Genomic DNA, 72,089 nt, shown 5'->3' with positions numbered 1-72,089 from the left:
CTGAGGGCTCCGCTTCCTGCTCTTTGGAGAAGAATAAGGCGGGACTGAAGAAGCGCATCCGTTCAGGCGTGAGACGGGGATCGGAGCGTCCTTCCTGGGATGGTAACTCACGCAACGCAACGCGGGAAGAGAATGCGCGATGCTGGCAGAATTCCGGTGAGAGGCTGCCTTCGTCCAGAAAGCGGGTTCCCTTGCTGCCTGTGCTCAGCCCGGGGCCCACACGGAGCTCGTCTCAGTGCACTCTCCTGCCTCGGGAGAGGCCACGGCTCTGGCCCTCTGACGCGGTGACCTGGAGGTCCCTCGAGGGGCTGGCAATGGCTGTGGAAAAATGCCTCTCCGTTGCGTCTGGGAGCCTTCAGGTGGCCGAGTTCATCACTGCTTGAGTACGGGCAGAAGACAGAGCAGGAGAGACATGAATGCTGGATGAGCGTCCCTCCACTTCCCTCCGTCAGGGCGCAGGGGAGAGTTCAATGACCCCATGCTGGCCGCGTGACAGAGTTGGCTGTGCAGAGCCCTGGGCCTCGAAGCAAACCACGACAGCCTGAAAGAGGGTCGATAAGATCAGATGGAATTCCAGCTGGATCAGACCAGCCAGTCAGAGAAATGGCACCTGGAAGTAGAAAACGCAGGTAAGATGACCACGTTTTATACCAGACAAAGGTACAAACAGATACCCCCCCCCCCCCCCCCCCCCCGGCTCAACCACAGGCAAACAGAAGAGTCGCTATTTTATCCAACACCGGGCACACGTGAATAGTGATTGTTCCCTGCCGGGACCCCATGCGTTGCCTGCATCATATGCTCACTGTGACAGTGGCTTCCCTAGTTTGCTTGGCCCCAGCAATTACTTTACAATATATAAGTAGCTGGTGTGTGCGTGTGCCCAGGTACCATGCTTCCTTTGTTCCCCTAAATTGTCAACACCATGTTTTGATCACCGTCAACTCTCGATGAGGTGATGACAAAAACCGTTTCTCAGAAAATACACTTTTCTTCAGCAGCGACACGCTTATTCATGCTGTTTATGTTCACATGCCAGTACGTTATTTTGATCTCAGTGTTTAACCATAAACAAACATGAATAAAAACCTTACATATATTCCCCCATTGGATTTTGCTTTTCTTATTAGTTTTTATGTTCTTGTCAATTGTAGGGTATTCTTTATCTTTCAACAGGACTTTCTTCTTTTTTTTTTTAAGATTTAAAAAAATATATTTATTGGACAGAGAGGGGTGGAACCACAAGCAGAGGGAGAGGGAGAGGGAGCAGCAGGCCTCCTGACAAGCAGGGAGCCCGATGCAGGACTCGATTCCAGGACCCCAGCATCATGACCTGAGCTGAAGGCAGACGCTTAAAGACTGAGCCACCCGGGCACGCCAGGACTTTATTATTCTAACAAAACTCATGCTAGGTAAATTCTCCTTCATGTCGAGCATCTTGTTAAAACATATCTTCTGAAAACTTGTGTGGGCCGTACAGTCTTTAAACCAATCAATGTTGTGAAGACAAGGGAAGTCCAAGGAGATGCTGAGTAGACAGACAAGACGACACAGTGTGGCATGGGGACCCTGGATCATAGTCCCAGCCACAGTGTGATTTGCTTGTTTATTTCTTTGCATAGAACCATTTGTGGAACATGTGGCAAAATTGTATGAAGGTCTGTAATTAGATGTTAACACCGTGGTACCCATAATTACTCTTTACTAGTGACTCGACAGGTCCAGGTAATCCTGAGACCTTGGTAAATCAAGGGGAAGGCTAGGTCACCGGTGCAATTCCTGAGGTCCTGCTTGACAGATCTGTCACACGAGACTCCCAGTGGGGCGTGTAGGGCATGGGACCCATAAGGGGGGTACTACAGTCATGAAGTAGCTCTGCTTTATATTCCGATAATTGTGTATTTGACACTGACATTTTTCAGGGGCTCATGGACTGTAAATTTATAAATACTATGATCATTTATTACATGCGACCTAGAGAGAACAGATATGGCCTGCTGGGCACGTTCTGTAGGTGAAGACTCTGTTCCTTTCTGCTCATAAACCTCCCGAGGAAGTCCAGTGAGCAAGGAGATCTGACTGGGTCACTTCTTCCTTTTTCCTTGTCTCCTCTGGGTCGTCTAGAGAGAGAATGCATTACAGAGCACAGCTAACCCTTTCCCTACCTAGACCCGCAACATCCCATTGTCTGTCTGCACTGTCTTGGTTTTAGGTCTGTTTTCTTGGCATCTAGCTAGCATCCTTTTTAAACCTGAAAAGTGCTCCACTTTGAAAAATAAATACTTGGCCATCACATTTACAACCAATCACAGACGTTTTTTAAAAAGGCACCAGGCTAGAGGGTGCCTGGGGGGCTCAGTTCGTTTTGTGCCCGACTTCCGTCATGATCGTGCATCTGACGGTCTTCAGGATAAACGTTTTCTCTGACGGTCTTCACCGGTACACAGTAGCTAATGGATGGATACGTCAGATGTATATACCTGTTGTGTTACATGTATCTATCTGTTACCTATTGTGTACCGGTGAGGGAAAACGTTCATCCTGGAAACCATCCATGTTGCTTTCATGCTAGTCACAGAGCTTCAGGTTGATCTGTCCTTAGTGTCCTCGCTGGAATGGAAACCCGTGTAACGGGTGACGGGGGAAACATTGACCGCTGCTCTGGGACCTTGATCAAAAGAGTTTCGAAAGCAGTGGCTCTCATCAAAGCGAGGGAGAAGGACGAATTCCATGCAGGTTTAGGAAAGACCCGTTTTCCCGAATAAAGACTGATTCATGTGAGAACATTAATGTGTTTTTATATCCGTGTAAATATATGGTTTATGCCTCTATGACATCACACGCTGCCTTTTGTCATGAAAAGTTCTGTAGGAGCCTGTTGTTTCTACTGGATGGGGAGCCCTTTGGAGGAGAGGCTGGGGCACCATTTTTATCACCTGAAATTCCTTTCAGATAGAGGCAGCTGATGGGTGTCTGCACACAAGTGGCTTCACTCACATCAGATTCTCCAACTTATCCTCTCTTCTCAGCTCTGGTATTCGAAAGTTTCCTCCTGTCTAATTCTATTTCATATGGATGGAACATAGATGGTGGGGATCCTGATAAGGATCTAATTAGGCCAGTTTGGGTTCTGCCTACCCAGAAGCAGATTCTTGGAAGGAATGTTTATTTAATCAACAAGGGAGCTCTGGTAACATAATTAGGCTGACTAGCAGACTAGTATCATTCTTCCTTCCCAGAGGCATGCGAGTATTTGTAGGTTTAAAAAATGTTCTGACACAATACTTCTCGTGTTTTTAGCCTATCAGATTATGGATTGAGGCCGTGGGGACAGCAGGTTTACCACGATCACACCATCTGGACAGCTGACATGGCTCTCCACTGTCCGCTCAGCCCATGGGCCTGACGTGCACCTGAGGAGCCAGAAGGAGCCCCAGCTGCCTGACAGAGCCCTCTGGGGAGCCATGTTGGGTCCTCCATGGAGTAATCACCACTGTGCCTTGCTTGCTTTATCTCTGCTCGCCCTTCTTCCCCTGCTCCCTCCCAGCTCTCTCCATCTGTCCACCACCTCCTGGTTTCCACCAACGCTCTCTTCCTGTGCTCTAGCTCTGCTTCCGCCCAGTGCCGTTCTCTGCCCCGAGATTATATTTCCCAAGAAGAGACCTCAGTGGAGGCCCCTTTGGCTCTTTTGGCCTCACCCCCTGGTAGAGGCCTGCCTTTGATTTAGACACCAGTCCTTGGTGTGCTGAGTTGCGGCAGGAAGGCGGATTACACGGTATAAAGCATGGTTTAGCAAACAACTTTCAGATTTTTAAAGAACGCTGCCAATTACTCGTGACTAGGATGGACTCTTCTCTGCAATGTGGTTGCAGGTGGGTTTTTGGAACTAGAGGAGGCTAGGATGCAATTCTGCCTCACGTGGTTTTATTAATGGGCCGACTGAGGCCAACACACGGCTGGGTTTTGTGGTCTCAGTGAAATCCTTTCTACGTGTCCTTGGGTATAAAGGGTGAGCCCAAACATCCCCCTGTCTGGGTGGGTCTTCTTGGGTGGGGGCAGGCAGACATTGTCCTCAGTCCTTGTCAGGTGACGAGCTCCGGACCTAGAGCCCTGCTCCATACGAATGAGATATAACCAGATTGTAGAACCTCTCTTCAAGGGCAGCAGACCTGGTAAAACTTTCTTATTCAACCGCATTTTTTGAAAACCATTTATTTTGCCAAGGAAAATTTGCTAATTAAAGAAATTTCTGTGGCAGATTTATGTAACAGTCCCTCAAAATCTTGCTACGGCCAGCCCTGCAGTGTAGGTTTTGATTAGCTAACTCCCAGCGAAGTATCCTTCGGCTTTAGGTTGACATGAACTTCTAGGCACATACATCTAGCACTCTTGATTCTGAAGTAGTTAAAAGTTTGCTATGGGTGGAGATCTGTGTGTGAGCTGAAACAGCTTTAGCTGGTTTGCACATCCTGAAGAAACCAGAGGGTGGTAGGCACTTTGAGAACTCCCATCTCACACGATCCCATCCAAGACAGAAATGAAATCATCAAGATGTGATTGCTTGCTCAACTCCAAGTGTGGAGGAACAGACACATTAATAACACAGGAAAGAATGGCCTGGCATCCAGTAATCCATAAATCTACCCTCTCCTTTGTCCATGGTTTTTCCTCTGCTCATGGTGAAAATAAGAAGTGGGTTTACATGGGATTTTCCCCCTAATTTTTCTAAAGTTCCTCAAGCATTACAGGCAGTTTTCCATCCATTTCATACAAAAGTATTTTCCACGTCTTTGGAAATAGTTGGTTTAGGCCAAGAGCCTCAAACTCATTTGCATCAAGAATTTTAAGATTCCTTTTCCTATCATAATTTTGTCTCTTTTTACTTCTTATTTCTTCTTTTTCCCAAAGATAATTCTGGGTGGGGATGCTTGTTGTCTGTTGACTTGGCAGGGTGCGAACTCTGGGCTGATGGTCACACACGAGTGTGGGCGGGGGGCCATCCCTCTGGACTAGGAACCTCTTGGTTTTCTGTTTTCCTGCTTTCTACTTCCTTTTCTCTTGGGTGTCTGATGAGTACCTCCAGCTCACACCAACCAGAAAACAGAAATAAGGTCTCGAGGTGTCCCTAACACAGACGTCAGACATACACATTCAGAGGCGTGGTCCCAGAGCCAGAGGTTTTGCCTCAAAGATTGTCTTGCTCTGCTCAGGCTGCTGTAACAAATAACACGGACTCGTGGCTTATGAACGATGGACATTTCTTTCTCTGAGATCAGGGTGCTGGCATGGTCAAGTTCTGCTGAGGGACCTCTTCTGGGTTGCAGACTGCTGACTTCTCTCTGCATCCTCACATGGCTGGAAACGGGGAGGAAGTTCTCTGAGGTCTTTTACGAGGGCACAAATCCCATACAAGAGTGAACCCCCCTCATGAACTGATCACCTGCAGAAAGTCCCACCTCCTGACTCCATCAGCTTGGAATTAGGATTCCAACATATGAATTTGGAGAAGACACAAATATTCTGTAACAAAGATGAAACATTCTGATATGGGGGGGGAAGGAGAAGACAGAAGGCTGAAAAGTTATTCATAGAGAGACAAATATTTAAAAAGAGTGGTGTTCTTAATTTAGGGAATGCTCTGTTCCCAATGACCAGAGAGTGGCCCAGCTGCCCCTGAGTGTGCACTGCTCTCCAATAGAGGGGGACACATGTAAGCAAGACCCTGAGTGGATCCTGGGTTCCCTTATAGCACGTGACATTATAGAAATTGGAAGGTAAGTCCTGTCCCCGGCCAGGGTGGAACAGAACAAAACCTGTTGGGGTTTTCCTTTGGATCGTGGCAATGATGGATTCACTTCTGTTGTTTCCGTTGGTTATTTCTAACAGCTGAAGCTTGGAATGCTAAAGCAACTTGGGGTTTGAGTGGGGACGAAAGGCAACTACTTAGAGTGAGACAATGTAGGTAGAATTCACTAGGGCTTCTGGCCAGGAAGGAGGAAGCAATGCCAGGTGCCTAAGCTTCATCAGTTCCGTTCCAGCCCTGCAGTCAGTGCGGCTCTCACGGGGAGTGTGAGGAAGAGAGTGGAGCGTGGGAGGAAGAGGAACCGCTCTCTGCAGACAGGTAACATCAAAGAAATATGACTCCTTTAACCAGGGCCTTTGAGATTGTTTTCACCATACTTTTCACTGGCCCCCAGCACATAAATACAAATATAACATTTAGAGAACATCTTTTTCCTCACCATGGTTCGAAGGCCCAGATGGTTGTATGGATTCATTCTAGGCAACTTGCAGGAAACAATTGATTTCTACTTTACAATAAGTTATTTCCCCTTTCATATAAAAAATTGCACTTTTCCTTCAAGAGAAGATATTCGCAGGCACTGTTTATCTTGAACAGGGTGTAAATATTTTAAGTGAGATATAGTTCAGAAAATCCCTTAGTGTGTTCTTAAAAAGATGCGATAAGTAAGACTTATTCATGACAGGGAGGTGGTTCGCCCCTGGAAACACATCACTAGAATTCACCGCAGTAACTAAGACCCAAGTATGTGGTGGATGAGTATTTGAATCGAGGCAGAAATGTTCTTGGTAAATTCAACACATGTAGTGGAAATCACTAACAAACTAGAAACAGAAACGGATTTCTTCAACCTGCTACAGTTAACTCCTCCAACAGTTTGACCATACTCTGCCCTCACTCAGGACTTCTGATACTTCCTCTGTAACGGTGACAAGGTGAAAGTGCCCAGCGTGCCACGGTGACAAGGTGAAGGTGCCCAGCGTGCCACGGTGACAAGGTGAAGGTGCCCAGCATGCCATGGTGACAAGGTGAGGGTGCCCAGCGTGCCATCACTGTTGTTACTTAGCACTTGTACTTAAGCTGCTGAGCGATGCTAGAAAGAAAGAAAGAGGAGTAAGGATTGGAAGGACCTAAGGACCATTGTTACTTACACATGACATGATCCTCTACCACCCGAAATCTGGCTCTTGGAACTAGTAAGAAAATCCACCAACATTTTTGGAGACAAGAACTTAAGAAATGTTAGCATCGCTGAGCAATGACAATTCCAACTGGAAAATATAACCCCAATAGTATTTCGAATACTAACCCAAATACCAGTTGTGAGAAACTCTTGAGTTTGGAGGAATTAATCGTCAATGCAGGGGAATGCCACGTGGGAAACTGTGGGATATCCCTCACCGTGATACCTAGTAGATTGGCAAAACTAAAGATACGATGACTGTTGTCAAGTTTGGTGGAATGGGAATACGGAAACCCGGTACGGAGACAGGGGCTGCCGTTCTGAAGAGCGACCTGACAATACTAGTCAAATTAACATACATTTGTTATATTCTCACATGGGCTCAGCATGGGACACATAGGAGGATGTTTACTGGGGCGTATTTTTGTGGGAGGAATTTGGAGACAGGGGTGGAAAAATGTAGTGGACATAGCCCTGGTGTAGAAGGCAGTAGTTAGAAACAAAATGGAGAGATCTTAAAAACATCATGCTCAAGGAATAAGAAAAACAAAAAAAGTGCTACAGCCCAGCACCACTCATGTACATTAAAATATGTACACAGGTACGTGCGTGCACCACACACAAGCACACACACACGCATCTCAAATGATTCTCGTTTCATGAGAAGACATTACAAGCAAAAGAATGTACTATGGGACACGGTGAAAAAATTCACAGCTGATATAAGTTCATATACAAGCCCAGAAATGAGACACATACTTCCCTTTCGTCTGTAACTGAACTATGCCCCTCATTCAACTGCTTTTCAGGTGGCAGACTGTGAGGCAGAGTATTATTTCCTTGACAAATCACTAATAAATTTCCCATCACTTTCTTGACTTGCCAGAACTCGTTGAGCTCTCTTTCTTTTCAGGGTGGACCTCCCTGGTTTTTCTGTCTAGGCCGTGATGTGATGTGGGAACTGCTTTGAGCTCTTCCCAGGACTTGAAGGGAAGGGACTTGGGGGATGGAGAGGAAAGGGAAAAATAAACAAATTCATAAGTAAGCAAATAAATGAAACAAGAGAAGAGCTTTGCATGGGTAGTGATGGTATCGTTCCAAGAATTTAGGAGTGTGATCAACTCAACTTTTTATACCTGATGTCCCGAAACTTTAAGAAAATGCTGTCCATGATTCATAGGTATTTAATTAAAAGAAACGTCAACCTTCACACATAGACTTTATAGGAATGTTCATGGCAGCTTTGCCTAAAATAGCCAAAACCTAGGGGAAAAAGCCCCAAACGTTAATCAACAGGTGAATGAATATAAAATAGTGGTTTCCATACCATGGAAAGCTACAGTAATAAAAAGCTACTGACACATGCAACATTGAAGAATCTCAAAGAAAACTCACCCTGACCAAAAGCCAGTCTTGAGACTGCATGTGAATGATTCCACTGGGATGACGTTCTAGAAGGGAAATCTGACCTACGATGGTCTGAAGCATGTCCATGGTTGCCTGGTTGCAGGAGATGAGGCCAGGTAGCACTGTGACATTGGGGTGATGGAAATCTTGATCGTGATGGCCCCACAGGGGTAGACACCAAACACCACCAATGCCAGGTTAGAAATACTCCTCCTGGAGTCATCTGTTGTAATCCAGGCAGATTCTGAGACCCTGGGAAGTGTGGTAGCACCAAGAAAAACGCAGACTGTCCATATCCTGGGTCAATCTCTGATTTAATGTTTTTAAATGTTAACTATATTTTATAATGCAACTACAAGGCAAGAATACCTCCTTTCCACGTCAGATATTCCCAGGACTCATGCGTGTCAGAGGTTGAAGTGCCAACTTGGCAGAATTTTCCGGAAACTAATAACCTGGGGTATTTGTATTAGATTGCATTGACATTGGAGAAAAAATCTCTTCCTTTTAACTGCATCAACATCTTTAAATATTTGAAGTCTGCTATTACAGCCCCTGTTTTCTTCTTTAAGCTGAACATTACCAGTAACTGGTCTTCCCAATAAACAGTGATTTTTTTATTCACCATCTTCCTTCCAGGACTCTGACTGCTCACAGCTGAATTTACACAAGTTTGACCAAGTCCCTTTAAATGTGCCTGCAGATCCTTTCACGGTGCTGAGTGGAATGGTCACGTCAGGGTTAACATCTCCCTTTCTTCCAGAACCTCTTGTTAAGATTTTATTTATTTATTTGAGAGAGAGAGAGAGAGAGAGAAGAGGTGGGAGGAGCAGAGGGAGAGGGAGAGACTGAATCTCAAGCAGACCCCCACATTGAACACAGAGCCCGATGCGGGGCTTGATCCCATGACCCTGAGATCATGACCTTCACCAAAACCAAGAGCTGGACACTTAACCAGCTGAACCACCCTAACACCATCCATTTTAAATATTTTATTTATTTATAGAACCTCTTTTAATGTAGGTTAAGAGCACATTCACTTTTTTTTGAAATTTTATTTATTTTGAGGGAAAGAGCATGTGTGAGGGGAGAGGGCTGAGGTAGAGGGAGAAGCAGGCTTCCCACTGAGCAGGGAACCCGATGGACTTGGGGCTAGATCCCAGGACCCCGGGACCATGACCTGAGCTGAAGGCAGACATTTGACTGACTGAGCCACTCAGGTGCCCCTCACTTGGGGTTTTGGTAAGTGAATTATGCCACACAATCCTTTGGAAGTTTAGAGTTTCTGAATCCTAAACTTCTGAAATAACGGGCTGTGCAGTGGTGCTTTTCTGGTTCAGAATTCAAAAGCAAGACTGGATGGGATACTTACTAGGTTTCAGTGTTTGGAATTCAGATGAATATTTCAGACTGCTGAGGCTTTACTTGGTTTTTGATCTAACCTACACATTTACTGTCCATGAGAACCCTCCATCTTGAATCAAGGTGACGAGCGGACCATTGGCTTTCCAGTTTGTCTCTAAGATGGTGTTGAAGGTTTGGGGCAATCCACCGGAGACCCCCTTCCCCTTGGCAACGTTCCACTCACCAGGACACTGAATTTGTGATGGCACCCATCTTCACAGCCCGCCTGCACAGAAACGGTTTCCATTAATGAACAAGAACAGTACATTAAAAATAACACCTAAAATAAGAGGTGAATTTCATGACCGTTAGTGTAATTTTTGTCCTATTTTAATGGACTTTGTCTTCCATAGAAGTGTGTGTCTGAAGTTGTAATGGGAATTCATGAGAAAATGTGACTATGGTAAGCATTCACGGACCCCCACTTTTCCTGACAAAGCCATGTGAAGATGTGCAAACAAGATTCAAGTGGGGAGGAGCTGCTGGAAACCGTCGAAGTCCGTGTCTGGGGCCCACGCCTGAGCAGAAGGAGCCGTAAGCAGGAGGCACATTCGTCCTGTTTCGAGATGAGGGGAAGGGAGGCGGGTTTGCTGCTCTGAACCCTTTAGAACCTGCTTGGTTTTTTGGCACACCATAGTGACGAAGAGATGGACTGTTTAATAAGCCTAACCAAGGCAACTGTTGGTTTTCGCACACACCGGAGAACGAGAGATAAATTCCCAGACCTTAGCACGTCAGTGAAGAGAAGCACGGAGTCATCTGTCATGCCTTCTTCATCTACTGCCCTGCCCTGTTCGACAGCTCCTCCCTGTAGGAATTCTCACCTAGCTTTCCCAGAGAAAATGTAAAGCCCTGAAGGAATGGGCTCAGACATTGAGAAAAGTTAACACTGTCTTGAGAAAGAAATGGATAATGAAAAGCATCCTCCGTTTTCCCAATTCACACTTAATTCCTATATTTTTTATTGACATAGTCACAGGCTGAGAATAACATGACCAGAGAGTCTTGGAAAGCCACCCATTTCCTTGTTGAAAAAAGCGTAGAAGATGAATTTGAATACTGAGAAGCAAAAGTTAGCTGATAACACAAAATGGAAAAGACAGAAACATGTGGGAGGCAGGCTCCACGCAAGCTCCTTCCAGACGGGCTCTGCCAACTGACGTCAGCCCGCCATGAGCCTCCCCCAGATCTCGCAGACCAGCTGGGCCGCCCAACTGTGCAGGCTGTGGATTGGTGTTAAAATATTTGGATATGGTCATGGAGAGTGAACAGACTCCTAGAATCACAGACTGTTTTCATTTCTAGCAGAAGCCTTGGAGATAAAAATCCCTATGAGAAAGGATATTCTCCTGAATTCATTTTTGTCAGTTACATAAATCAGACAAATTCGTAATTTCAAATCAGATTTGAACTTAGTAATAAGATTGATGGAATAAAACCTTTTGAAAATCAAACTATGTTGTATGTTCCTATTTTGGGGCTTAAGAATGTGACATTCCAGTATGTGCGTGAGAATCAGGTTTTTAAAAATGGGGGTAAGTTCTGGAGAAAAGGCAAGTCAATGTCAGTCCCCCAAGGTCTCTCCATCACCACTGATGCCTTCTACAAATTATCGAGCACCTGCTGTGGGCCATGCTGGGGTCTACCCACCTGGAACACGGGCCGTGAGTGAAACAAACAGAACTCCCTGCCCTCCTGTGATTGGAAGTCTAGTAAAGGCGGCAGAAAAAGTGAAAAAAAAAATAGTAAATTGCTTAGTGTGCTATAAGATGGAAATGCTATTAAAAAATGGGGCAGAGAAAGGAAATTTGGAAGAGGTGTAGGACTAACAGAACAGAAGGGAAGAGGGTGGGCCTGGATGACAAGCAGTTATTCGGGCCGTGACCTGGAGAAGGAAAAGTGAGCCAAACGGATGTCCCGGAGAAGAGCCTTCCAGACAAAGGCCCTGGGGTTGGAACCCCTTGTGCTGGCCAAGCAATAGTGAACAACAAGGTTGCTGGGGCAGTGAGAAGGGCAGTGATGTGGGAGATGTGTTCAGAGAGGGTGTGGGAAGACCTACAGGAATGTATGGGCCATTGTAACATCTTAGCCTTGTGTTCTGGGCGAAATGGCAAACAGCCAGAGGTTTTTGAGCAAGGAGTAGGAATCATTATCTGGTTTATGTTTTTAAAGGATTGCTTTGGGGGGAGTCTGGAAGCTCATCCCAGGCAGCTACCGCAAAGGGAGAGGAAGGGTTCAGATTTTGACACAGTGCATTTTGAAGGGGGAGCAACCCCGCAAGGTGGCGGAATAAATGTGGGATGCGAGAGAAAAAGATGAGTCAGGCATAACTTGATGTTTTTGGCCTGAGCTACTGGAGAGAAGGCGTCTCCTTTTCATCAACAGAAATGGGATTACAGTGTGATTCTGTCACCTGCTATGTGTTAAACCCAGGGCCAGGTGCTAACTCCCTAAGCATAAGCCAGACCAGTATTTTTCCATCTTTAGGTCATGACCAGTTTGGATGCTATAATTCAGTGATTCTTGATTAGAATGTTTTTCTAAAAAGTCCAATAGAATGATGCTGCAGATACTTCAGTGCCCCACCCCCGACACAGCTGGGGGTGCTGGGAACACCAGCAGTGTCAGCTGATGGCTGCAGTCCTCACCGGCACGTCTGTGAGCACAAGGAACCACCTTGCCTAAGGAGGAGCACACGGCTGCTATCCAGTTGATGGGGGTACAAAGTCTGACTCTTGACTTCAGCCTGGAAAGCATCAGAAGTGTCACCTAAGTTCCAGGGTCTCCCACAGGATTGGCTGAGACTTCAGTGAAAAAGAGCTCCATCTTCTCTTCTGGAAACTAGACCAACATCAAGGGCCAAATCCTAGTGAAGTCCAACTGAAGATATACAGGCTTGCCAAGAGAACAGAGGAGCTGTGTGTAGGTGAGGTGGAACAACAAGATCTAGAAAATGCCTTCTGGCGTGGTGCTGAGGCGTATGCAAAGCAGGGAGAGATCTAGAAACTTGATCTGGCTCTTGGGTCCTCCATTTCCATGGGAGACCATGATACTGGCCCAGAGTAGTAGGAAAGGTCTCTTAGCCAAGTATAGGTCACCTCCCATGACAGGGCATATGGTAGGTTATGCAATATCTCCATTTCATACCCTGATGATTGTACGACCTATGTGACATTCTCTAGGAAATATATGCCATAAAGGTATAGATTCCAAATTCGTCTAACATGGGTTTACATTTAGATGAAAATATTCAATAGAGAAGGACTTTCCCAGAAAATATCACTTGTCAGGAGGTCCAGTTATCAACATGTTCGAAAAGAGACCAGACCAGGTAACCCCCCCCCCCACTCCACCGTTTTCTTTTTCCAGAGTGTCTCCCTGCTAATCTCCTAGTCTCTCAGGTGCTCTTTCCATGACACAATATTTAACGCCCTGGCAGGGACCCCCAGGAGTGCAAGTGTTTAGCTAGGCTTACCCTGAATTTTGGAAAAGTGATGGTTTTTTCTATTAAGTGAAGTGGAATGCCAGAACTACCATGGTAGAGGGTGGAGGGAAGGACCACTTAGAAAAGTGGTCCCAAGTGAAGGGATGACCCAAGTCCAGAAAACCACAAGTGGACTATGTTTGGTGTGATGTCCAGAAGTTACTCCATTCATTGTTAATACAGGGCATGCTGGTAACTTCCACTTCTAGCCCAGATGGACCAAGAGAGACTGGGTTTACCCCACTACCTTAAATAGCTGTAAAACAATACAGAATGTATAACGCAGTAGTTTACAGATATTGGGCCACAAGCAGCAGAGGAATGAGATCCCTGAGGACAAGGAAACAGATAAGGCGATCTCTATGTTTGCCTTGGCATAATGCCTGGGGGCGGCCTCCAGGCTGCAGGGCAAGAGTGTGAAACCAATAGCGCGTGGCAGTATTACAAACTTGTGGAGAAACATTTGGAACCTTATGTGGGTCAAAGTGGATAGAATTTGCAGGTTCAAAATACACGAGATGATGGAACTGCAGAGAAGGATATCGATGAGCAAAGGGTCTCCCCGAGTCATTGAGTGAGTGCTGACCTGCACGTACAGGAGAGAATTACCATGGCAAGCAAAGAAAAAGATGAGGAAAAGAGCAGGTGGTGCCATTCTTGCAACTCCCACAGGACTGGCAAGAGTTCCTGCACCGTCTAATGAGAGTGAAAGATCTCATAGAACATGAGGCATCAGATAGACCCTCATCAGAGGTCTGCTTTGGTAGTGGGGCTCTATCAGGCTTAACAACTGCCCTAGGTTGACCCTCACAGAGCTTCAGAGACAGCCTCCAAAGGATGCAACTACTTATAACTGCATACATGACAGAAAACCAAACAGTTTTTAGAAGAATACAACAAAACCCAGAAACCAACAATGTCAAATTCCTGATGTCCTGAATATAATATAAAATCACCTGACAAGCCAAAAAAGGCAGGAAATATGACTCATTACCAGGAGACAAATCAATAAAGACAAACAGAACCAGAAACAAAAAGATGATGGCATGAGCAAGGGAGGGGATTGAGAAGGTACTCACTATGTTCCATATCTTCATGGGGGTAGAGGTGAACGTGAGCATGGTGAAGACAAGTGGAAGGTACAACAAAGACTGAGGATGAATTTCTAGAGATTAAAAAAATACATAAAATATCTGAAAGCATCTCTATACAGGAAGGGATCAACAGCACATTTGATGCTGTAGATAAAATAATAAGTGACCTTGAGGACATAGTGATAGAAAGTATCTGAAATGAAGCACAGAGAAGATAAAGCTGGGAAATTATCAAAAATATCACTGACCTGTGGAAAACAGGTCACTTCTATTTCTCACTTTTTATTTCTTTAAAATATAACTGAGAGTTTAAAGCAAAAATTACAATAACAGGTTGAAGGATTTATAACTAATCTAGAAATAAAGTGTACAAAAACAATAGCCCAAAAAACAGAAGAGATTAAGGTAAATAGATTCTCATTAGGTTCTTAAAGATGCATAAGTTGGGATAATACTACTTAGGGTAGATCACGTTAAATTAAATATGAATATTGTAAACCACTAGAAAAACCACTCAAAAATAACAGAAAAGTATAGCTCATGGCCAATGGTGGAAATTAAATGGAATTATTTGCAAAACTGATTTATTTCAAAAGGAACAGAGAAGATGGGACAAATAGATAATAAATAGCACAGTGATCATTTTCAATGTGATAAATAGCCAACAAATGATCGTTAGATGAATATATATGGTCCAAACACCATAATTAGGTGTTAGAGCTCATCAAAATGGACATAAGAGCAGGAGACTGTTATACGTTGTCTACAAAAATATCCACGTTGAATATAAAGCCACAAGTTAAAAAGGAAAAGGCTGGACAGCAGAGTTCATAAAAACAGTCATCATGAGAACCTGGAATGGCTATGTTGGTGTGGTCCCAGTACATATCAGGGCAAGGAATATTACTAGAGATGGAAAGAGACCCTTCATGATGAGGAAAGAGATGATTCATCACGAGAACATAGTAACAGAGGTACGAAATACACAAAACAGCACGGAAGCAGAAGGGCAAAAGAACAGGTCACATAGTTACGGCTGGGGACCGGAACACGCCTTTCTCATTAATAGAATAAGTAGATAAAGGGCGCCTGGGTGGCTCAGTCATTAAGTGTCTGGCTTCGGCTCAGGTCATGATCCCGGGGTCCTGGGATCGAGCCCCGCCTGGGGCTCCTTGCTTGGCAGGAAGCCTGCTTCTCCCTCTCCCATTCCCTCTGCTTGTGTTCCCTCTCTCACTGTCTCTTTCTCTCAAATAAATACATAAAATCTTTAAAAAAAAAAAAAGAAGAAGTAGATTAAAAGAAAAAATAAGGATGAAGTAGTCCTGCACAACAGTATTGGTTTCCCATGGCTGCTGTAACAAATTACCACAGACTGATGGTTTAAAACAAAACACATTTATTATGTTGCCATCTGGGGGTCAGAAGTCAGGAATGGGTTTCACTGGGTTGAGACCAAAGTGAACAGAGGGCCATGTTCCCTCCAGAGGCTCTAGGAAAAATCCATTCCTTTCCTTTTTTGCCTGTTAAAGCTACGTTCTCTGCATCTCTTGACTCATCGCCCCTTCCTCCACCTTCAAGACCAGCAGTGTATTTATCTGCTTCTGTCTTCACTTTTCCTCTGTCTCCCTCGAGTCAGGACTCTCCTGATTAGAGGCAGGACCCACTCAGATAATCCAGCATAATTTCTTCTCTCAAAATCCTCAACTTCATCACACAGGCAAATATCTTATGACCATAAAAGTAATATTCACAGGTCCCAAGGACTAGAACCTGGTTCTCTTTCAGGACCCTTTTTCAGTTTATCACAGCTATCATCCAACTTGATAGAATCAACATTTGCAGCTCCCTTTGCCCACCAACAGAATACACTTTCTTTCTTTCTTTTTTTTTTTTTTTAAAGATTTTATTTATTTATTTGACAGAGAGATCACAAGCAGGCAGAGAGGCAGGCAGAGAGAGAGGAGGAAGCAGGCTCCCTGCTGAGCAAGGAGCCCGATGCGGGGCTCGATCCCAGGACTCCGAGATCATGACCTGAGCCGAAGGCAGCGGCTTAACCCACTGAGCCACCCAGGCGCCCCTACACTTTCTTTCCAAATAGAAATAAGCATGTATCAAGGTAGACTATATTCTGGGCCATAATGCAAGTCCAAATAGATTTAGGAGGACAGAGAGCATGCAAGTATATTCTCTTCCCATGAGAGCTAAAATTAGAAATCAATAATAGAAATAGACACATGGGAAATTTCCAAGTATTTGGACACAGAAAAATACATTGTAAATAACCACGGGAGAAAGAAGAACTCACACACACAGAAATTGAAACTGTCGTGAGTTGTGTAAAGAGGAAAGCCCAGCACACCGATGTCAGTGGCACACATACCTAGCAGTGCTTCGTGGGCCACGTTTAGCATTGAAAGCTTATGTGAGGAGAGAAGAAAGGTCTCCAAGCAATCGTCCCAGCTTCAGCTCTGAGAAATCAGGAAAGATGAGCAAACCGAACCTAAGCAAGAAGGAAAAACGTTAAAGATGAGGGAATATAGATCAGTGAAAGAGAAAACAGACCACAGGTGAAGAAAGTCCCTGAAGCCGTATTTGAGAAGGTCAGTAATTAATGAAGTACGGTCAGACTAATAAGAATAAAATAGGGATGACAGAAGTTACCAAAATTGGATATGAGAGTGGGTCGTCAGTACAGACCTATCCACGGCAAAGGGTATGAACTACGGCTAACCCTCCACCAATGTGGGGGTTAGAAGTGCTCATCCCCTCAACCCAGCACAGTGGAAAATCCACATATACCCGTGATTCCCAAAACGTAGCTATGAACAGCCCCCGGGTGCCTGGAAGCCTTACCAAAACCACAACAGCCAACACACGTTCTCTATGTTACATGTATCGCATACTGTATTCTCACCAAAAAGTACGCTGGGGAAAGAGACTCACGAAGGGGCGCCTGGATGTCTCAGTCGGTCGGGCACCTGGTTCTTGGTTTTGGCACTGGTCACGACCTCAGTGTCGTGAGATCGAACCCTAAGTTGGGCTCAGCGTGAGTCTGCTTGAGATTCTCCCTCTCCCTCTGTCCCTCCCACACCCTCGCCTCTCCCTCTTTCTCACTAAAATAAATAAATAAGTAAATAAATAAGAAAATGCTTTTACAGTGCTGTAGTATTTTTATCGTTGTTTTTTTTTTAGATTTTATTTATTTATTTGACAGAGATCACAAGTAGGCAGAGAGGCAGGCAGATGGGGGAGGAGAAGCAGACTCCCCACTGAGCAGAGAGCCCGATGCGGGGCTCGATCCCAGGACCCTGAGATCATGACCTGAGCCGAACGCAGAGGCTTAACCCACTGAGACCCCCAGGCGCCCCGTGTAGTATATTTGTCTTAAAAAAAAAAAAAAAGACACATATAAGTGGATCCATGCAGTTCAAATGGGTGTTGTTCAAGGTTCAACTGTACTTTATAGAAACTAGTGAATTTTAAGAATGAGTTTCATAGGAACTACTATGTCAACTCAGGTGCAATGGACACATTCCTTAAAGGTACAAACTACCAAACTCACTCAAGATGAAACTAGAATCAGAACAACTCTGTATCTTCAAAATAATTAAATGGTAGTTTAAAATGATCTCATCAAAAAACCGCAAACAAACAACATTATCCAGGCCCGGAGAGCTTCAGGAAGAACAGTACAAACCCTTCCAGAACACAGTAGGGGGTAGATTACCTCCCCGCTCAATTCAGGAGGCCAACATGGCATGGATACCAAAAGCAGATAAATATATCTCATGATCAGAGCTGCAGATACCCTTAAGAAAATATTAACACATCACATCCTGCCTATTATAAGAAATATAATACATCATAAGCGAGTACAGTCTCGCGAAAGTAAGGCTGAATTAGCATTCGAAAATGAATTAGTATAATTTATCATATCAACAGACCAAAAAGGAAACACCATACAATCACCTCAATAGATGCAGAAAAGACACAAAATTCAAAATTCATTTTTGATAAATAAAATTCTTGGAAAACTAGGCATATAAATGAATTTTTTTAAAAGATTTTTATTTATTTATTTGACAGACAGAGATCACAAGTAGGCAGTGAAGCAGGCAGAGAGAGAGAGGAGGAAGCAGGCTCCCTGCTGAGTAGAGAGCCCAATGCGGGGCTCGATCCCAGGACCCTGGGATCATGACTCGAGCCAAAGGCAGAGGCTTTAACCCACTGAGCCACCCAGGCACCCTATAAATTAATTTTTTAAAAGATTTTATTTATTTATTTGTTAGAGAGAGAGAGAGAGAGAGAGCACACATACAAGAGGGGGGAGTGGCCAGCAGGAGAAGCGGTTTCCCCGCTGAGCAGGGAGCCTGATGCAGGACTCGATCCCAGGACCCTGGGATCATGACCTGAGCCAAAGGCAGACACTTACCCGACTGAGCCACCCAGGCATTCTGGCATATACATGAATTTATCAACGTAATAAAACACTGCAATAAAAACCTATAGCCAGCATCGTGTGTAAGGGTGAAAGCCTAATCTGAAATAAGGCACTTCCATTCAGCTTGGTTTGGAGATCCTACACGATGCCGTAAAGCAAGGGCAGGGGGAAATATGCAGATTGAAAAGGAAAAACAAAGCTGCCTTTCTTTACAGACCACATAATTGTCTACATAGAAAAATCTCCAAGATCCTACGGAAAAAGCTACTGGAATAATAAATTACTGTAGCAAGGTTGCAGGTTATATCATCAATACACAGAAATCAATTACACGTCTATATACTAGCAATGACTGGTTGGAAATTAAAATTTAAGTAAGCGCATTCACAAGAGCATCAGAAAGATGAAATAATTAGGGATAAACTTAACAAAATAAGTGCAAAACCCCTACACTGTAAACTAAAAGACAAAGAAAAAGTAAACTGTTAAAAAACATTATGGAAGATCTAACAGGTGTAGACAGCTTTCTTCCTCGTGGAGTAGAGGAGTCAGTATTATGATGTTTCTTTCCCCAAAACTGACCTTTGTGTTCAGTGCAGTCCTGATCAAAATCCCAGCAGGCATTTTTGTAGAAATTGAGAAGTGGATTGTAAGTTTTATTTGCAAATGCAAAGAACGTAGACTACCCAAGACAGTTTTGAAAAATTATGACAAAGTAGGAAGACTACACTACCTGATTTCAAGGTTATTCTAAACAAATTGTGGTATAGATGCACGTAATAGACTATAATCAGACAGCGAAGAGGGACCCCTCACTCATACACATCACATGGCTGAACCTCAGGGGCATGACGTCAAATCACAGAAGCCAAGCCCGAAAGACCATGTGCTGTTTGAGTGCATGTCTATGACATTTTAGAACAAGCGAGCCTGTAGTGACAGAGATCACCCTCGTGGTTGCCAAGGCCCAGGTTTAGGGGAGTGGATAGAAGGCAAAGGAGTACAAAGGGAACTTTAAAAGAGTAAAAATTTTAATCATGGTAAAATTCAATGAATGCAGCACTTGAAACAGTTGTATTTTGTTGTATGTAAATTATACCTGACTGGAGTCGATTTAAAAGTCGATTTAAAGAATTAAAAATTCCCAGGTAGAAGGAACTCCATTGTTACTGAGAGGCTACCTTAATCAGTGGCCCCAGTATGTGGTGCTGTATCCCCAGCAGGTGTGATATATGGGTCTGGGACTCAAGGGGTGGAGGAAAGTCCTGTTGTCCACCCACCCCCTCCCCAGGCTGCCGGGATCCCAGGGAATGATCCCAATCTCCCAATGAAATGTGCACTTGCAACCTCAGGGTTGCTGTTGTAGAGCCCTGGTTCCCAGAGGGCAAATATTTCCACATTTCCATCTGGGGACACAATGACAGTCTTATTCAAATTCGAGCTGTGGCTGTCACCCAGGCATTTCAGGATCCTCGTGCCAAGACAGCAGCAGGCAAGGAAGGAGGAATCATGTTGGCGTGGGAATCGACTGCTCTTCAGGAAGAGCTAGGGCTGTTACTTCCCATGGGGGAAGGAAAGAATATGTTTGTTGTTCAGATGATCCACAGTGCTCCTATGCTCAGTTTTTAAATTAAAAAAAAAAAAAATCTCAAACTTACAAAAATGTTGCAACTCGGAAGATACAAAGAATGTTTTTCATCTGAATCTTTTGAAAGTGTTTGCCAAACTCATGGCCCTATTACCCACTAACGCTTTAGTGCGAATTTCCCTACATGCTCACAACACAGTCATTAAAATGGAGAAATGAACAAAGATACAACTGCTGTCTTTCTGCAGACCTCAGAGGTGGCCGACTAGTGGCAGATCCAGCAACGCACCTGTACAGGCTCAGTGACGCTCACGCACACCATTAGTGCCCTTGACCTCAGGAACGACTTTGTGTTCAATCTCCCTATATCTCCCCTCTTTTCATCTCCCGCTATTAACCGACTGCCTCTAGGCTTGAAATACCTACTGTAATTTCTGTTTTCTCCAGTGGATTCTGGCTGACACACAGACTTTACAGATAAAAGGGCAAAGGTTTTGTTGCAAATTGTGGTGATATGCATGCGACCCTACAAAGTCGAGGGCCACACAAACATTTCCATTTGCCTCTGTGGTTGTCATCTGGTGTGTCCGTGGAGGTCTCAGCTCCCCTCCCCTGCAGGTGCATTAGGCAGGACTGCCCTTTGCCACCCATCCTGAAGTTAGCGATCACCATGTGACTTTCTTTGACAAAAGGTGTGTCACTTGCAGGAAGGAGCCTTGAGTAGCACCTATGCACCCTAGCCCTCTTCCCGTCTTCGCTATGGTGGAAACCATGACAAGGAGGGTCCCCCTCAGATTGGTTCCTAAGGGACCACAGTAAATAAAGACACACTATCTACACATGGTACTGAAGCGTGAGCAAGAAGTAAATATTGTTTTCTTTCACTTAGGTACGGGAGCTATTTACTGTTGCTGTGGTAGATGAATTGTGCTCACCCTGAGAACACACGTGAAATTCTGGAGGATTGCTCCTGCCCAGAGCAGTAGTGAGCTTGGATTGGGCTGCAGAAATCGCTTTCTCCTATAAATGTTATTTCTTCCTGCCCTTCTGCCTTAGCTCCCCCATGTAGATGTTTTCCAGATGTCACAAGCGTGGTGTTCACAATTCCGACAGATACGCAGAGCTGCCGGCAAGTAGAAGAGCGAGGGACCATCTCCAAGGTTGGCTTGTGTGATCACCTCAGGGCTGTTTGGTGAGATAATCAGGAGTGAAGAGATGACATTTTTACTTTTTGTAGGTTTTCCCCTTTCTTCTTTACCTTTTTGGCCTCCACACAGGCACCAGAAGAAATGGCACGGTCAACAGTAACTTCTGGAAGGTGATGGATTTCCTTGAGACCAGAGGTGACACCTTTTAATGGCACAGTGCAGATGTGGTTTTTCTGACCACCCAAAGAGATCTGGTTACTTTTTTGGTTTGATTTTTTAATTTTTATTTTAAAATTTCAAAATTCAGGAATGCATCATAGTCATACAGTGATCAATAGCCAATCCAAGACTTTAGGTGTATTTAATAATTATACATGTTTACTTAGACTTTGTAAAAATGACATGTCTAAATGACTAGCTCAGATAATCTCTAAAGCAAATAGGTGAGCATATGATCATGCTCTTTCCAGCCCTGGGGTTTGATATATCCTGAACTCTCTGTGATTCTATTCCCTCCATCCTTCCTCTGGCTAATCCCTACTCAGGTAAAACCTCCTGCCTCAGACAATTTAAATAACTCCCCAATCCATGGAACTCCTATGGCATTTTGTAATTTTTCTTCGTAATCTTGACAAATCAGTCATTGCTTCTTTCATTTCATGGCTCCATGTTTAATATCCGTATCCTCACTTAGATAATAGAGACCTGGAGGATAGGGACCACATTAGTAGAGAAGAATTCATCTTAGTAGAGATGAGTTCATCACCTAGAACTCATCCTGGCACAAAGTAATTACTCAACCTGTATTTTGTTAAAAAATTTAACTGATGAATGAAAAGATGGGACTCGCTCTTCTCTTGTACCTCCTAGCTTTATGATATGGCTTAGCAGCTACGTGGCTTCAAACAAGTGATAGAACCCCTCTGAGATGAGGCTTCCTCTTTTGTAAGGTGTGAATAGTCAGTAATACCTGTAGTTGACTCCTTTGTCTTCTTTTTTCCCCTCACTCGAATGTGAATATACATCCTACCCAATTGTAATGGCTTATATTATGAGTGTTTCATGGAAAGCGACCCAGTTCCCACTAGAAAAGCCCAAGGGAATAAATTACCCACCTCCCCTCAACCCTGGCAACTAAGACAAGAGCGTGTGAGCTAAACTCATGAAATCAGCTACTCTACCAGGATGCTGAGTCTTGAAGGTCACAAAGTTGGGAGAGGCAGCCGAAGGGGTCCTAACTGGGCTGCTCTTGGAGGTGACCTCTGCCCTGCTCCCTGATGTCCCTTGGTTTCTGCTCATTGAGCCTTTTTCCAGTCTTCTCACAGATTTTGTAAGATATGTGATATACATACAAAATAGTCCCTTTCTGTACAATAGGCATGGACTTCTGTGAGTAGCCCTCAAGCACCCTGACCTTATCACGGATTTGTGAGTATCGAATGTGAGGACCACACTGAGAGGGGGATGACTTCTCAGTCCTTGACAAATGCCGGGGGAATGGTGCCTTCTTGCTACCGTCACATCATTCTGCCTGCAAAGCCCTTTCCAGATACCAAATAACCAGGTAGGATAATACTGTACATATTGTCTCCTCTTTAATTATACAGATGGGGCAAAATGACAGGACAGAGACACTTCCCCACACAGCAGATGCCTGTGTGATTGCAGAGCCACAGGAAGCATCCAAGTATCCACTAATTCATAAATTAGGTCATCAGTAGGTAATTGCTTGAAAGCAATTCTCAAATGAAAGTTTTTCTAAGCCAGATATCATTGTTACTAATATTAGAAACAGTGATTATACTTATGATACAAAATTTGATATTTTTGTCCTAGCCTCAAATTACTCATTCCTAATTTCTGAGTAATGCTTCTTTAAACAAAATTCAATGGACAAAAACATACTTTGCCATTTTATGGTGGATCTTATTAAATAAAAAGTCCTATTTAAAGCTTTTTCTTTCAGGAAATTGAGGATGAAGGAGATTTTGTTTTAGGCTGTTTTCTCTCCTGAGAAAAATAAGGTTCTTTTATAGTTAAGATTGTCAGTTAAAATTCTTCCAGTTAAAATTTCACCATTTTCCTGAGTTCCAATGGAAACATAGCTAATATCACTGGAAGTGCTATTGGCTGGGACTAGAGATCCTCATGTGCCTGGTGATCTCATTACCAAGGACAGATGGACACAGCAAGTGTTTCACTCAGCAGAATATGTGAGAGAGGTGGTTACCTCATGGTTCTGGGCTATGAAGCAAGTCTTAGATGCCTAGAAGAGACACTATGAACTGTCACCTCCAGGATACAAGCAAACATCCATGACACCTGGAGATGGGAGAAGAAAAAATTTCTACGTCTAGATAAGAAGCAGGAGAACTTCTTGGGCCAGGATCCCACCCACACTGTATCAAGAAGGGATCTATCCGTCCCAAGATCTTCCATGGAGCCCAACAGGGACAGAGCTTTGCTGACTCCGAGAGGGGGGGCGGGGGTGCCACAGGAGCCTCACACCCAGCCTCAATGCATAGGCTTCGCCCAAGTCAAAAGTCATTGCACAGGTGAGTACTTGAGGAGAAGTCATGCTGGCTTAGGATGGGCCCTTAATGCAATGTGCCTGGTGTCCTGATGAGAGGTGGGGGGCCATGTGAAGACACAAAGACACCCAGAGAATAAGGCCATTTGAAGATGGGGAGAGAGATTGGAAGGAGACATCCACAAGCCCAGGAAAGCCAAGGGTACTGCCTACCCCAGGAGCTAGAGGAACAAGGGAGGAGTCTTCCCTATAGCTTTCAGAGGCAGTGTGGCCCTGCCAACAGCTTGACTGCAGACCTCTGGCCACCATGACGGTAAGATAATACATTTCTGTTGCCTTAAGCCTCCCAATTTGTGGTCATTTGCTTTGGCAGCTCTAGGAACTAATGCCCTTGACAAAATATCAGGCACAGAATAGGTACTCAGTAATGATTATTAGATAAATAGCTAGGTGTTCCCTCATAGCCAAAGGTGACTTCTCAAGCCAAGGCCACAGGAAGTCTCTGATACAGAACTTGGGCTTGGTGCTGGCAGAACTACAGGACTATAGGAGAGAGAGGCTTCTGTCTCCCGGGGATACTACAGTATTCTTCAGGGTTCAAGCATTCATTTCTGAACTAATTGTTCATGAACATGTTCCTTTTTCTCAGACTATAAAGAACTGACACAGATGGGGATAATGTGTATTTCACTCACTGACAGAAGGAAAAGCAGTGACAGCTTTGCTAATGTAATTGATTGGCTCACATAATGAGCTTGGGTCACTCAACAGTTGTCTGGAAAAGGACTTTGAAATACCAAGAGCAGAGCCTCCACAAGTCCTGGATCCAGCAGTGAAGCCAGGACCCCACCAGCCAAGCAGACCCCTGCAGCAGGTGTCCACACCTTCCCCCATCCCCGACACACAGTCACTGGCCCCTGTTTCTCTCAATAGTTGGTTTTTAAAAACAGGTCTAAACTGTGAATACAAAAGGACCCACTAATCTGAAGAAGTCAAGGAAGCTCATCTCAACCAGAGCAAATCCTTAGGACTCCAAAGTCTCTAAGAACAATAAAATATTCCAAGGTGAAACAATGTCATAGGGGTAAGAAACTCAGACTGAACAGACCTTCCTCCTATTGGGCAAAATTTATCCGATGGCAAGCAGTTTTTCTTCTCATCTCTTCTTACAAAAATGAATGTGTGTATTTGCACAATTCTGGGAAGGACAACAGGATTGTGATTTTTTTGTTTTCAAATATACACATGACTTTCTGCTCCAAATATCTTCCCTATGTCTAGTAGAAAAATGGAGAGATTTTGGAAATCAAGAGTTAGTAAATATAAAGTTTAATTCTTACAATTCTGTTTTCAACCAAAATGTAAAGCATTTGAAAGCATATTTCATTATTAATTTAAAATTTATTTTATGAAAACATTGTTTCATATTTAATGAATTATTTAATTAAAAGCCAAGAAGAGTATGTATCAACACACTGTCTTTCAAAGGATTTAACTGGGAATATAAGTTACTGATGTGGAAAACAAATACAATATGATCCCTACCTCACACCATAAATAAAGCATTCCATTCCATTGGATTAAGAATTTAAACGTTAAAGGGAAAACTTTAATATTCTGTCTCTGTCATTTGCCTGCTTTTTCTCAGGTCTTTCCACGGTCTCCCTATTTATTCCTTCAGGGCTGGGGTGTGTGCAGATTTCCAGTGGACTTGATCTCAGGGTGCCTTAGCATCCTCAGTATCTTCTCAGCTCTTTCTACACCTTTGTGAGGAGCTCCCCATTCAACATTCCTTCTGTCTGAACAATCTCTCGGGCAACTTCTCACTCACTCCACCTGCCTAACACAAACTGTAAAAAGAAAAAAGAGAGTATCTTTATTCTATTATGGTAAAATTAAGGACCCCTGTTCATCAAATAAGAAGCTAAAGAGAAGGAAAATGAGTTAAACACTGGGAGAACATACTTGTAAAGTGTAACCAACAAATAATTGATATTTGTATTTAATAACTCACACTAATCAATGAGAAAAATGCAAAAACACCAATAGCTAAATGGGCAAAAATTCACAAGCAGGCATTTCCAAAAGCATTTCACAAAAGCTAACAGACATGTGCAGAGATGTTCAGTGTCACTAGTAATCAGCGAAGTGCATATCAAGACACCAGTAAGAGATACTTTGTATCAATTGGGCTGACAGAATCTATCAAATTCACAAGTGGACTGACTCTCTGATAACTTGCTTGTGAGTTTACACATCTGGAAAATAATTTGAATACCCCAGCAATTGTACCCAGATTAAGTTGCCAGGAATTTCTTGTTTTCATTTTTCGCTGGGGATAATTTTGTTATATTCACACAGAACTTTCTGAAATTTAAATCCCTGCCTCATTTGATATAATTTAGAAAATGTATACCCTCTGGGCCTTCAAATGTCTGATTTGCTGTGGAAAATTCAAAATAATGATAATGACAAACCTGAAGATCAAAAATTGTGTGCAGTCTTACTTGAAGAAAAGAAGCTCCTATCACAAGGTATTATTAGTATGACTTTAATTACTATCATCGTTATGAGTGTCTGGAGTGCCATAAGTTTTTGCTCTTTGGGAATTGTGGTGAGAAATTTCAATATTTCTGGGGTGATCCTAAAATCCTTTTTGACAACATCACTTTGGGGGCTTCAAGAGAAGGAAGACAGGGCTTTTTAGATATGAGTAGAGAAATGGGAAAAGTGTATCAAGAAATTTCGCCCTCACAATATGAAAGGGATCTGTTGTGTAAAGATACAAGGATGCCATTAGACTGTGGGGTGCTAAGTCCCTGGTAGCCTATGTAAGGGTAGCCTACACAAGCCAACCACCTAATCCAGTCAATGAATTGGTGTACTGGGAAATGAAACTTGAGAGCAATCAACAGACAGCCAAGTAGGCTTTCCCAGATAAAGCAACCACTTCAGCTACAGGCAATCAAATGACTCCTTCCTTGCCTTCTGTCTGAGTCTTCTCCATAAAAGTATCTGCCCTAGCTCCTCTTAGTGGGGGCTGCTGACCACCTTCTGCGTGGTGGTGCCCAATTCAAATGGATGTATGACCAAATGAAGTTTGAAAAATTTAAATGTGCCTCAGTTTACCTTTTAACCGGCCCTTTTTTGTCTTCATTTGAGATATGTTAAAAACAATTTGAAGCGCTTTTCATCATTACAGCTATATGGTTGGTGTTTCTTTGAATGGTGTTTCTCTGCACTGAGGTGGCCTTACGGCAGAGAGACACACGAGAGACACCTCACAAGTGAGAATCAGAACCTCTCCTGGAACAGGGAACTTGCTGCTAACTTGTGGAATCAAATTCCGCCAGATATTAAACTTAGTAGGCAAGACTTCAATTATAACTGAACATTATAAATAAATATGCCCGAAATACTAAAGAAGAAATTGAAATGATTAAAATAAATTTGATGAATTAAAGTGAGATGACAATGGTTCAACACAGTAAAGAGAGAGAAAGTATTTAAAAGTACCAGATAGAAACCTTGGTGTTGAATAATATAACTGTTGAGTGCCCCCCCCACCCCCCGTGGATCACACTTTGCTATTTCTGGGTGGGTGGATCATATATTAGATCTTATCTAATATTCGGATGACATATTACGTTTGTTGTATACTTAGCAACTGCAGACTCCGATATTTCCCGCTTGATGATATTGTCACTGGTGTTTTGTTTGTTTGGTAACTTCTCAGCACTAAATCTGGGAAATATGTTTCCCCCACGGTATGTGGCCACTGCTGTCTTTGCTTACTCTGTTTTTATTTCATTCTTGGTTTGGTTTTTAAGTATGGTACTCTTGGTCTAATCTGCATGTCTGTGTGGCTCTGCGGTTAGCTGGTGGCTGCTCAGAGGCTATGCTTGGACATCTCCAGCCTCCACCACTGCCAGCAGATCAGTGTGTGACTTTGGGAGTGCATTCAAATCTGCCTTGGCTCTAACTTTCTCCTCCCTGTGTGTGTGCAAGCCCAAGGCCAGCTGGCACAGAGTGTGGCCTCTCTCGGGTCTTTCCCATGCAAATGCATGTTTAACTGACTGAGCCACCTAGGCATCCCTGAAATTGTTTTTTTTTAATTACTGTACCCAGCATTATTTTTTTTCTTTTTGGGGAGAGAATTTGCCAAGTTCCTCATTCTGCTGTAATAGAAGTCTTAGCACTTACTAGTTTTCTCAAAATGAGAGCTTAGATCATCAATTTGAAAGATTTCTTCTTTTCTAATATAAGCATTTGATGCTATAAATTTTCCTTTAGGCACTGCTTTGGCTGCATCCCACAAATTATGACAGACTGTTTTCATTTTTATCCAAATGAAAACATTTTCTAATTTCCCTTTTGATTTCTTCTTTGAAACATGACATATTTTTTCAATAGCCAAACATTTGGGGATTTGCCACACATAATTCTGCTATTGACTTCTAATTTAATTTCATTTTGAGAGAGAATAGTCATTGTATGAGTTCAAGCTTTTAAAATTATGGACAGCTGTTTTTTGGTCCTGAATGTGGTCTATCTTGGTAAATGTTTCACGTGCACCTGAAATGAATGTGTATTTCATACTTGGGGGTAGTTTCCTAAAGATGTCAGTTAAGACAAGTTGATTTAGTGTTTGTCAAAACTTCTATATCTTTATTAATCTTCTGTCTCCTTATCATTTGTGAGAGAGGCAGGTTGCAAACTCCACTTATAATTATGGATTTGTTTATTTTTCCTCTCATTTTTATCAGTTTTTGTTTCAAGTATTTTGAAGATCTGCTATAAAGTGCATACCAAGTTAGCATTGGATGTTCTCAGGATGAACTGACCCCCTTAGCATTATAAAATGCTCCTCCTATCCTTGACAACATTCTTTGCTCTGAAATCTACTTTGTCTAATAATATTCTTGCCATTTCAGCATTGTTAAAAAAGATTTACTTACTTATGTATTTTAGAAATTGAGAAAGAGAACATGCAAGGAAGGGAGGGGCAGAGGGAGAGGGAGAGAGGATCCTCAAACAGGCACTCCCCACTGAGCATGGAGCCCAACATGGGGCTCAATCCCAGGACCCTGGGGTCACAACCAGAGCCAAAACCAAGAGTCAGCTGCTTAACAAACTGAGCCACCCAGCCTCTCCTGGACCTCAGCATTTTTTGATTCATGTTCTAACAATACATGTCTTCCCCATGTTTTACTATTAGTATCTCAGCATCTTTATAATACATCTTTGCCTGTTAATTGGACTCCTTAGTCAGAGGTCAGCAATCTATGGTTCCTTGGCCAAAACCTGCCACCTGGTTTTGGAAATAAATTTTGCTGGGCCACGGGCATGTCCACTCATTTGCAGAATGTCTGTGACTGATTTCTTGTTGCAACAGCAGAGTTGTGTACCGGTAGCAAAGATTTTGTTGCATGCAGAGCATAAGATGCTTACTGTCTCGGGGCTGGCAGAAATTCCTGGTTTAGACCATTCATGTACAGTGGTTATCGATATGTTTGTGCTTAAATCTATTATCTTGTTATTGTTTCTGGTTTGTTCCACTTGTTCTTTGTCTATTTTTCCTGTTTTCTTCTGCAGTGACTATTCTTCAGTAATCCGTTTTGCTGCCATAACTGGCTCATTAGCTACATTTCTTTTGTGTCGTGTATAGTTGCTCAGAGGTCTACTACATATCTTAAATTTATCAAGTCTCCCTTCAAGTCAGATTCAGCCCCTTTTGGGCGTTTCCTTCAATCCTCCTATCAGGATTATGCCACTATTCATAATTTGTAAGTGAGGACATGGAAGGTCATCTTATGTAACTTTTTGCTTTAATCTCTAAAGGCTGCTGGCATTTGAAAAGTTGCCAGAAAGAAAAGCCTGTTAATCATAATCACTGTCAATTTTAGTGATTCCTGAAGGGGAGCTGTGAAAATTCAGCCTTCGGTTGAGAAGTGTCAAAGTGCTGGGATTTTCCCTACTTGCAAGCTAATGAATCAATCCACCCAGCCCACGGGTGTTGGTTGAGATGGAGGCCAGTTGGTCACTCACTGCTGTGGCAGTAGCTGGTACCTCAGCCCCTTAAACCCACTGCCTGTAAGGCAGTCCCAAGAGGACATGTTAATTTGCAGTGCTGGAGAAGAGCCTGGCTTGAGGATGTGAAGTTACACAGTGGGCAGGTGTTCTGTTGGCCATGGAAGGGGATGTCGTCTTTGCCCCACTGGATGGGAGGCATACCTGTGCTTTGCTGCGGAGGAAGAGTCCACCTTTATCTCCCAAGGCTGCTCACAGACAACATCCTTGAAACGATGTCCAGAACAAAAGCAGTCACTGCTTCATGTACAAGACATCAGGGACACAGAAGACTGACAGAAATTTGTCTCCCAACACCCAGCTCTTACAAAACTGAAGGGATCTCTGGGACTGAAATGTTTTTCCTATCCTAGACTCAGGGCCATCATCTACATGTAAACGTGGGGTTGTTGTGTACATCCATCTGAGGGGTTAAGAGTAATTCAGGAAGGGTTCCAGATGAGTTGGTTATTAGGTTTTATTCCTAGATTTGTTACAGTTGTGTGCTTCTCTAAAACTGTCCTTTTGAGTTGAAATTTATTTTGGATCAGCCTTCAGTAATCCACATTCTCAAGATGACAGTGCCATGGGCTTTTAGAAGCAGAACATGGGCCCACAGTTTGCCTGGACCCGCACTTTGACGACAGTGTGATGGCATGCACACAACTGGTAAGTGATGAGTGAGATGAAGTCCCAGGTCACTCAAGTTAGCCCAGCCTCCTGCCCTTGTACGCCCCTGCCTCTCCCACAAGTGTTAACAGAAGACAATGTGTTATAGCCAAACTATGGAAAGACCCTAGATGTCCATCAACAGATGAATGGATAAAGAAGATGTGGTATATGTATATACAATGGAATACTGTGCAGCCATCAAAACCTGAAATCTTGCCATTTTCAATGACATGGATGGAACTAGAGGGTATTATGTTAAGCGAAATAGGTCAATCAGAGAAAGATAATTATCATATGATCTCTCTGATATGAGGAATTTGAGAGGCAGGGTGGGGGGCCGTGGGGGGTAGGGAGGGAAAAAAATGAAAAAAGATGGGACTGGGGAGGGAGACAAACCATAAGAGACTCTTAATCTCAGGAAATAAATTGAGGGTTGTGGTGGGGAGGGATAGGGTGGCTGGGTGATGGACATTGGGAAGGGTATGTGCTATGGTGAGTGCTATGAAGTGTGTAAGCCTGATGGTTCACAGACCTGTACCCCTGCGGCAAATAATCCATTATATGTTAATATAAGTAAATTAAGTAAGTAAGTAAATAACAATGTGTTGCTCTCTGGGAGCAGCTCTCCCTGGGTTTATCTCACCAAGGAGTGGTAGAGTGTTAGTCACTGTCAGATACCATATCAGTGAAGATGCTGCACTACACATTCTAGAATTCTCTAAGCTTAAACATCCAGCTTGATATCTCCTTTGATGAGATTAACATGATAAATGTTCAATCTCCTCATTTCATCATGTTCTCCGACATGCTTCTAGTACCTCTCCGTGGATCAACAGATCTGCATTTTGAGTCCCGTGTATGAAATAATCAGCATCAGGCGCAGACCTAGCATTTTATACTAATCTGGAAAATGCATGAACCCATATCCTCTTTGCCTTTCTTGGTCTTTCTGAGAGTGTCTGGAGAAATCACAGACAGCTTATAGGATATTTGGCAGTATGATATACAAATAATTCTTAACACACAAGACATTTCATTTTAGGGTGATAATTGCAAATTAGAACGTTTTAACAACTCATCAGAAACTCTGAGGTTTTGGTCTGCTGTTTGTTATAAGACCTCCTGGTTCCCCAGGCTGCCACTTTTCCATTCACACCTGGAGATTTTAGAGTGAGGTCATTCATGAAACTTGATTCACATACACCTCAGTATAAACTCAATAAATGCCTAACATCGCCCTCTGTTTCCCAGAGCTTGTGATCAGAGACCATCTCTACGTGTGCTGTCTGCATAGACAGAAGCTCTCTCTTTCTTTGTAAGAAATCTGAAGGGTACAGAAAAGCATAAAGTGAGGGGGGAAAAAAACATCCACACAATCTTCCTGCCCAAAGAGTCAAGGGTTCCCCAAGGGCACGGGTTGTGTTAGACGAAGTTGCTCTTTCTGGAGAAGAGCACGAGATAGAGAAACATGAGGAGGTCACTCATGGCCACTTCCTGAACCAGAGCTAGAAATAGAATCCCCTAGACGCTCTCATTGCTGGCTTGAGTATCTATGTCTGTCCAAGGAAGGGGTCCAGAAGCTGAGGGCTTATCTGCATTAAAGGCCGAGAGGTCTTCCCAGAGACCTTACCAACAGCAGGAGGAACAGGGGAGATTCTGAGAACATTATCACTTGGATAAATACATCTCATCCCCCCGCCCACCACCGCGACCACCACATACACCAACCTGGACCTCATCAGCCCCTGGGCTGCAGAGGATGTGGACACCAAAAAGGAGTTTCATCAAAAACTCTGCAGTGTAGGGTAGCCAATGAGCTCTACTTTGAGATGTATGACAAAGGGAGAGAGGGACACACGGGCCTCCTGCCTGCTGAAGTCCCAGTGTGGGTGTGCAAGCTTGAGGGTATGCAAGCTGGCAGCTCCCTTTGCAGCTGCCCGAAATATTCCTGAGCCCAGAGGATGGAGAGAAACGCTCTGCAGACACTCTTTCCTGGGCAAGAGTTCATGCCAACGAAACTCTAGTTAAAATTCAGTGCCTCCAAAACTTGGCTGCAATCGAAATCCATTGGACACTTCTGGAAGTAAGTTTTTTGTCTTGGGGGTGGTTCCTGGAACTCTGTATTGGTTAGGATACCCATTTGCAGAGGCCACCATCCAAGGAGGGTCTTTGGGAACCAGAGTCGGCCTGTGGGGCAGGAGCTGTGAGAGCCCAGGGCCCCTCTGCTGGGCCCCAGCTACTGTGAGCAGTGACTCAAAGCTTCCTTTTTGGGAAACTTGCCCCGGAGGGTGGGGAACCTGCTAGGGCAGGAGCTCCTGGGGGGATGCTCGCTCCAGAGCCTCTCTGGCGTCAGGTCAGAGCTGGCTTCCCATGGACACCAGTTTAAGGGGTTCCATCCTCTTGGACCTCTCCTGCTTCCGTCCTTTGGACTGACTCGGTCAGACAAGAATCCTGAGGAGATGAGGATCCTACTGCTGACACTCCGCATGCGAACAGTACAGGAGCCCAGGTGATCCTTGCCCTAGAGCTGTCAGAGAAGTGGGGTTCAGAATGTCACCCCTGGGTGTGTGGCCAGACCTGGGACAAAGCAAGAACCCCTACCCCGTCCACCCCACCCTGTTCTCTGCGGGCACATGCTCTTTAAATGAAATAGAAACTTTAAAAAACAAAGTCTCAATGGGCCTGGCAGGTACAGAGAGCCCACTGTACTAGTTTTTGAGATTTTTAAGAACAACAAAGGGGAAAAAAAAAAACGGGCTGCAATTTGTGGGTGGGAAAAACAGAGACAACTTGAAATAAATAAATGTTTAACGAAATGCCCACAAAATATAACATTATGTCAGCCGGTTTCCTGCAATTTGACTAAACCCATATATATTTAATGTGGGATGCGGTGAATTTTTAATGTGTTTGCTCTGTAGTGGCTTGGGGCCCCTACAAGAAGAAGGCCCAAAGCTATAAAAAATGAAACCGGTTCTGGAAAAGGAACCATGGGGCCAGTTTGCTTTGGAGGGCTGGATGAGCTGACTCAGCTCTCCCTCTGACCAACTGACGGAGGCGGACCCCCTCCCCGCTGCCTCTGGGCTCCCCTGCACACCCCTGGGGAGCAGGACCCTTATGGCCAAGGGCAACTATTCCTCACTCGGCATGTTAACTAGAGCCTGGCTTCGTGTCCCCGGCATTAGTGTCACAGCGTTCATTTTTGGAAAATCAGTTTATTAAAGTTGATTTTAACTTTGTTAAAGTATAATTTGCATAAACTGAAACACACCCTGTTTAAGTGTATGCTTTGGTTGGGTTGACACACGTACACAGCTATGTAACTACCACCATAATCCAGTTAGAGGATCCTTCCATGACTTCAAAAATGTCTCTCTGCACTCAATCAACCCTTGACTTTCAGGCAAGCACTGATCTGTTTTCAGAAGTCAGACTTCTGTTCTCTAAAATCTCGGATAAATGGACAAATGTCCCCAGGTGTAAGACAAAAAGTATGGAGAGGTAAAGGAAAACGGGATGAACATGGTCCCTGCGGTATGCTCTATTTAAAAGTAGTTAAGAGAGTAAATCCTAAGAGTTCTCATCACAAGAAAAGAAAAATTTTTTTCTATCTACATAAAATGATGGATATGAACCAAATTAGTAGTGGCCACCGATTACAATTTATGTAAGTCAGTCGTTTTGCTGTACATCTTAAACTTCTGCAGTATTGTATGTCAATTACATGTCAGTAAAACTGGAAAAAGAAAGTGGACAAAACCCAACTTCAGCAAGATGTTGAAAGGATATGCTATGAGGGGACATCTTTGCCCAATTTCTGATCTTAGTGGGAAAGCTTGGAGTTTCTCACCATGAAGTATGATTTTAGCCGTAAGTTTTTTGTAACTGTTCTTTATCAAGTTGAGAAAGTTCCCTCTCTTCCTAGTTTGTTGGGAGTTTTTATTAGGAACGGGTGCTGGATTTCATCAAATGTTTTTCTGCCTCTATCAATATGATCATGTGATTTGTCTTCTTTATCCTGCTGATATGGTGGATCACATTAATTTATTTTTAAACGTTGCACCAGCTGTGCATACCTGGGATAAATTCTACTTGGTGGTAGATTGCTTGTAGTTTTGTTTTTTTTTTTTTTCCTTGTACTGTCTGTCTTTGTCTGGTTTTGCTACTGGGGCAATGCAGGCTTCACACAGTGAGTTATGAAGTAGTTCCTCTGATTTTCTCCTCTGGAAGAGATTATAGAGAATTGGTATAATTTCTTCTTTATATGTTTTATAGAAGTCTCCAGTGAATCCACATGGGCCTGGTGCTTTCTGTTTTGGAAGTCTACTGTACCCCCTTCCATTCTTGATATTGGTAATATCTTTATTCTCTTCCTTTTCCTTTTTCAATCTACTCAAAGGTTTACCAATTTTATATGATCTTCTTTTTTTTTTAGAGATTATTTATTTATTTGACAGACAGAAATCACAAGTAGGCAGAGAGGCAGACAGAGAGAGAGGAGGAAGGAGGCTCCCTGCCAAGCAGAGAGCCCGATGTGGGACTCGATCCCAGGACCCTGGGATCATGACCTGAGCCAAAGGCAGAGGCTCAACCCCCTGAGCCACCCAGGTGCCCCTTATATGATCTTCTTAAAGAGCCAGTTTGGTTTAGTTGATTTCCACTCTTGGTTGGCCAGTTTGTATTTCATATCTAATAATATTCCTGCTGTGTAATCTCTTTCAACCCGCATTAGTGTAGCCATTCCAGCTCTTATGCTAACTGTTTGCACAGTGTATCTTTTTCCATTCTTTTAATATATGTATTGAATGTAATATACATATCTTTGAATTTAAAGTTCATTTCCTAAAGTCTAAATGTAATTGGATCTTACTTTTATATCCAATCTGATCACCCCTGCTATTTGACTGAACTGTTTAGTCCATTTACGTGTACGTGATATTATGATTGGATTAAGATCTGCCTTTTTGCTATTTGTTTTTTATTTGTCTCTTCCTTTCTTTTCTTATTTCCTCTTCTCTTTTGTGGTAAACAGAATTTATAATACATCATCTTAATATCTCTATATTTTTACTATATTTTGTTTTATTATTTAAATATTTGGTCCAGGGAATAAAATTAAAATATTTTACACTTATCAAAAATAGCCTATGATTAATACTGACTTGGTTCCAGTAAAATATAGAACATTTACATACCAGTATAGCAGTGTTCCTACCACACTCCCTTCGTGCTAGTATGGTCACATATAACATCTCTATAAGCTTTCTAAATTAACAGCATAATGCTTAAATGCTTGCTATTTAGTAGTAATATGTGTTGAGATTTTCTATTGTTTCACTGAGTCCATGTTTTCTTTAAATTCTGCAGACATATTCATAAAACCTGCTTTGAAGTTTGTCTCTGCTAAATGCACCCTAAGAACTAAGCCGACAGAATAGGTTCCATCCAGTGTGGATCATACGAGGGCTCTTGTTTGTTTTCTCACAGGAATGAACTTACCTGGAATAGAACTGAAATACATCAGCACTGCATTGTACAGCCCCGATCTCCCAGGAAGGTTTTCAGCCTGGCAATAGGAACACTTATTCCATGTGATGAGGTCAGTCTGTCAGCTATAACCGAAAAGGTTGTGGAAATCTAAAACTATGTAAGCATTTACTTCCTCTTACAACTTTTATTTGTACAAATCTCCAATTCTTCACCAGACCTAACTTTTAAATTTCCCATTTAACATTATTATCTAAAATAGATAAATAGAGTTCCCATTACTTATTTTTATTCCTAAATTATAGGTGGTGTAACAGGCTTCCCTGAGCTTTTCTGTCAAGTGTAGGGAATCTTTCCTGGATGCATTAGTAGTGGTAAACGCAGTGACAATGATGATGAATGCTATCCCAAAGAAATAAAGGACAAAACTTTCACTGGTTTTATTCGGAAATGTGATCTTTCATATATCACCATTGGTTTGGTAGGCATAATCAGCGACGAAATGTTAAAACTAGAGAGTTATTTGCAGAGGTATACTGGCTAATAAAGCAACAAAGCCATTAAAATCTAAGTGGCATTTATATGCAAAACATAAAGAAAAAAAATCTTAGAAAGCCCCAATAGAATTTTTTGAAGAAAAGATTATTGAAATAGAAAACCACAGAAGGATATGTTCAATATTTTACAAATAAACATGGGCCCGCTCTGAGCTTCTTATAAAGGAGTGCCTGGGGAGGAGACAGGACTGACCCAGCACAGACTGGGGCTGAGATCTGGGGGAAAACCACGCCCAGGACATTTGCTTGCAAATGTTGGGCGAACCTGTGGGGAGCAAAGCAGCTCGTATCCCACTCTCCTTTGACAGCACAGTGCGCACACTCAGGAACCACTCATGATACGGAAATCCAGCTACCAAAAAACCCCAATCCGGAACAAAATTATTTTTTCATTGCCACTTGACCACTGTGCTTAGAGCTCCAACACGGCCACTCCTGGATACGTTGTACACTGAACAAGAGGATGATGTCGAAGAATTTTCCTCTTCATTTCCTTTCCAGCAAACACAACTAGATCTCACCTGTACAACACTGCAAGGGACTAACTCACCAACAATGTGGGCTGTAGTTTACATGTGTGGGATGGTCAGCGTCTTGCCTATGGCTCCAGTCGGCATTATGTGACTGGCTGTTGACACAGGCTGCTTCCCCTATGGGATCTTTTCTATACTGTGGCCAGAGCGAGCCTCTAAAAATGTGAATATGATCGTGTCGCTCCTCCGACCCACACACTCAGTTGGCTGGCTCTGCATGTCTCTGAAGGGACAAAGGCTAAGCCAAAGCCCTTGCAAAGCTGACAGGCTCCACGATTCTTACTTGCTATATAGTCCTTTGCTTTCTCTTGTCACGTTTGTCTGTCTGTCTCTTCTAACTTACTTGTAGGTGGTTTGGTCCAATCACACTTTGGTGGGAAATTCACGCCCTCAGTTTCATGTCTTTTCACCATTTTGTCCATAAAGAGATTTACTGAGACACCTTAATCCATTCAGAGTTTGTTAAAATAAGCCCTACTTTTAACTTGATCATTGCCCAAAGCTGAGTTTTCATTGTTTTGTGCCCCTCCAAGACTTCCTCCAATATACATTTCAGTGTTTGAGATTAAAAGTTCTCTGCAAACTTACAAGTCCTTATGCAGATGTGATGGCTAATGAAGAATGAATTTGTGGGCTCTTTATTTTTTTTATACATTTTTTTAGATTATTTATTTTAGAGGGAAAAAGAGTGTGTGTGTGTGTGTATGTGTGTGTGTGTGTGTGTGTGTGTGTGTGTTTGTGTGCAAGCTGCGGGAGGGACAGTGGGAGAGCAAGATAGAAAATCCTCAAGTAGATTCCATGCTGAGCATGGGGCCCCACAAGGGGCTCGATCCCAGGATCCCAAGATCATGACCTTAGCCAAGATTAATGCTTGGACATTCAACTGACTGAGCCATCCAGGTGACCCTGTGGGCTCTTTAGAAATGTTAGTCTGAGATTAGTTATGGATGTATAGAGTAATACTTAAATAATACTTCTGGGTGTATGCCTTATGGACCAAGTGTAAAATTCCCCACATTTCCTCTTAAATGGAAACTTCAGAGGGAACGGAAATGTTTCCTCTGACAAGACAGAATACATCTGTATCCAATCACAGTCTAACGGGAGTAACTTGATCCTTCCCCAGAAAATAAAATGGAGCTTGGAGTATTTTAATTCCATTTATCCTGCTCTCATACCATGCATGGTATTATCTTCACACATTTTTAATTCTGTATTTTAACCCCAAAATACACTATTATTTTCATATTATCGAGTCAAAGTTCAGTGAGATTTACTCATATATTTGTCTCTTTCCTTTCTCTTTATTTCTCAGACACCTCTGCTGTTCTCTCTAAGGTCATTTTCCTACTGCTTAAAGCACATTCTTTAGAATTTCTTTCCATGTGGGTCTGTGGGGACAAAGTGTTTCTGCCACTGCTTGAATGACATGTCCCTCTTTTTGTCACTGTTGAGGTTGCCCACTGTCTCTTTTCCACATCTTCACTGAGGACACTGCTCTGTCTTCAGGCTTCTTTTCTCAACTCTTTGGAAACTCAGTGGTCAGTCTTTGGCCCTCTTTGAAGAGAGTCCATTTTTCCTTCTTTGGCTACTTTCTCTTTCTCTGTTTTGTTCAGGTGAGGATATCTTTTATTTACCCTGCTTGAGACTCCCTGGGCTTCCTAAATCTGTGGACTGATCTCTTTCATCCCTTCTGGGAAATTATATCTCTTCAATTACTGCTTCTACCCCCATTGAATCATTTCTACCTTTCTGGGATTTAAACAAAAAAAGTTGATACCTCTTTAATGCATCTTACACTTTTTTGATTTCCTCCCATATTTTGTCACTCTGCATCATATTTTGGGTACTTTCTCCTGATGCATCTTTTTTTTTTTTTTAAATAATTTCTCTCCAGCCATGTATGTCCCCTGACTTTAAACTTTAAACTCACCGACTGACTTCCTACTTTTGATTATTGTATTTTTTAATTCCAGAATTTATTTTTGGTTCTTTCCAAATTTGGTGTGTTACTTTCCAAAAACTTTTTTTGTTTTCCTGATAAAGTGTTCAAGCTTGATTTTATTTCTTTAGAATTATCCTCTACTCCTTTTACCTGACATTCCACATTGAAGCTCACAGAAATCCTGTTAACTCCATCTTCAAAATACACACAGAATACGACAGCATCTTATCATTCCTGCCATTGCCACCTTGCTCTGAGTAGCATCGTTTCCCCATTGGGTTTCTCCAGTGTCTCCTCACTGGTGTCCCTGCTGCCTACCCTTACCCCGACCCGTCCATTTTCCACCCCGTAACAGACAGATCCTTTCATAGTACATGTCAGATCCAGACACGCCTCTGTGCAAAAAAGGAATAGCTAGCACTCCATTTCAGAGTAAAACCTGAAATCCTTATGATGACCTGTAGGGTTTCCTAATTACCTTGTGTCCTAGTCTCTGCTCTTCCTTCTACCCAGAACATTCTTTGCACACATACCCCGAATTACTAGCTTGTTCAACAACCCCAATCTTGCTCTAATGCCATCTCCTTGGTAAAGCCCACCTCTACTCTCTTATTCTCCTTCTAGCCTCCTGTATTTGTTTTTCCCCAAAGCGTAGATTACCTTCTCTCATAATCTATTTTTCTCATATATTATCTTTGATGATATGTCCCTCTGCCAATAGAATGGTAGTTGTGCAAGTACAGGAATTATCGTTCATTTGTTCAAGGGTGTGTCTATTCATGGCTGTATCTCATACTCTAGAACAGTGCCTAGAATATAAGTACCTCACACACTTGTTCGATAAATACAGGCACTAATTACTTATTTAATTCATTTGACTCCCTCTCCAAATAGAATTTTACAAAATCCACATATGTGATCAGTGTGAAGGACTAATAACAGCAAAGCTACAGGAAAGTCTGGCCCCAAGCCGGAGGCCCAGCGGCCTCCCCTTCATCCTCACACTGCTCCTCTGAGGCCTCTTCCCAACTCCAGGGCTCTGGGAAATATGGCTGGAAATCACTGACCTGCCTGTACTTGAACTGAGTGCTGTTTGGATCAGCTGACACACATCGCAGACACCTGTGAAGCCCTCGCACCCAGTGGCATGCCTCAGGATGACATAGAAGATCCAACCAGTCCTCTGTCCACTTAACTTGGGGCTCCACACAGGGATGTGTGTGCTCACTTCTACAGACCTTGCCAGCTGGAAAGGGCAAGAAAGCAAGGGTGGAGACAGTGAAAACTGTTGGGACTAAGCCCCCACCTGGAGTCAGTAGGACCTAAAGAACCCCAGGACCCTTCTCTCCCTCTCTTCCTCTGGTGCTGGTTCTGTTGTCCTCACGTACTCCTGGGTGGTCTAAGAAGCCAGCCTCTGCCGGCAGGTCTGCCCCTTCCTCATCTCGAAAGCACCTGCCCCAAGATCTGTGCATCCTGTAGCTGCTAACGGGAACATGGCTTTTTCTGGACATTGCTAATGCCATCCAGCATGCAACACTGCAGTGCTAAGCAGTGGGAAAACTCGGGATTTCTTCCCTCTGCTACTCTTAGCTGCATCTTCTGAGACGCTCAGGACTGGCTTCTCATGGATGGAGGCAGAGCTCATCGAAATGTTACAATCCTAAAGCATCTGTCATGGCTCAGATTGTGTCCTGTGCTGCAGCCCTAAGCCTGGGCATCCATGAACATGATCTTATTTGGAAATAGGGTCTTTGCAGATGTATCAAGTTAAGATGAGGTCATTTGGGTGGGTCTCAATCCAGTATGACTGGTGTCCTTATAAGAAAAGCAAAAGATACAAGAGAGAAGGCCCTGTGACAGCAGAGGCAAAGATCGAAGTGACACGGCAGCAAGACTGGGACCAGCAGGGATCCACAGCAGGTCGCCGGAGGCCGGATGAGACCGGGAAGGAGTCTACCCAGTCTCAGAGGGTATGAGGCCCTGCACTCACCCTCATTTCTGACTTCCAGCCTCCAGAACCGTGAGAGGGTAAATGTTATCCTCCCAGTTTGTGCGACTTCATTATAGCAGCCCTCACAGTGCTCGTTTCTTGCCACCTGGTAACAGCTCCAAGACGGAACCCAAACACCTTGACGGTCTTGCCATAGAGTGATCCCCGACTTTCTTGTCTCCCCTTCTGGAAACTTCCCTGAGGTTCCTAAAAACATCTACTGCTCTTGTTATTCAAGGGCAGGAATCCTGGGGCACCTGAGCCCAATGACCAGTTCTCAGAGGGGAAGATATGATTGCTTCCAGAACCCCACTGTGAGCCCCTACGGAGAGAGCCCAGCAGCCTGCCCGGCTCGGGAGCGGTCCCGCTGGTCCCTTACAACCCGCCCCAGCTACATGCAGACGAGCCCCGGCTCATGCCAGACTCAGACGCGGACTCAGACGTGGACTGCTGCGCTCACGCCATCTCCCCCACCGCCCTCACGCAGTCCACAGCACGTGTCACCGCACTCGAACTTCCGGAGTGAAGCCCTGTGACAGCGAGTTGGGAGGGGGAGACAGGCGAGGGGTGATACCGCATTTAAAACCATTTTCTTCCTAAAATTGTAAACAATGATAAAGAGAAGAGAAGTAGTGCCATCCAGATTTAGTTCCTACAGTGAAGAAACTGGCGCAACTCCCCAGAGCTCGATGCGACTCTCCATTGAGGAAAAACGTCTTTGGCCCTGAAGTCCCTCTGGTTTTACTGTGTCAACCTTTCGTATGGGGGAAAGCATTTAAAAAAAAAAAAAAAAAAAAAACCCAAATCCTTGAATGTCTCCATTGCTTCCCCTCCCCCCACCCCCGCCTTTCCTTTCAATTAGTAAGATGGAACTGTGTGCGCAGCGCGACTCCTGGGCGGGGCGGGTTTCCCAGCAGCGCAGGCGCAGTAGCAGCCTTCGGGGACGCCGCAGTGGCTTTGACCCATCAGCGCGGAACAAAGCACGAGGCACAGACGTCCGAGGGGCCAGGACAGAATTCCTCACGCACAAATTGCATCTTTTCTCCTGCGTTCCCTCCCTCCGCCCACTGAGGAGTCGGTAAAAACGAAGACGTGCGCTGCGTGTGGGGTTATCTGTAAGGTGCATATGCGTTTAAGAAGAAATTACAGGCCGCGCGCGTTTTCCAGACTCGATCCTCATACAGGATTAGGGTCTGTTTTTGTGAGCGCGTATGCGCCGAGGGTGTACACACACACACACACACACACACACACACACACACACACACACAGTACGGTCGCCTCAAGGGAAAGTGCGCGAGATGACACAGTCAATTTCTCAGTCTAGGAGGTACACGGGGCCTCATTTCGGGGTTTCCCTCCCTGCAGGCAGTGCGACCAACGAGGTCTATGGTTGACTGCGCCCCCGCCTGCGAGCCCTCCAGTCCTTGCTGTCTGCTAGGCGGGAGAGGGCAGTGCCCCTCTGCCCGGACTCCGTGCGTCTCCCCAGCAGGTGGACGTGCGGGACTGGTTCCTGGATCAGGGTGTGTCCGCGCCGGCAGGGCTGGGATCCAGGCTGCACCCAGAGCCGCGCTCCGGAGCCGCAGGGGCGGAGCCAGCCGCTGGCCGGCGCCTCCCACCGCCTCCCGCCCTTGGCGAATGTCAGTGCCCGACCATCCCAGCGTCCTTACCCCAGCCATTTCCTCCTCTCCACAGCGGTCCTACTCCTTTTTCTCCCCACTGATATCCACTGACATCTGTATCTTTACATGTTTGCAAAAATGTATCATTTCTCTCTTTTGGATGCAAAATGTGGGCTAAGAATTATCTGGTAGCATTCTGTATGTCTGCCCAATTTTGTATAAAATAACGTTTTGCAATAGGACCAATTTGGACTTGTTTTATGCAATACGCAGGCTACCTCAATTGGGATCTTCCACGGATGTCCATCAATCAGCATGTTAATACACGTTTTATCTGTTGCCCCAATCTACATTTGCAAAGCACAGTGACCATTCATGCCAGAATATGGGCTTAGACCTGAAATGACAGATGGAGGTTATATTTGAAACGGTGTCCTAAGGTTGCAGTGTCCTCATGCCATTTCTTCTGTTGTCGTCGTGCACCCAAAATTGCTGGACGTCACATTTACTATAAAAGACGTCATCCTGCACATGGATGGGTCACAATCTTGATGATGCAAGTAACAAAACTGTGAGTGTTCAGTCCTCTTCCGTGTCACCCTCCTCTCGCCCTCCTGGGCCCTCTCTTCATGCCCAGCTCCTCCATGGTTTTCATCTCTCTGTCCTGGCTGGAGGGAAAGAACGTGGGGAATTCAGGAGTTGATATGATCACTCCATAAAGTACATCACCTGCCTACCTTAGGGGGTAACAGTCGACTTATTAACTCCTACACACGAAGGTCACGCGCAGGCAGAGAGCTAGTCCCGCTGTGAACATGCAGCCATTCGCCTGAACACAGTGCTGGTGCTCACGGCGCAGGCCAGCAGACAGCCAGCTCCCCTGCTGCAGTGCCAGCCTGGCTCTCCATTCCAGGCAGAGCTGGGGATTAGAAAGTTCTGGAAGCGGAAAGAATGGACACAACCACTTTGCTCCTGGGTGTTATTTATGTCCATGGAAGAAGTTTGGAGAAATGGAGCCCACCGGGGAAAAAAGGGTTTAAAATTACTATGAATTTACAGAAAAATTAGGCCATGGTCTTTGCAGCTGCTTTACTCTGAGGGTGCTGTACTCTGGGCACCCGCTTACACTTAAAGGAGTTGTGGTCTGAGAAATTTCCATGTGAGCCTACAGAAGTTCCGTGAGACAGGGCGGGTCTACCAGGGAAGCCCCTGAGACCAGGTTTCCCAGGCCCAGCTTACCAGCTTGCAGAGCTTTGCCGCCTCTGTGCAGATGACCAGCCTGAATATATGTGGCAGCTCAGAGACCTGGGCTATGTCTGTGTGTCCATCTCCAGAGCTGGGACACCCTCCTCGAGGGCCCTACCTTACAGCTTGATCCCTGGGCTTCCCTGTGAAGTTGTTGGGTCATCACCAGTGGTTGAACCACTAATGAAAATAAGGAACGGAGGGGCGCCTGGGTGGCTCAGGCCCTAAGCTTCTGCCTTTGGCTCAGGTCATGATCCCAAGGTCATGGAATGAGTCCCACATCGGACTCCCCGCTCAGCGGGAAGTCTGCTTTTCCCTCTCCCTCTGTGTACGTGTGCTCTCTCTAATAAATAAATAAAATCTTAAAAAAAAAAAAAAGAAGAAAAGAAAAGAAGGAAGGGGATCCTGGGACATTCGGCCCTGGGAGTCAGCTTATGCCTCCCACCTCCCAGCACTAAGAAGTGCTAACCGACCGGATTGTTCCAGGGCGGCAGTAATTAGGTACACCAGTGCCTATTTACCGCATTAGAAACCTGCGTGCCGGGGGCACCTGGGTGGCTCAGTGGGTTAAAGCCTCTGCCTTCAGCTCGGGTTGTGATCCCAGGGTCCTGGGATCGAGCCCGTATTGGGGCTCTCTGCTCAGTGGGGAGCCTGCTTCCTCCTCTCTCTCTCTCTCTCTCTGCCTGCCTCTCCACCTACTTGTGATCTCTCTCTCTCTCTGTCAAATAAATAAAATCTTAAAAAAAAATAAAATAAAAAACAAAAACAACAAAAAAAACCCTGCGTGCCCGCAGCATCAGAACACAGCAGCCGGCAGAATTCTGCCACCCCAGACCGCTTCTGCCGCTGACGCATGTGCTCCTTGATGAGCATTCTTAGCGGGTGCCCTGGTTTGTGTCAATAACACCCCCCCAAAACCCCGGGGGAGCAGAAGCTACAGCTCTGCGCCCACAACCCCCACCAACATGACGTCTGGTGGACCATGTTGCAGGGCTGGAACTCTCTGGCAGTGCCCCTGAGCACCCCATTTGCCTATGAGTCCCCTGCGTTCTTGGGTGCGAGGCTCTGTCCTGCACCGGCACCGAGCACGAGGGCCGGTCTTGGGGTCCCCCTGCACCGAGCTCGAGGGCCGGCTTCTTGGGGTCCCCCTGCGCGGTCGCAGCCCCAGCGCACCGGCTCGGAGAGGTTCCGAGTCCTGCGGGTGGGGGAGGGAGGGCCGCCAGGTAGCCCCCAAGGCGCGGGGAGGGAGGGGGAGGAGCTGGGCACGCGCCAGGCTTGATGGCCCCGCGGCTTGTTTTATGGGTTTGATAATAAAAATCCCATTAGGCTCCTCTCATTGAGAAAAAGGAGCAAGAGAAAAAAACCTGCGTGTGTCACCGCGCGGCATTGACGCAGGCAGCTCTGACGCCAGCAGCCCAGGCGGGGGCGCGGGGGGTGGGGGAGTGGGGCGCGGGGGCCCCCGCGAGGGACGCGCGAGGGCCGGCCTCTCCCGCCCGGAACCTGCCGCCCCCGCTGCTGCCGCCCTGCTGCAGTCCCCCCCCACCCCCCGCCCCGTGCCCCGCGGTGCCACTGCACCCCTGACCCGCCCCTTCTGTCTCCCGGCAGCATCCACACCTTCCCCTGCCGCAACCCCTACCCTGGCACCGATCTGCAGTCCCTTGTGTCACCCTTGCAGGACCCTGCCGAACCCCCAGCATCCCTAGCCCCCTGCCCCCGCTTGCCAGGGAGAGCGGAGGAGGGGCAGGAGCAAGATGAAAGGGGAGGGGTGCCTGGGAGGGAGGGGGTGGATCCCTGCATTCCCCAGAGGAAAGGGCTATGTGGGGGGGACCCCCAGGCCACACATCTTGATGCCCAAACCCCCCAGAGATGCCATCCGTGGAACCCCCTGCAGATGCACAGTGCCCCCAGACTCCTAGTGCCCAGCCTCCTCTCCAGCAAGTGCCCATTGTTCATGGCCTGAGAATCTGCTAGAGTCAGGGTTATTTTTCCGTTAAAAAAGTCATCAGGACAGGAAAAAACATTAGTGGTGCTGTGCTCTGAGTGTGCATGCCTGAGCCAGGGCCCTGTGCCCGTGTCCGCTGTGTTTCCTCATGGAAGGCTCTGGGCCTCAGCGGCCCGGGCGCCGGAGAAGCCGGGGGCGGTGCCGCCCACCGCCAGGCCTGTGTGGGGCTCTGGGCATGGGACAGCCCGGAAGAGCGGGGTTGGGCAGACAGAGTTTGTGACCTAAAATAAATGCTGCTTCTCTATCAGAAGGAAGCAAGCAAAAGTCTGACTGCGTAAACATCTGCATTTCCAACGGGTTTTTTCACACTCTTTGGAACAGAGGGAACTTTGGCTGTGTCACTCCTTTCTAAATGTGCTACAGAGTCCATCCTATAGGATGGGCTGGGACTTGGTAGCCTCCATTCAGCCCAGCTGTAAATGCCGACCCTTCTGCTCTCATACCCACTTGATGCGGTGGATATATTTACCCATAATGCTCTTGCAGCATAGAACTTTCCATCCCACTGCCATAAGCAGCACCTTCCTGGTAGAGGGAGATTCTGAGAAAACCCCTTCTTAGAACTTTCTTCTCATGGTGGATAAACTGGAATCCTGCCTAGAATTAGAAACAGGAATGTCTGATGTTTGTATGCTAGTGTTCACAGCAACACAGCTCACAGCTGCCCAAAGCTGGGTACAGCCCAGATGTCCATCAGCTGACGAGTGGATGAGCAAATGGAGATCACTCAAGGGAGTACTATTCAACCATGAAAAGGAATGGAGCTCTGACATGAGCTGTGGCATGGATGACCTGGAGGACATTATGCTAAATGAAATAAACCAGACAGAAAAAGACAAAGGGAGGTCCCTGGAGTCATCAAATCCACAGAGACAGGAATTAAGTGGTGGGAGCAAGGGGTGGGGGAATGGGAGTTAGTGTTTAATGAGCAGAGAGTTTATGTTTGGGATGATGGAAGATTTCTGGGAGTGGACAGTGGTGACGAAGTCACAGCACCGTGAAGGTAGGAGATGGCACTGAATTGTACCCTTAAAGATGGCTTACATGGTACATCTTGTGTTATACGCATTTGTCACAATAAAAACAAACATACAAACATTAAGCATCTCTTGGAAAGGATGTCTCTTCCAGGAGTCCTCTTCAAACCCGTCCTGTTGACAACAGCACCCCTTGGGCGTGGCGTCCACCGCCACCAACACCCAGTAAACGCACCTGTTGCTGCCTTAAAACCTTAGTGATAGGAGATACTGAAAGTCACAAAGGCCTCTCCTGCCCTTTCATATTCTGCCAAAACGATTGTAACATCTGTTTGAGAATGTTTAGGAGTGGACTAAATTCTTATACCTTCTGGATCTTTCCTTGCTAGGGCCTTACCATAGGCACCCCAAGATACACCCCACTCCCACTAGTACCACAGACACACATTAATATAATGGATTTTCTGGAAGAAAAATGATTTCAACATCTTTGGTTATTCCTATCCCAAGTGTATTAGCTTCTTATTGGTGCTGACCACAAATTTTGTGGCTCAAAGCGACACAGATTTATCATCCTAGCATTCTGGAGCTCAGAAGTCCAAAGTCCAACACAGTCTCACTGGCTACAGCCACGGGGTCAGCAGGCTGCCTGTGTCCTCCTGGGGGCTGTCAGAGACTCATCCCTGCTTTTCCCAGCTTCCAGAGGTGCCTGTGTCCACCGACTCCTGGCCCCTTCTCCTGCTGGGAGAAGTCCTCTTTAAAGGATTTACGTGAATAGCCTGGCCTGGCTCCCCAGAACATTCAGCTAGGCTCCCCATCTCAAGGTCCATCTCTGAGTCCACAATCACACTGCCAAGTCCCAAGTCAGGGGCCACACTCCCATGTTCTGGGGACGAGGGGGAGGACATCCTTGGGGCCAGGGTCTGCACAGCACGCTAAGGCACCTGTTCGAGATCCTGACTTGATAGAAGAGGATATTGCTCTGGGTCGGCTGGGAGGCACCAAACCAGCTTGCTCTCCACTTATAGATATTCGCGGAAGAAGTTCACTAAGGTTCTCCTGTACAGTTGTTTTCTCAGTGGCTTCACACCTGTTTAAGAGTCAGGGGTGCCGGCTCTGGTGTCTCCCTTTCCCTGAGTGAGGTGTTCTCTTTGCCTGCTGTTATGGTGGCAGCGCTCCTCGGAAGGGTGCTGAGTCTTGGCTGGGAGTTCCTCTGTGCCATTGAGACCCCGGGGTGCCCACACATGATACAGCCGGGGGCAGAGGCTGGCAGGCACTGTGGGGCTGGGGGGTCTGTGCCGCGGGGCTTCGATGGTACACCTGCAGGGGGACACGGGCTGTTCAAGTTTCCTGTCGCGGGCGCCACGTCGGGGAGGGTGATGCCAGCCTGGCCGGGCCTCTGCCCTCACCAGTCAGCACCAAAGGCCCTGTAGTAAAGCACTGACGGTAAAGGGACTGGGGCTCAGGCATTGGTGGCAGGAGAGGACAGCCTGGGGACAGGCACACCAGGTCTCTCAGGGGCCTGGGCTGGCGGCACATGGGGTTCTGCTCCTGCTGCCCCAGACGGTGCTTCCCATGGGGGCCGCTGCGGAGGCTGAGAGTCTGGCAAATGGGGAGCTCGGTGTCAGGCTGTAATTCTTCTCTGGGAGCAGAAGGGGCGGCTGGGTTGTGTGTCCATCTCGGCCACGCCCTCCGCCTCCACTCACGGCTGGGCCTCCTGGTCCTGGGCCGCCCCGGGCTCGTCATCACCCTCATCCCAGTTCAGCTGCATCCTTCATGGGGCTGTCAGGCTGGCGTCTCAGGGGTCCTCATGGACGCTGCCTCTGAGTGCAGAGTCTCCCATAAAAGCCATGATTCTAGGTGCTGGTGCAAGGCCGGGAGACCACGACACAATCTCAGTTTGCTCTGAACACTTGTCGTCTTTAATGGATTCCGGGGTGGGTGGGAGGCCACGCTGGACGCTGTCCCCTCCTCACTCAGACTCCTTCCTCCTGTTGCTTTCGGCCGAGCTGACTGAGTACCAACCCCAGGGCCTGTGGGATCCTCGGCCACACTGGCCCGCCCGCCACCCTCCTCTCTCCCGGCTGGGGCCCACTACTAGAAATACCACTTCCAAAATACCTGCTCTTACTGTCCTCCATCCCGTCCCTGAGCACACAGCTCCACTGTGGTTTTCCTTTGTAGCTCCCGGCATAGCCCACCTTCCGGACCTCGCCCCCGCGCAGCGTCCAGTCTCACCGGTGCCCGCGTCCCGGGCATGTGCTGCTCTGCATGGCCCTCGGAGCGGTGTTTTCTCTGAGCACGCGAGTAAATGCAAGGGATGGGGGCTGCTGGCAAGCCAGACCCCGACAGTGGGGGAGACTTGTCTGGCGGCTGGGGCTCAGCTTCAAGCTCTGTACCAGGGATGGCCCTCACCACCCTGAGGGATGTGAGCAAGGTTGCCCCAGCCGGGGGCCTCCAGCCCCGTCATCTCCAGGCCAGCTTCTGCATTTCCACTTGCTTCCTCTTTTCTTCCCACCTGCACTCGGGGTCCCAACTCTGTCCCCTATGATCGCTTCTAAGTGGACCGTTTCCTTTCACAATAACTTGCGGTGGAAATATTTTGTTAGCTCTTTTCAGCATGTACTTCAGCTAAATGTATCACAAGACAGAAAAGACACAATGTCTGATGTCTGCACAATTGGCAGACACAGTGACTTTTTTTTTTTTTTTGAAGGGACCTTGGTACATTGGCAATAAATTAAAGATATTTTTTTAAAGATTTTATTTATTTATTTGAGAGAGAGACAGTGAGAGAGAGCATGAGCGAGGAGAAGGTCAGAGGGAGAAGCAGACTCCCCATGGAGCTGGGAGCCGGATGCGGGACTCGATCCCAGGACTCCGGGATCATGACCTGAGCCGAAGGCAGTCGTCCAACCAACTGAGCCACCCAGGCGTCCCTAAATTAAAGATATTTATTGCCATCCTTACTTGCTTTGTGTAGAATTTCCTTGGAGATGCAGTTTCCCATCTTTGATCTTTCTTTGAGTTGAACATATGCTTATATGTACCATAATAACCCTTTTACAACACTCATTGTGTACATTTGTGTTTTAACATTGCCATGGTGACCCAAATAAGTAATTGAAAAAAATGTTGATCAAAGATCAAATTACAAATGGGTTACATGCTGGAACAGTATGTACTTTTATTTGTATTTTAGTCAAAATCTTTGCATTTCTCATGGAAAATTCCAGACTTGCAGGGGAATCTCTAGCATTTCAAACTCTAGTGTGTTGAGAACTATCTCCAATCAGAAAGAAAGGATTTCACAACTTTCAGTGATATATTGATGTGTTTCCCCCAGAAGGAAACCCTTGTGCTGAGCTGTTGCAGATCGCATGGGGCTGGGGGAGAAAAGACGCTGCATCAGGGACGGGGCTGAGGCACATTCCCACCCAACCCTGACTTCCAATACAATTGGACTTGGGTGTCCTGCTTCTGTGTTATTAAAAAAAAATTCATTTGCTCCCAGAGGCTACATGGATGAATACTAAGAGTCCAGTTTAATTTAGGATTGGAGCTGAATCCTGGCGTTTGCTATGGTTGGGAAAGGGAGGCATTGTGAGGTGGCGTGGCTTAGCATTCCTTCTACCTTCTTGACAACTCTTACATCTGTCTCCTCGAGAGTTTTAGCCTCTGGCCTGTCCATCCTGCTTCGGTGACAGCTTCTCAGCCACCGTTCTGAAACAGAGATGTTTTGAGATCTGATAGCCTGATAGCTTTTCTCTTCACAAATTGGTCTGTGTCTGCAGTCACTAATGGGGAACAGGAACGAAATCTCACGAGGCCTTTGAAATTGTTGAAGGATAAAAGCCACCTGCTTTATATCAAAGTAAAACACGTTCAGTAGGAGGAGAGTAATGCCTCTGTAGTTAACTCCTCCTTGAGAATGATTTCATGATACAATAGGAGAAAACTGGAGGGGTAAAACCAGAATCTTCCCAGCCTCAAACTGACCAGTCCTGACTATGGCCCCCACGAGTGGTCCGGGAAGGCTGGAGCCCGAGGGGCTGCGGTCGGTCGGGCAGGATGCAGAAGCCAGCGACGGTGCTTGTTGCATTCCAGGTTCCAGCCACGCTTCTCCCTTCCAAACTAGGAGATGCTCAGCTCCAGGTGAAGCCGTCCTTTCCCCTCTGCCCTTGAGGCAGGGGTGGTCTATGACACAGTCCTGGCCAATGAAACGGAAGCAAATGCTGTGGGTTTCCAGAAATGGTTTTATTTTTTTCTGGAATAAGAGCAGATGTCACTCTTTTCTCATCTTCATGCCTTGAATACAAAATGGCACCTGAATGTGGGCAGCCACCCTGCCCAGGAAGGGACCAGCAGGAGGAAAGGCTGAGAGGCTGGGGGCAGCCCTGGCATCCCTGAGCTACTGACTGCGCCAGCGGCAGCCCACCTCCACACTTAGTGTTCTGTGAGGACGAGGAGTTGGGCTTCTGTTGCTTTTAGCAGAACGTGTTTCCACTGATACACCAAGTCTGATTGCAGTGATGCTCCTGGGGAAAGGATGCTCGGACACAGGTGCATCGGCCTGTCCAGAGGATGGAACATTGTCTCATCCCAGGGAGGAGAACAGAGAGGAAAAGATGGGTGGGTAGCCCTTGAGCTGAGCATTGAAGAAGGAATCAGTCACCTGGCAGGTTCTGGCTTGGGGCAAGCATCCAGGCAGGACGTGGTGGCAGAAGGAGGGTGCTGGTGAAGGTGGGGAGGCCGGGGAGGCTGGCATGTCTGGGGAGCATTAGGGGATGGAGATGGCTGGACAGCAAAGGACCCAGGGCAGGTGGAAAGGAGAGCAAGAGCCAGCTCTCAGGGCTGTCTGTGACCAGGACACAGTCGGCTTTGCCTTTCTGGAGTGTTCCATGATATTAAGCCAGCGTGTGATGTGGTCAGACATCGTTTCCTATAGCTGCATCAGATGAAGGGTGGGTTAGGTGACCTCCGTACAGTCTTAGCTGAGAACTGCAAGGACCTCCACTAAGCCAAGGGGACGGTGAGGAGGAGACACTTGTGATGCTCGGGATGGAGGTGGAGGCAGGTGGCAAGAGGAGGGGAGCTTTGACACGGGGATGGATCCCAGACTGAGGAGGGTCTGCAAGGAACAGTGAGGTTTTCATAAGAACCACTGGGAGGATGCAGAGGCTCTGAGAGAGACACAGAGGCTTGCACTGGCCCTAGCTGGGGCAGAGCCTATTAGCTGGTCTGAATGCACACAGGCTGGGAGTGGCCTAGGGTAGGAGCCTCAAGGTGAGAGCCAGCCTGTGCTGTCTCAGAGTGAAAAGCAGGCCCCACCGACCTGGGCCACTCAGTGCCTGGGGAGCTGTGCTCCAGACAAGATTGGTGTTTTGGACTCAGGGCTTCAAAGTCTTTGAGGAAGACGGGCCTTAAAATTGAACTCAGCAGTGTTGGTAGATCCTTTCTTTACTTCCCCCTGCCAGGTGATGGATTTCCTTCATTTCTTGGTCACTTAGAGTGATGGAGTAGACGCACAGAATATCCTTTCTTCTCTTTTACTTTACTGTCTTCCCTTGTTAGCTAGCTAAGCTCAAAGTAATCATCCTAGATCTTATGGAAAAACAAGGGGAAAAAAATCCCAAGTACTTCCCACTAGATCAGAGGTGGCTGGTTCTGCACTCCTGGGTGAAAAAATGATCTTTCAGGAACTACAGCGGGCTTCTCTGTTGAAAGTTCTGCTCTCAAATACCTCATTTCTCACTGATGCTCTTTAAAGAGGTGATACGGCAATCCTGACACCTCCGTGCTCTCACCACCTGCCTAATGTAGGTTACTTGGAGCATCTGAATGTTTTTGGACCGTTAAGAAACTTACAAGGGAAGGAGCTGAATCCCTTCCTTGTATAAAGATGGGAGATAGGATCCAGAAAGAGGAAATGACATGCCTAGAGATAAACAGTGTTTATCTCTACAGTTATCAGTGGTGAGGATGAAAATGGACAAAAGTGCAGGTTTCCTAAATTTCAGTTGAATATTTGTTCCCCTCACTATCTTGGAAGGAAGATGTTTCAAAGCCTGCGGGCATGCAGAGACAAAAGATAGATGATACATAAATAGATGGATGGGTAGCCCTTTGTCATTTATGTCTGTAAGTGATGCACACATTTGATCCTTAAACCAAACTTCTATGTAGTCAGGGAAAAATACATGTATGGTTTATACACACACACACACACACACACACACACACATATACATATATATAATATAAAATCGTATCTATATTTAAATATATCAAGATATATTTAATATTTATATATTTAAAGATTTTGTTTATTTATTTACGTAGAGAATATTGTGAGTGGCGGGTGGGGCAGAGGGAGAGAGAGAATCTCAACAAGGCTGTTTGCCGAGCAGGGAGCCCGAGGCAGGGCTCCATCTCATGACCCTGTGATCATGACCTGAGCCAAAATCCAGAGTCCGATGCTGAATGGACTGAGACCCCAGGAGCCCCAGAGAAAATATTTTTATCCCCACTTTATAGCTGAGGAAACAGTCTTCGTAGCATCAAATGACTTTCCCAAATTCACAGAGCAAGAACATGATAGAATTGAGAGCAGAAAGTATTCCTGGTTCCAACTGATTCCTTTCCAGCATAGTTATTACATAATCTAGAGGAATTCCAGGCTCCACATTTATATGCCCCCTGAGTAGACAAGAGTTATGGAAGCACACATTTACATCATATCCTATTAGGTTCTTTACATCTCAAGCTGCTTCAGGATAAAGCAGCTCCTAGACATTAACCCTTTCAGTTCATTCCTTCCTTAAATTACTTCCTTAAAACCATAGATCTAGTTACGCTTGGGAAATTATATTTATTTATTTATTTATTTTTAAAGAATGTGACAGTGACACAGGCGGGGTGTTTGCCAGATCTTGCGAGGTCTCCCCCCAGACTGCTTAGTGGTTACAAGTGAAACAAAAAAGAGTAATTACAAAAAAGAGTAATCAGACGAGACCCCGGTCAGGATTCAGACCACTAGTCCAGCCAGTCCAGCCCCATGGACACCAGAGCCTTTGGATGCAATATATATATATATATTTTAAGATTTTATTTATTTAATTGACAGCGAGAGACACAGCGAGAGAGGGGACACAAGCAGAGGACCTGGAGAGGGAGAAGCAGGCTTCCCGCCTAGCAGGGAACCCGATGTGGAGCTCGATCCCAGGACTCCGGGATCATGACCTGAGCTGAAGGCAGACGCTTCACCTGCTGAGCCCGCAGGCGCCCTGGACACAACATCCTGACAAAGACGCAGCCTCCCCTTCAGAGTATTCCAGCTGGGAAGGCATAACCTGGATCTAACCGGGAGGAAACATCAAATCCACACGGAGAAACGGGTTATAGAAAATAGGGGGGTGACGTGTCTATATTATTCCAAAATGTCTTTGTCATAAAAGACAAACACAGGTTGTGGAAAATGTTCCAGACTGAAGGAGTCTTAGAAAAAGGCCCCTTAAAGGCAACCCTTGACCCTTGACTGGATTCTGTTCTTCGGAGTGGGGGCGGGGTCCTCCAGAAAGCACTGGCTCAGTGCACAGAACCGGAGCACAGACGGCGGTCAGGTCAACGGACTGCGTCAGCAGGTAATACACTGAAGTTGACCACTGTGCCGGGTTTATGTAAGTAAACACCTTATTCTTAGGAAATACACCATGAAGCATTTGGGGGATAAAGGGCTGAGGTATATAACTCCCTCATAACTGAGTTAATTTATTTATTTATAGCCTGCCATGTGAGCAGGGGGAGGTGAAGGGGAGGAGCAGGGAAGAGACAGGGGAGAGGGAGAGAGAGAATCTTATGCAGGCTCCACGCTCAGGGCAGACCCCGATTCTGGGCTCAATCTCACGACCCTGAGATCGTGACCGGAGCTGAAATCAAGAGCCGGACTCTCAACTCCCTGGGCCACGCAGGCGCCTCCTCATAACCCGTTTACACTTGATCTTAGCCAAAAGGCCCAGAAGCGATCTCATAACCGGGGTAAACAACGAGAACACGCAAGTGACACACACGCGGATAAAAGGTTCACCAGAGGCGCGTCTAGGCGCGCACTGTGTCATTTTTATGCTTGCTGCTCTTCTGACAATCTGAAATTATTTCCAAGTAAAAACCTTACAACAGTAGTGATGAACTACAGTAGATGAAATACTTAGGATAATGAGCGGCGCCGCTAGTGGAAGAGGAGACGCAGATATGACGGACCGACATTTCCGCGCTTCCAGGATGGGTTCGAGCCCGCGGACAGACGGCGGCCACGCGCCCTTCCTCCCCTGCTAGCCTCGCTGCCCTCGGGCTCCGTCACATTCTTCGCCCTCATTTCCTTCACTCAGAACACGGGTTTGGGGGCAAAGGGATTGGTCTCATTAGATAATCGAACATCCCCCCGGCTTTACAAATCAGTGATTAGACTAAATGCTTATTTCCTGATCGAAGCTCTTCACTGTTAGATAAGCTGCTCTCAGCTCACTTCTCCAGCGCCCATTTGAACATCGTTTCCCGCAACTTAGAAATTCTTTTAGGCATCGAAATGACTGTGCTCAGTGGGCCAATGGGAACCCTGGTTTTTCTAACAAGGTATTTGCTAAGCAGACTGTGTCGTTTTTTATTTTATTATTTCTTTTTAAGATTTAAAGATTTTATTTATTTATTTATTTATTTATCAGAGAGAGAGAGAAAGCACAAGCGGGGGGGGGGGGGCGGCAGGCAGAGAGAGAGGCAGACTCCCGGCTGAGCAGAGACACCCCCCCCCCAATTCAGGACTCAATCTCAGAACCCTGGGGTCATGACCTGAGCCGAAGGCAGACGCTTTACCGACTGAGCCGCCCAGGCATCCTATTTTGAAATTTGTACAATTATTTCATCACTTGATAGCAACAAGCCTGTGTTTAGGGGAGAAAGTAACAGTGCAGGGGGAGGGGAGGGACATGAGGGACGAGAATAGGATTTGGTGGAGGTAGAGAATGTTGACCCTAAACGTCAAGGGAAACCAGACTGCGGAATGGGAGCATCCTGCTGATGCATACACCACGGCAAAAGGGCCAGGATTTCCCAGGACTGGTTACACTTACAGGTTTATAGTATTCTAGAGCTAATAGGGATCCCGAGACCTTCTAAATTGAACATCCCTCATTTACCAAATAAGGACACAACAGCCTTTGGGCTGTTCAGTTAAACACACTTGGGAATAAATTCCCACCTGTTCTTGGGAGTGGTCTAAATTAACACCCCATTATCCCAAGATCTCACTTCTTCTCTGAGGGAGAAGAATCTGGAAAATCTTCCAGGAAAAAGAAAAATGAGCCAGTCTCTGACTGTATGAAGCCGGTCCTGCACTCAGGATGGGCCCTCCAGGTGTCAGGAGAATCCCAAAGTCCCCATGGGGGTGGTTGTTCTTAATGCACTTCTAGGATCTCAGGAGTCACTGTGGCATTGAGCAAGGCAGCAAAGTGGGAAGTGAAGCCTGGGTCAAGCCTGGCATCTCCCTTTTGCAGTGGATGTCCCGGCTGCAGAGGCATCACAGACCACAGTGCCTTTGTTTCTCCCACACCCTTAGTTCATGACCCCTTCCGTCGTTAGACAAAACGGCTTTGAAGCCCATACAAGATCCCATAATTTGAACTGTTTATTTCCTTGCTTTGGGAGATGGCCAGAATAAAGAAGAGAATCCCAGTCCCCACGAAGATGCCTCCCCCACAGGAAGGGAACAAGGTGGCCCTGGCTTGTTTCTTATAAGTCTTCATGTAAGCTCCTCTGGCCTGATCTGCTCAGGTTAGGTCAGGAACATAGAGTTTCCAGGTGTCCGAGGTGAGCAACAGATCTCCGAGTGGGCTTGCCCGGTCCATCAGAGTGGAGTCAGCCCGTCTGCTTCCTTGATGTCACTTATTGGGCCGTCCTCCGCAAAGCTGCAGCAACTGCCCGCGCAGGAGCTCACGCTCACGCCTGCTTTCATGAACTGCTTCCATGATCCCAGGGTCCCTGCCGCGCCTGCCAGCCTGAGACCAACCCCTCCCTGCTTGATTCCGTCCGGGAACCGCCTCGCTCAGCTGCTCACCAGCTCCTCATCTCCCTACTCTGACCCACTCTCCAATTTTCTTTCCAAAACACCAATTCATCTCTTTCTGAAAACCCACCGAGGCCTGCAGGATACATTTCCAGCTCCTTGGTGAGGCCACAAGGCCCCTTATTAGCTGTTTACCCTCCCGTCCCACAGGAATGCCGTGGGCTGTGGCAGACCTTCCCCTCTCCACTGTGGAGCTCCTCTTTTTTTTTTTTTTAAAGATTTTATTTATTTATTTGACAGAGAGAAATCACAAGTAGGCAGAGAGGCAGGCAGAGAGAGAGGAGGAAGCAGGCTCCCCGCTGAGCAGAAAGCCCGATGTGGGACTCGAACCCAGGACCTGGGATCATGACCTGAGCCGAAGGCAGCGGCTTAACCCACTGAGCCACCCAGGCGCCCCCTGTGGAGCTCCTCTTAACCTGTGAGACTGCTGGGTGTGAGCAGCTCCAGGGGTCGTCTCTGTCCAATGCTCCTCTCTGGGGTGAGAGCTCAGCCCAGAGGCCCTTTTAGGGGTGCACCTGCTTCCTCTCCACTGGATCTTGAACCTGGAGGGAAGATTCCAGGATCCCAGGTTGGGAGCCCAGTGATTACCAAAGGAACCAAATGTTTGACTCATAGATTGGGCATTCTAGAGTTTCAGGAACCGGACTAGTCACCTTCTGGATGAGAAGGGCTGTGAGCACAGCACAAAGAGGCCTGGAAGGAAAGAGCAGGGTCTCTGAGGCCGCAAGTCCCCTTGGGGCACAGAAGAAAAGACCACCAGGGAGAGAGGAAGACGTGGTTGAAGAGGACAGTTTGCAGGAGAGGACGGTCCTCAGGGACCACCCAGAGACCAAACAGGTGGTTTTGGGCAGGGGCTCGCAGACTCTCATACAGATATTTTGTTTGGGGGACAGTGTGACAGAACAGAGGCCCCCTGATTCTCTAAGCTCCCGGTCTTCTACTTGCTAACAAACAGGTCAGACACCTCCTGAATGCGTGAGGACGCGAAGAACTTTCGGGAGGCTAACTCTAGTTTTTACGTGATTGTAAGCAAAGCGCCCCCCCCAAATGTCCCCATCATCGTGAAGCCAGCATTTTGTGGGGAGATAGAATAAACAAGGCAAATAAGTAGAGGACCAGTAATGCAAGGAAGAAAATGAGGCCAGAGACAGGAAGTGCCGTCGAGGTTAGGCCGGGTGGCCTCCGGGCGCTTCTGTGCGGAGGCCTCAGAGGACGGATGAAAAGGGGATGAGAAGGGGGAAAAGAACAAGCCCTGTGAGTATTCAGCAGCGGAAAGGTCCAGAAAGGGGTCAGCAGGTGCACAGCTCCAAGCGGGTTCTAGAGAAGGCCTTTGGGGTCCGGGACAAGGAGCGGGAAGCAAGATGAGGCAGCCCAGCCAGGCGGTGGGGTTTACAGATCCCTCTCAGGAATGTGGCTTCTCGGGTAGCCAAGGAGCCTTGACGGTTTTTAGTAGAGAAGCGACGTGATTTCAAATTTTAGCAGGAGCACCCTGGCTGCTGTGTTGCCCCAGCAGGGTGGGGAGCTGGGTGAGGAGGAGACGGCAACACCCCCCACAGGAGGCGGTAGGGTTGGGGTCACGTCGGGGGTGGTAAGAGAGACTTGTTTAGGGGCGAAGGGCACAGACTCTGCTGAAAGAGGGAAGGTGAGGAAAGGAGAAAGAGGAGTCCATGTTACTCCAACAAATTTGGTGTCGGGGCAAAAGGAAGGTTGAAATGCCCATTCCCTGAGGTGGGAAAGGCAGTGGGAAGAGCAGGTTTGGGGTGAAGGTGACATCAAAAACCCGTTTACAGCCCAGTTATGTTTCTGATGCCTTCTAGGCACCCAGGTGGAGGTGTGATTCAGACTGGGGTCCAGACTTTTGGGGAGAGGCCTGAGCCACATACATTAGTGACAGCAGCTTCTGTATTCAGCTAGGACTTAACCAGGAGGCTGAGTGAGAGCTCGGGGTGGCGGGGGTGGGGTGGGGAACAGGTGGTGAGAGACAATGGTGGCTGCGGGTCAGTCCTGTCATGCAAGGGAGGAAGCTGGGGAGCTCCCAGGTTCAACACATGGGACCCCAGGGAATGGGCCAGAAAGGTGGGAGGCTGTTTCTGGGAGTGTGAGAGCTGGAGAGCTCACAGAAGGATGTGTTTATAGGAAGGACACATGAACCCTGCCCAGTGTGGCTGGCTCTCACAGCAAGACAAGGACACAGATTCTCCCATGTCTGGCACAGCAGCCCTGGGGGGCCGGTGGCCCTGGGTGAGAGGGCAGTTTAGCTGAGCAGCTGCAGCAGAACTCTTACTGGGGTTGGCTCCGGAGCTAGTGGGAGCAGAGAGACCCGACAGCCTCTCCAGCAAGGGCTGTGTGCTGTTTGTTGTGAAGAGGAGAGAGACTGGGTGGGGGAGGGACAAGAGGGGCTTAAGGATGGTTTTCTCCTAGGAAAACCAGGGCCAGTGTGTGTTGGGGATCCACCTGCAGACGACTTGGGATGACTTAGGGGACACGGAGGAGGATGGTGAAGGTGTTTCCTCTGCTAGCAAGAGGGACTGGAGTCCAGTGTCCAAGTGGGAGGGAGGCCTTCTACAGAGCAGGAGCCCCTGGGAGAAGGCTGTGTGGCAGGCAACTTCTTAAAACCTTCTTTGTCCCGCTGGGCCGAAGCTGCCTCTGAAGGGCCGTCAGCTCTGGCACCATACTTTGGGGCCCCTGCTGTCCCCCACCCCCAGCTTGCAGGTTTCAGGGTAGCCAAAGGGTTCAGGTTCACTTCAGTCACATGTGTGTCCTGAGTCTTATGTGAAGCCCCTGTGGGGTGCAGGGCACCTCACAACTCAGTCCTTCGCGTTCCCGGGTGCAGTGTCCAGCGAAGGGGGGCACGGCGTCCCCCACCCCCCGTCGGCATGGGCCTAGCCCTCAAGCGGCTCCTCGCCACAGCGCCTGGGGGGCGTGAGCCCACGGATTCCTGGGAGTCCTCCCGGCTCAGCTAGGGAGCAGCCCGCCGGGGGCCCCTGCACCCGCACACCGCACCCAGGCACCGAGCTCCCCTCGGGGCTCGGAGAGGCGGGTGAGCCGGTTTGAGTTGCCAGCGGTGCGCAGAGGAAGGCGACACCGTGGGCCCCAGCCACTGCCCTGAGCCACGTGGCCCATCCTTCACCCCCGCTCCTGTTGCTATGGGTCTGGGTGGCAGACAGGCCCTGGCCGGTTCCCCAGCCCCGCTCTCCGCCTCTCGCCGAGCGGGGGCTGCGCACGGCTCCGCTCTCCTGTTTTCCTGCTTGCGTTACACGGGGGAAAAGACCCCTGGGCTTGGAGGGGCGGGAGAGGGCAGGCACCTGATCTTTTTAGGGCGGTCGCTGGGGGGGGGGGTGTCCCCCGCCCCCGCCCCAAGGCGAAGCTGCTTGTCCCCGCATGGGAGGAGCGCCCCCCCGCAGGCGTGACATCCTCGCAGAGTGGTGGTCCCCGCGCGCGGGCGTCCATCCATTCACTGCGACTCTGAGCCCAGCGCGGCCCTGAGGCTCGGAAGGAATCTATGAATGGGGAGAGGCAAGCGAAGCGACGTCTGCTTCCACTCCCCGCTTCCCCGCCCCCTCCTCCGCCTCCCTCCAGCCCGAGCAACCAGATACTAAGTGACAAGGGGCCGGGGCGGAGGACACTGCGGGGGCGTGCGGGACGGGATGCCAGTCTGGCTGGAGACAGCACTATTTATACACTCCGGGGCTCCAGGACAAAGAGGGCAGAGCGGAGTCCCCCGCCCCCCAACCCCAGAGCCTCCCCGGCCCCTCCCCAGCGGCTTTGATTTCATTACCGCCCCCCTCCCCGGGGCGGGCTGGCAGGTGCGGGGGTGGGAGCCGTCTCCGCGGGAGCCGCGGAGCCAAAGGTCCGGCTGCTGACGTCGGAGCGCCCGCTCCTGTCAATGAGCGGCAGCGGCAGCCTGGGGACTCGTCTGGCAACGAGGCTACAGACGTCATCGCCTCCTGTTGGACGCGGGGGGTGTCCGAGCAGCAGCTCCGGCTTAAAGGAAAACTCTCCAAGTTCCAGGCAGCCAGGGAGAGTCGTTGCTGAGAGCACATGCACCCCCAAATGCCCAGTGTGCGCGGCACACGGGCTGGCACACGCGCGCGCACACACGCGCACACGCGCACACGCGCGTGCACACTCGCACTCCTGTTCTCCATGGATGTGCGGGTCCAAACTTGCGGCCGCGGGGAGGATGAGCTGAAATGGACCGGTCTTCATTGGCGCTTAGAGCGCTCGACGCGGCTTCCCTGGAGACCCCCAAGGGGAGAAAGGGAGGGAAAGAAGAGTGTCACACTCGGGTCAGAGTTGTCTCCCCTTGTCTGAGAAGATCAGCGCGAATTCCAGGGGGCCCGAGGCTTTGGAATACGCCTGCCGAGCGGAGCGGAAGCGAGCGTTCTTGGAGAGTCCCGAACTTGGGCCGCGGGCCTCGCTTGGCAACTTGGTTTGCGCAGTTCTCCATGGAGCCCTGGACCCACCGCGTTCCTGGCCGGTTGGCTTCTTTCTTCCTCTTTTCCCCTCTCTCTTTTTTAAACGTACGAACTTGAAATGAAGCCGAGAGCCGATCCATGCTTCAGCACACTTTGGCGGGTAAGTTGATAGTTGCTTTTACTTATTATTTAACCCTTGAGAGTCCAGAAAAACTTAATTCCAATCTTTTCCCCAACTTTCCCCCATCATTTCCATCCTTCCTTTCTGGCATTAAGAAGGCGTGTGTGTGTGTGTGTGTGTGTGTGTGTGTGTGTGTGTGTGTGTGTGTGTGTGGTTTAGGGACATGACTGCTTTGGAGGAGGGCTGGCTAGTGGGACTGGGGAAGAATAAACCTGAGGCGGTAAGGCTCAAAGGGCTGCGCTGGAGGGAGAGAGACTGCAGCCAACCCCAGCGCTGAGCGCTTGTCTCCGTGCTGCTGCCCGACCCCAGTTTGCGGCTCCAAGTTCCCGGTGAAGGCTGCCCTCCAGCTGCGAACCGCATCCGCCAGGCGGCTGGCCCAGCAGGTGCTTGGTGAAGAGGCCAAGAGAAGCTGCTAGTGCCCCCAGCCCCGTCCTTGCTCCCTTCTTGGCTTCCCTCCCGAGTTCTGGATGGGGGCAAGATCCCCCTCCTCTTCCCACCCCTCACCTCTGCTGCCACTCTTCCCTGCCCCCCACCCCCACCTCTCCCAACTCCTTTCGCAAAAGCCTACATGATGTCATGGGGAGGAGGGTTCCGAGTGTCCAGCACCTGAAGGCATCACTGGACTGCATTCTGCAGCATTTTATTTTCTTCCTTCCACCCAGTTTTCCTTGCAATCCATTGAAAACATCCTCCACCAAACATCACAAGCAGTGCTCCCCAGAACCCCACTCCTGCATGAACAGACAGGGCCAGGGGTCCCGATACGGAGCATCCCACCTCACCCCCTCCCAGACGAGGAAGAAATCAGCAGAGGGGCCCAAGAAGCCTCTTGTCCCTGGGTTCTGAGCTCTCCTCCCCTCTCAGCTTACCCTTCCCGTGGAGAGAAGAGGAAGGAGGAAGGAGGCAGCGCGCTAGCCGGCGCAGGCAGCCCCCTAGACGTAGGGCAGCTCCGGGGAGCAGGGTGCAGGATCTCTGCGCCCATCCCAGCCTCCTGCCTTTCCTGCCTCTCCGGAGGGCCTGCCCTCCGTCTCCCTCCCTGGTCTCTACTCCCCACCCCTTCCGTCCTCGCTCACTCCCTTCCACCTAACCCCACCTTCACTCTCCTCTCCGAGGGGGGAGGGCCGGGGTGGGGAAGAAACCCCCAAAGCCCCAGCCCCGGGCAGAGAGATGTCGAAGAAACGCAAAGCCCTCGAGGGTGGAGGAGGTGGAGAGTCCCCGAGCCCAGAGGAGGAACCCACTGCCTGGTCTGGGGGCCACGGCCGCCAGGAGCAAGGTAGGGGGAGGGGGAGGAGGAGAGGGAAAAGGAGCGGCCGGGAAGCCTTTTGGAGTTGAGATCCTCTGCAGGAATGCTCTAGCTGGTCTTCCTCGCAGCTCCCCTGTCAAGGCAACTTGAGTAGACTTCCCCCCACCCCACAAATGGCATTTTAGTGCTGTCTTCAGGAAATTGGGGGTAGGGGGAACGAGCTGATCCAGCCGGTGCTGGAGACCCAAATCTGGGAGAACTTGAAGCTGTGTGGGGAGAAAGGGAAGGTGGAGTGGGATGGGAGACGAGCCAGGAAGAAGCCAGGGAGGTGTGGAGTGGGGGCTGCTGACCATTTCCTGGTCCTCTGCCTGCCTTGTTGTCCTGTGCACTGGTGTGACAGACTGGCCTAGGGGAGTATGGGCAGCATTGCTGTCTGTGTGCCGGACACCTGTGTCTAGAAGGTGGGATGCCAGCGCTGTCCCCCTAGTGCCTGTGGTCGGTGAGGGACGGCAGGGAGGATGCTGCCTTCTCCCTTGCTTCTCCAATCCAGGGATGCTAAGGGTTGCGTCATGTTGAATCCTCTGCACTGCCAGGCTCTTTGCGTTCTCCTGAAGTTGGAGGGGAGGTTGGAAGCAAATTTGGGGATGTGTTGTGATTCCAAGGAGAGCTGTTGTGATGAGAGCAGTGAGGTGCTCCTTTCCCCAGAATGATACCAAGGAAAAAGTGAAGATGGGAAATTTCCTATGGAAACAAAAGTAATACCTGAGTATCTGATTTCCACATCAAAGAAACCCAAACAGACACCTTTTATTTCACTGAAAGCACCGTGGATTTGGTTAAAGGTAGGCCTAAAGGAACCAGTCAAGATTTTCCTGGGCTCTTATTAAAAGACAAAGGAAAAATGACCTGGATGCAAATGTTGTGCTGTTGGTTAAGCTGTGGAAAAGGAGGTGGGAGGGCTCATGGGGGAGGGGTGGGGATCCGGATCCAGGCCAGTGGAAGAGTTGTTCTGAGCGATTGCTGGCCTTTCCAGAACCCAGCCTTGGGGTCTTGGTGGGTGACAGTGCAGGTCTAAGCAGAGCACCAGGAGACATGGGCATGCGTCTCCAAAATGGAGTCATGGCTCTTCTGCCTTGACGTCATAAGAAACCCAAAATCACCAAGTCCTTCCTGCACATGAGACATGAATCTTTGTGTCCACTGGGAACCTTTTGCATGGCTCGTGTGCACGTCAAAGCAAAGGTTAGGTGTTGGCTCTCCTTGGACAGTGCATTTTGGATTTGCTAGAGATAGATGAGGGCAATGCTGTCCGCTTACCTAGAAATAGGTTGTATTTTAGTGACTGCCCATATTTTGACTTTATTTGCTCAGGTAGGATCCTAGAACAAAAGTCCGTTCATTTCTTAAATTAATTTCACTGGGAAAATGGCATTTGGCAAGAAATTCAAATATTGCACGTGGCTTTATCTGATTGGTATTTTTCCATCTCTGGGAAGAACGATTTGGTATCACCACGAGTATGGGACGCACTTGTCAGCTCTGCCTCCAGCGTTGGGTTTTGACCTGAGGGTCGCTCTCAAAGATGCGCACCATGTTCTTCTGCTCAAGCAGCTGGTGAAGTCTTTGGGAACTGACCTCATTATCGTGGTTAATAACAACAAGGGGCCTTTTAATAACTAATGAATACATGACTTCCGGTTATAAAAGAAAAAAGAATTGTATTTTAACAGACCTATCTCCTCTTTTTTTTGTGGGAATGCTTGGTATTAGAACTTAAAAAGGGACGCTCTGGAGATCCTGTACTAATAGTAGCAACTAATTTGCGCATTCCCCCATGCAGCAGGGCTGGGCCGAGGATATTGTGCAAGTCAGGATAGGTGGCAGTGAGTCCCTCTATCTATATTATTCAGAAATTCTAATAATTTTGAAATGGCTTGTTGTACACATTGGTTTAGTTCTAGAGCTTGCAAATATCTAATGATTTCACTGTATCCTTTGTATCTGGCAAATAAAAATGCCACGTGGTAATCGCCTGTAAGGATGTAACTGTAGAAACCATTAAGACTGTAAACACTTAACCACTGTATGACGACGAATGCGTTTCTTTGGGAAATGGTAGCCAGGGCACACGCCCACAGGGGCAGCAGAACATCTCTGTGCATGTGGTCGGGTGAGTGGGGCGCACACCGTGACCAGGGGAGACGGGGAGGCCCAGTGATACCTGGTGTGTGAGAGCCCGGTGGTTCTGCTCACGCAGCCCCACACGTGACTGAGGACCTGGGTCTCCTCCACCTCCCCACGTCAGTGCTGCTCTTGTCTTTCCTTTGGGTCCCTCAGCCGGACTTGGCAGTATGTGTGCTGAAGAACGGACGAGGTGTTCACATCGGTCTTGCTGGCCTTGACTGTCAGAAGGGGCTTCTTTTAAGTTCCAGTGACATGGAAGGCCAATGTGTTTATTCATTTTAACCATTGAAAGTATATTATAGTGTGTATTAAATTAAGGCAATTGGAAATTAAATTTCAGCAGTAGTCATTGATTATAAGACCATCTGTTAGCAGGTTGGCTTGATCCAAAGTTTTAAATAGCTGATCAGCGTACAGGCTACCTGGAGGGAGTGTGGTAGGAGCTTGGAACCTCGGAACAAAGATCCATCATGCCTTTTCATGTCCTCACCCTCCTCCAGTCTATGCCGGGGTGCACGCAGTGCCCAGTCATGGCTGGTGGGCATTCGCTCCATGTGGATATCTCCTGGCTATGGTGCCGTATGCTGTCCCCTTTATAGTTTCTGTTCAGGAGATGCCGTATGGGGATCAAGGTAAGGTCATACCTGGGTCACTGTGAACACACGTGGATGGTTTTGGTTTTCTCCCCGACTGTGATCGTTCCATCTTATTCCACTTAGCTGAGTAAAGAGGAAGAGGAAGTGTGTTGTCCTGGCTTTGGCTGAACATTTCTTTGAATGTCCATTGAAATTATCTGACACGTGTGCATGCCTGTGTGTGTGTGTGTGTGTGTGTGTGTGTGTGTGTGTGTGAAGTCACAGACGGCATATCGCCCCTCATGGGTCTCAGCTGAGTCCAACACGTGTTCAGATTGTACCTATGAAAGATAGTTGCATAAAATGTTCAACTTTTAAAGATTCTGTCTTTACCATTAAGAGGGGTTTGGTTGCCAATGACAATGCCGGCCCCAGTTTCTCTTTCGCTCTGCTTCTCCTTTTCTTTGTTGTTTTGAGCTTGGACACAAGAGCGTGTCCCAGGACTCCATTAGCTGTGGAGATGGTGGCTGTGTTGAAGGCTGCTTGGGGAGAGTCTCTGAGGAAAACACTGAAGAATTTTATGGATGGATCTTATTTCCTGGGAAAATATTCCGATATTTTCTACTCTCTTCACTTTCTCTTCATTTTAGTCCCTTTTTGAGGAATTATTATTGACTTGGATGCTGGTTTGACCACAAGACATGTCACTAGCACCGTGCACTGAAACATGGTGAAAAGCCCGGTTTCCCCACAGCCTCACTCTGGTGCGAAGCCTGCTCTCCTGGCCTGTCCGTCTTCCTGCCCATTCTCTGGTTCTTGTGTATCGTTTCACTCTTATTTCTTTGGGGACGACTTCTGAATGAAGATGATGTCTGTTGTTCATTATGACATTCCATACATTTAATGAGTGTTTTAAAAATAAGTAGTTTCTATTTTTGAGGGAATTGGCTAAGATCCCATCTAATGCCGTGTTCCAGATTCCTGCTTCGACCAAGTGCCCTGAAGGGGAGCCTCTGTTTGGAGGGCTGCTGGGGCAGGTCTGGGTAGGAACTACGACCTACTCACGGTTCACATTCCCCAGACATCCTGAGCTGCCGGGACACTGGCTGTGGGTCGCCATTCCTTCCTCCCATGAGTGAGTGCCCGGAGCAAGCATGTGGTTTCCTACAGCTGTGTATCTCTTTGACATCACAGTGGCTTCTGGGTTTTGTGGCTTCCCTGTGTTATTAATGGGTTCTTGGTTTGGAGAACATTCTATGCCTCTAAAACTCATTTCAGGTAAATATCTAGATTGTTAACTGACTTACATCTCCCTGACACCTCCGACACCAGTCAGAATGATTTTTTCCGAACAGATTAATTTTTTAAAATAATTGACTACATTGTTTTGTTATTATGAAAAAAATCTTTTAAGGATGATTTATAATCATTAACATAAAAGAGTGGGCATGACCTCTGGAGGAAGACCTGATGTTGAAGAACATTCTTACGGAAGTTCGAGAGCAAAGAGCTACAGCTCAGGTGTTTTTGTCATTTTGTTGGCTTCTCTGGCTCCCACCAGAAGGGCTATTGCTGTGTGGGGCGCCGGAGATGCTGAAAGAGAGAGGGGAGTTTAGGGAAAGAAACTCACAAGGATGGAGACCAGGAGTCCGAGAGTTCTCACAGTCAGACCAGAAAGGAAATTACACGTGAATGGAAAACAAAAGGCGCCCTGTTGTGTGTCTCCCGGTTGGCCCATAACTTTAGAAGGTCGAACCTCTAGGACTCGGTTGTGTTGGTGTGAAGAAGTGGACAGATCGCACTGGACCGCAGACCCCGTGGTGACCCACCGGGTGGGCATGTGTCTGCAATGGCGGAGGTGCCACGTCCCACCCGTAAGCCGCACTCACTGTGTTCGCAGTTCACTGTGGCTTCATTACGAGTCTCGAGTATGCGGGGAAGGAGGATTTGTCATAACACGCAAGGAAAATCCGGGATCCACTAATAATGTTAATGCAGTCTGTCCCGCTCCCTGCTTGCCATGCAGCTCTTTTCTTGCCCGTTTCCTCCAGGCTTCGTTATTCAGTCGGTGTCTGATTGTCAGGTTTCTGAGGTCGCTGTTATTTAATTGTCTGAAATGCAGTGCAGAAAAATTTCAAAGAGGAACTGAAGTGTTGCCAATGACAGGATTTCATGAAGTCCCTGAGAGTGATGCTGGGAACAGGGCCACTCCTGTGCGAAGCCGCGGGAAATGAGTGAGACTCTCGGCGGAACGACGATGCAGTGTCCCCACTGCCACAGATTCTGTGCCATCGATTCTATGGAGACCGTCCTTGGGTAAGCGCTGCAGCTTCTAAGTGCTGGCCACACGGGGTCCTTGGGAACAGGCATGGCCTTGGGGTCACCGTAGGGATGGGATGTCTCACTCGTAGGATAAAACGCTGTCTGAGATTTTTTTTTTATTTTGCTGACTGTTGTTTTATGGTCTGCCTATCCCTAGAATATATTTTTAATAAAGGCAGAAACATTTTCTTTCTTCCTTCCTTCCTTCCTCCCTCCCTCTATCTCTCCCTTTCTCTTTTTCTTCCTCCCTCCCTCCCTCCCTCCCTCCCTTCCTTCCTTCCTTCTTTCCTTCCTTCCTTTTTTTTACCATGTACTTCTAGAAGTTAGAAGTTAGAGTAAAACCTGGCAATATTAAGTCCTCTGTAAATATTTGCTGAGTGAATGTGTGAGTGAATGATTGCACTCCCCTTTTAATGGAACTTTCCTGTAGATGTAGGATGCACAGAAGGTATTACAGAAAACGGCTAAGGCAGACTTTAAGGGGAGCCCCTAGATGGACTCCGTGCCCCTGGCTGTCCCTGCTTTGGTACATCTGTGTTGTGAGGCCCCTCTCAGTGACAAGTAGTGAAATCCAAAGAGAAGGAAGTACAGAGGAAGGGTTTTTCAGGAAGGTTCTGGAGCAGCGCATGGACTTGAGGGACAGTCACATGTAGAGTCGTGGGACCCACAGCCTTGGTCTTAACTCTTTCTCCTGCCTCATCCATTCCCCCAGATAACAAGGCCAACCCCAGGCCAGACCCTTATAACCCAGAGCAACGACACCTGCTAGCCGAGCCAAAATATCCCAAAGACAGAATTTCTCATTCTTGCAGAACGCAGTGGGGCATGGTCTCTTATAAGGAGTCCATCAAACAAGATATGCCCCCGCCCCGCTGAGACAGACAGCCCCACTCCTCCCCGTCTCCCATCAGGAAATCACCAGCACTCCTTTTATTCTTTAGTAAAATTAAGCACAAACGCTCTGCTTTGGCATGAAGGTCTGCCACCCTGGGGTCCCAAGGGAGACTCTGGGAGCTAATAGAAGCGCCAGTGGTGTGTCAACTGAAAATTGGGACATATAGGTAAGCCTTGATATCCGGGTTCACCCTTCCTTCCTTCCAGGTTCCCCCCTTTCAGCTACATGGACAAGAACTTTCTGTGAGGGTTTATGGACCTTTCTCTTCCGAGAGCTCCTTTCTCCATTTGGTGTCTCGTTATGGAAACCGTAAACATCCGGGGAGTCCCGGCTGCGTCTCTGCCTCCTCCGTGAAGCTGGGGCCACCTCCACCAGGGAGACCCGGGTCTTGGAGCTCTGAGTGGTGTCCTCGGCTTGCCACGGGTTCAGTGTGCATGAGGACCCATTCAGTGGTTCCTGGACCCTCTTTCCCCCATTGACCTGACGGAGTCTAGAGACAAGGGGCGTGTTACAGACACATGGTGTAGTCAATAGACCACTAAGTTATCACTGGTTCAGAGTGTACGCGGGGGCAGGGGAGGGCAGACAACGTGGAGAAACAGAGCCTCACGCGTGTGCATTGATGAGAAGCTCCATCCTGGTTACCAGGGACGGTCTCTGCCTCGTGTGGGAATCAATTAAAACATTACCAGCAACTTTGATGGCGTTATTTAAGAATAATTTTGTAATTAATAGACTGAATCACAGGGTGCTTTGGAGGCGATAGAAAGTGTAAGGATAAGACTTATTTTGCTTCAACAACGTCTTTACAAGGTGAAGAATCGATAAGCAAAAATGGTTCAGTTCGCCAGGAAACTCTGTCTTGTTGAAGAAGGACATTGACGTGACGTTCAAGAGGTTATGAGTTGTGATGAAGAACAGACACCTTGCACGCAAGACCGTGTCGCTGCGATTACAAGCCACGCCAAGTCATTCCACACGTATTTGGATATTCTGGGGGAAGTTCCGTCCCCACCAGGCCGGCTGTCGCTGGGTCAGACACTCTGCCGCTCTGTCCCACCTTCCCGTGCGCCGCACGAATCTTTGGATGCCAGGAACTTGGCTGTTTCTTCAGAACGTTGCATGCTTCTTTCCTTTTTTTTTAAAGAAAATTTGTTCATGTAGTACATTCCCGAGTCAACCTTAACTAAGTGCAGTAAACCTGCTTTTTATCTTTCGCTCATAAAACATGTGCAAAAGAGCTGTAACATTTTGGAATGGTCTCAACAGTGTTTCTCAGATGGTGGGTAGTAACCTATTTGTGAGTCATGACATCTATTTTTAGTGAGTCTCAACCAGATTTCTAAAAACTGAATGGAATGGGGGGAGAAGTCGAGGAGAGGATGAGTGGGTGGGAGGGGAGGAGGGGAGCCGGTGTGGGGGGTGGTGGTGGGGAGGAGGAGGAGGAGGAGGAGAGTGGGGCAGAAGAGAGGAGGGGGAGGGCAGGGGAGGGGGAGAGTGGGGAGGAGGAGAAGAGGGGGAGGCAAGAGGGTCAGAGCAGATTCAGCAGACTGGGGAAGTGTTATTTAGTGACGTGTGTATATTTGTTCTGTTGTAAAATTCATTTCCTACTGTGAGTTGAAAAGGTAGCAAAGTCAGGGCTCTGGACCATGTTTGACAGCTGTCTTGGTGACCGTGGTCCTGTGATGCCAGAATTATTGTGGCCTCTTGGTGAAAAATGATACATTAAAGCAAATCTCTTTGGATCAAGGAGTGTCTCCCTCAGGCTCAGGAATGCGTCACCACGGTGGACCCTGCAAGGCCTCCCGCCGCTGGTTTGTCGGGTCACAGCTCTGACAGGCAGCCCTGCTCTCAGCCCCTTCCAGGCCAGTGCCTGGGTTGTGCCTCTGAGCCTTGGCTCCCCAGCTAGCTTGCAGAACATTTCAAGAGAACGATCAAGTCTTCATTCCTGTTTTCCCTCCAGGAAGGAGCTCAGAGTGTCAACAGATGACTTGACTTTATGTTCGTGGTTGAGGCTGGAACACACTTGATCGGTGGATCCCGCAGGGCGAGGTGGGAGGAGAGGCACCAGGAGGACAGGTGGGAAGCAAGGTCCACGCTTGGGACGCCCCCGGCAGGGCGGCTGCTGGCTGCGGGGAGCTGGGAGGACTTAGCGGGAACCCCTCTCCCTCCTGGCACACAGTCAGTCCTCGGGGCAGGGAGAGTTCTTGTTTCCCCGCAGCTCCGTCAGTGAGAGGAACGGCGTGTGCTCCGCCTGCCTCCACAGAATGGAAAGCATGCTCTGCTTTCAAAGATCACTTCTGTGTGCTTGAAAGTTTACGCATCTCTTTCTCAATCTATATGTGCTTGGCCAGTATTTACTTCTTTCTTTTCTTTTCTTTCCTTCCTTCCTTTCTTTCTTTCTTTCTTTCTTCCTTCCTTCCTTTCTTTCTTTCTTTCTTTTTAAGCCAGATTCTTTAAAGTCTCCACTGACACGGAACATAGCTTTTCATCCCCTCAGAGCCCAGGAGGCTGGACTTAGCCTCCCTGCCCCCCATCCGTGCCTCGATCGGCGCACTGGCAGCCACCACTTGCTATTGTATACTTGACCACGTTTAACGTTAAGTGCAGTGGGTGTGTGCAGTTCTTCACCTCTCCCCTTCCACTGTGAAATCGCACCAGTCTAGATCGGATAGGGAAAGACATAAAATAATGAAATGAATCAAGAAATAATGTTGGGGCTGCCTGCATGCCAACGTGCGGAAATGAATGCCAAATCATCTTTGGAAATGTTTGGTACAGCCATGGCGTTCAGAACGCAGGTCCGATGATTTAAACTTCCCAGTTCTCTTCTTAAAACTAGAGGCAGTCAATTACTATTGTTTTATGCCCTTGCCAGTCAACTTGGTTCTTAACTGATGAGTCGCTACTATCTGGTCTGAGTATGGCTGGTGGGAGAGAGAGAGAGAGAAGAGGAAATAAGGAGTTTCCCAT

Source organism: Lutra lutra, chromosome 6 (assembly GCF_902655055.1).
Source record: "Lutra lutra chromosome 6, mLutLut1.2, whole genome shotgun sequence".
Lineage (NCBI taxonomy): Eukaryota > Metazoa > Chordata > Mammalia > Carnivora > Mustelidae > Lutra > Lutra lutra.
This window is presented reverse-complemented; position numbering follows the sequence as displayed.